This window comes from Lolium perenne, chromosome 3 (genome assembly GCF_019359855.2).
Source record: "Lolium perenne isolate Kyuss_39 chromosome 3, Kyuss_2.0, whole genome shotgun sequence".
Taxonomy (NCBI): Eukaryota; Viridiplantae; Streptophyta; class Magnoliopsida; order Poales; family Poaceae; genus Lolium; species Lolium perenne.
Window position 1 is genome coordinate 321395529 of NC_067246.2, and position 72089 is coordinate 321467617.

The window sequence follows — 72089 nt, forward strand, 5'->3', positions numbered from 1 at the left end:
AAGCCAAAAGCCCCATTTCAAATATTTCAAACTTATTCAAATTTGGTTCAAATTTGAAAGACACACAAGTTATAGCACACATAGTGCATACATTCTCACACATACTGCACTAGATGCTAACCCGGCCTATAGTTTGAGGCCATTGGATGAGGTCGAAAAAATTCTTGGATTAGAAATGGGGTTGTTCGAACCCCGTAGTTGGAGTTTTTGAACCTTGATCTGTAGTACTGGGCAAAACCCTAGTTTAACCTATTTAATTATAGATTCGTAGGTCGATTTTTCTACCTTTTTATTATTACTATGCAACACATGTGTGTTTGCCCGTCGAGTGAAACTCGGAGGAAGAGGGATCACTCGGAAGGAGAGAAGAAGGGAGAGAATTATGGTGTCTCCCCTTTTTCGGGTGATGATGTTGACTTTTGTGCAGGGTTTGTCAGTGAGCAGGAGGTGCGAGCGAGCGAGCGAGCGAGTCGAGCGAGGCCGAGAATGAGAGAGATTTGTTTTTTTTGTGAGAGGGACAACCGAAGGATCCAGAAGGACCCACAGACTTCCAATATCCTGATGCGTCTTCTCTTGACAAAGAAAATGGCTGGGAGTTTGCATACCTATTGCACGTGACTTGTGCTCACTGAAGTGTGGGACCTCACGCATGGGCACCACACGTAAGTGACAGACCTGCTGGTGTAAAAGCTCGGTTGATTATTATAGTGCATTAGAACAAAGTTTCCTATGGATTCAAGTGTAGGAAATCCAAGTTAACTCATTTACATGACATTATTTTTTCCATGAAGCAAAGTTAACGCACCTATCAATTGGTACATTTTGGAGTGACTAAGAAGGATCCAGGCTTACTTATTCGTTTTCACGTGTAAAACTTGTCTAAATCTTGGTCAAACAAAATAGAAAATTCAAAAAAAAAACAGAAAAATGAAAAACCAAAGCACATAGTCTTCTTATGTCATATAGTAAGCATTAAAGTTGATAAACAAGGTCTAGACATATTCACACCATACAAATCATGTATCTACCCGCTAACCCCTAAACTATGTCTTAAGAAGTCAAGCATGAAGAGAAGTGGTTTTGGGTTTCATACATGGAAATTTCAAAAACCTCCCAAAAACTTCATTTTAGAGTGACTAAGAAGGATACATGCTTCCCTTTTCATTTTCATGTTTTAAACTTGTTTAAATCTTGGTCAAACCTAGGATTTGACCAAGATTCAAATGGGCATAAAAATTCAGAAAAAAATCGAAAGAATGAAAAACCAAAGCACATAGCCTTCTTATGTCATATAGTAAGCATTCAAATTGATAAACATGGTCTAGACATATTCAAACCAGAAAAATCATGTATCTACCCCTAACCCTAAACTCTGTCTTATGAAGTCAAGTATGAACAGAAGTACGGTTGTTTTGGGTTTCAAACATGGTAAATTCAAGAACCTCCCAAAAGCTTCATTTTAGAGTTACTAAGAGAAAGATCCAGACTTAATTACCTTATCATGTTCACATGTTAAACTTGTTTAAATCTTGCTCAAACCTAGGATTTTACCAAGATTCTCAAATGGGCATAAAAATCAAAAAATGAAATACCAATGCACATAGTCCTCTTATGTCATATAGTAAGCATTCAAGTTGATAAACAAGGTCTAGACATATTCAAACAAGACAAATCATGTATCTACCCCCTATCGACCCTAAACTTCGTCTTATGAAGTCAAGCATGAAGTGAAGTGGTTTTGTGTTTCAAACATGGAAATTTCAAAAACCTCCCAAAATTCAGCTTCATTTTAGAGCGACTAAGAAGGATCGATGCTTACCTTTTCATTTCCATGTTTTAAACTTATTTAAATCTTTGTCAAACCTAGGATTTGACCAAGATTCAAATGGGCATAAAAATTCAGACAAAAAATCTAAAGAATGAAAAACCAAAGCACATAGCCTTCTTAATTATGACATATAGTAAACACTCAAGTTGATAAACAAGGTCTAGACATATTCAAACCAGAAAAATCATGTGTATATCTACCCCTAACCCTAAACTCTGTCTTATGAAGTCAATCATGAAGAGAATTGGTTTTGGGTTTCAAACATGTAAATTTCAAGTACGTCCCAAAAGCTTCATATATTTTAGAGTGACTAATTAAGAAGGATCTTGGCTTATGTTTTCATTTTCATGCTTGAAACTTGTTTAAATCTTGGTTGAACCTAGGATTTGACCAGAATCAAATGTGCATAAAATTCAAAAAATAGAAAAATGAAAAACAAAAGCACATGGCCGGTCTTCTTATGTCATATAGTAAGCATTCAAGTTGATAAACAAGGTTTAGACATATTCAAACCAGACAAATGATGTATCTACCCCCTAACCCTAAACTCGGTCTTATGAAGTCTAGCATGAAGAGAAGTCGTTTTGGGTTTCAAACGTTTAAGCCAAAAGCCCCATTTCAAATATTTCAAACTTATTCAAATTTGGTTCAAATTTGAAAGACACACAAGTTATAGCACACATAGTGCATACATTCTCACACATACTGCAATAGATGCTAACCCGGCCTATAGTTTGAGGCCATTGGATGAGGTCGAAAAAATTCTTGGATTAGAAATGGGGTTGTTCGAACTCCGTAGTTGGATTTTTTGAACCTTGATCTGTAGTACTGGGCAAAACCCTAGTTTAACCTATTTAATTATAGATTCGTAGGTCGATTTTTCTACCTTTTTATTATTACTATGCAGCACATGTGTGTTTGCCCGTCGAGTGAAACTCGGAGGAAGAGGGATCACTCGGAAGGAGAGAAGAAGGGAGAGAATTATGGTGTCTCCCCTTTTTCGGGTGATGGTGTTGACTTTTGTGCAGGGTTTGTCAGTGAGCAGGAGGTGCGAGCGAGCGAGCGAGGCCGAGAATGAGAGAGATTTGTTTTTTTTGTGAGAGGGACAACCGAAGGATCCAGAAGGACCCACGGACTTCCAATATCCTGATGCGTCTTCTCTTGACAAAGAAAATGGCTGGTAGTTTGCGTACCTATTGCACGTGACTTGTGCTCACTGAAGTGTGGGACCTCACGCATGGGCACCACACGTAAGTGACAGACCTGCTGGTGTAAAAGCTCGGTTGATTATTATAGTGCATTAGAACAAAGTTTCCTATGGATTCAAGGGTAGGAAATCCAAGTTAACATTTACATGACATTATTTTTTCCATGAAGCAAAGTTAACGCACCTATCAATTGGTACATTTTGGAGTGACTAAGAAGGATCCAGGCTTACTTATTCGTTTTCACGTGTAAAACTTGTCTAAATCTTGGTCAAACAAAATTGGCAGAAAATTCAAAAAAAAAACAGAAAAATGAAAAACCAAAGCACATAGTCTTCTTATGTCATATAGTAAGCATTAAAGTTGGTAAACAAGGTCTAGACATATTCACACCATACAAATCATGTATCTACCCGCTAACCCCTAAACTATGTCTTAAGAAGTCAAGCATGAAGAGAAGTGGTTTTGGGTTTCAAACATGGAAATTTCAAAAACCTCCCAAAAACTTCATTTTAGAGTGACTAAGGAGGATACATGCTTCCCTTTTCATTTTCATGTTTTAAACTTGTTTAAATCTTGGTCAAACCTAGGATTTGACCAAGATACAAATGGGCACAAAAAAATAAAAAAAATGAAAAACAAAAGCACATAGTGTTCTTATGTCATATCGTAAGCATTCAAGTTGATAAACAAGGTCTAGATATATCCAAACCAGACAAATCATGTATCTACTCCCTGTCGATCTTATGAAGTCTAGCATGAAGAAAAGTCGTTTTGGGTTTCAAACATGGAAATTTCAAGAACATCCCAAAAGCTTCATTTTAGAGCGACTAAGAAGGATCCAGGCTTACCTTTCCATTTTCATGTTTTAAACTTGTTTAAATCTTGGTCAAATCAAGGATTTGACCAAGATTCAAATGGGCATAAAATAAAAAGACAGAAAAATGAAAAACCAAAGCGCACATAGTCTTCTTATATGTCATATAGTAAGCATTAAAGTTGATAAACAAGGTCTGGACATATTCAAACTAGCTAGACAAATCATGTATCTACCGCCTAACCCCTAAACTCTGTCTTATGACGAAGTCAAGCATGAAGATAACTGGTTTTGGGTTTCAAACATGGAAATTTCAAAAACCTCCCAAAAACTTCATTTTAGGGTGACTAAGAAGGATACAGGCTTCCCTTTTCATTTTCATGTTCTATACTTGTTTAAATCTTGGTCAAACCTAGGATTTGACCAAGATTCAAATGTGCATCAAAATTCCAAAATAAATCAGAAAAATGAAAAACCAAAGCACATAGTTTTCTTATGTCATATAGTAAGCATTAAAGTTGATAAACAAGGGTCTAGACATATTCAAACAAGAAAAATCATGTATCTACCCCCTAACCCTAAACTTTGTCTTATGTAGTCAAGCATGAAGAGAAGTGGTTTTGGGTTTCAAATATGGAAATTTCAAAAACCTATCAAAAGCTTCATTTTAGAGTGACTAAGAAGGATCCATGCCTACCTTTTCATTTTCATATTTTAAACTTGTTTAAATCTTGGTCAAACCTAGGATTTGACCAAGATTTAAATGGGCCTAAAATTAAAAAAAATCGGAAAAATGAAAAACAAAAGCACATAGTCTTCTTATGTCACATACATATATATAGTAAGCATTCAAAAGTTGATAAACAAGGTCTAGCTAGACATATTCAAATAAGACAAATCATGTATCTACCCATCTAAAACCATAAACTCTGTCTTATGAAGTCAAGCATGAAGAGAAGTGGTTTTTGGTTTCAAACATGGAAATTTCAAAAACCTCCCAAAATTAAAGCTTCATTTTAGAGTGACTAGTTAAGAAGGATCCAGGCTTACCTTTTCATTTTCATGTTTTAAACTTGTTTAAATCTTGGTCAAACCTAGGATTTGACCAATATTCAAATGGGCATAAAATAAAAAAATAAATAAAATAAAAAACCAAAGCACATAGTCTTCTTATGTCATATAGTAAGCATTCAAGTTCATAAACAAGGTCTAGACATATTCAAACCAGACAAATCATGTACCCCCTAACCCTAAACTTTGTCTTAATTATATATGAAGTCAAGCATGAAGCAGAGAAGTGTGTGGTTTTGGGTTTCAAACATGGAAATTTCAAAAACGTCCCAAAAAGCTTCATTTTAATTAGACTGACTGGTTAATTAAGAAGGATCCATGATTAATTACCTTTTCATTGTCATGTTTTAAACTTGTTTAAATCTTGGTCGAACCTAGGATTTGACCAAGATTCAAATGGGGATAAAAATTCAGAAAAAATCGAAAGAATGAAAAACCAAAGCACATAGCCTTCTTATGTCATATAGTAAGCATTCAAATTGATAAACATGGTCTGGACATATTCAAACCAGAAAAATCATGTATCTACCCCTAACCCTAAACTCTGTCTTATGAAGTCAAGCATGAACAGAAGTACGGTGGTTTTGGGTTTCAAACATGGTAAATTCAAGAACCTCCCAAAAGCTTCATTTTAGAGTTACTAAGAGAAAGATCCAGACTTAATTACCTTATCATTTTCACATGTTAAACTTGTTTAAATCTTGCTCAACAAACCTAGGATTTTACCAAGATTCTCAAATGGGCATAAAAATCAAAAAATGAAATACCAATGCACATAGTCCTCTTATGTCATATAGTAAGCATTCAAGTTGATAAACAAGGTCTAGACATATTCAAACAAGACAAATCATGTATCTACCCCCTATCGACCCTAAACTTCGTCTGATGAAGTCAAGCATGAAGATAAGTGGTTTTGGGTTTCAAACATGGAAATTTCAAAAACCTCCCAAAATTCAGCTTCATTTTAGAGCGACTAAGAAGGATCGATTCTTACCTTTTCATTTCCATGTTTTAAACTTATTTAAATCTTGGTCAAACCTAGGATTTGACCAAGATTCAAATGGGCATAAAAATTCAGACAAAAAATCTAAAGAATGAAAAACCAAAGCACATAGCCTTCTTAATTATGTCATATAGTAAACACTCAAGTTGATAAACAAGGTCTAGACATATTCAAACCAGAAAAATCATGTGTATATCTACCCCTAACCCTAAACTCTGTCTTATGAAGTCAATCATGAAGAGAATTGGTTTTGGGTTTCAAACATGGAAATTTCAAGTACGTCCCAAAAGCTTCATATATTTTAGCGTGACTAATTAAGAAGGATCTTGGCTTACGTTTTCATTTTCATGCTTGAAACTTGTTTAAATCTTGGTTGAACCTAGGATTTGACCAGAATCAAATGTGCATAAAATTCTTAAAAAAATAGAAAAACAAAAGCACATGGTCTTCTTATGTCATATAGTAAGCATTCAAGTTGATAAACAAGGTTTAGACATATTCAAACCAGACAAATCATGTATCTACCCCCTAACCCTAAACTCGGTCTTATGAAGTCTAGCATGAGGAGAAGTCGTTTTGGGTTTCAAACGTTTAAGCCAAAAGCCCCATTTCAAATATTTCAAACTTATTCAAATTTGGTTCAAATTTGAAAGACACACAAGTTATAGCACACATAGTGCATACATTCTCACACATACTGCACTAGATGCTAACCCGGCCTATAGTTTGAGGCCATTGGATGAGTTCGAAAAAATTCTTGGATTAGAAATGGGGTTGTTCGAACCCCGTAGTTGGATTTTTTGAACCTTGATCTGTAGTACTGGGCAAAACCCTAGTTTAACCTATTTAATTATAGATTCGTAGGTCGATTTTTCTACCTTTTTATTATTACTATGCAACACATGTGTGTTTGCCCGTCGAGTGAAACTCGGAGGAAGAGGGATCACTCGGAAGGAGAGAAGAAGGGAGAGAATTATGGTGTCTCTCCTTTTTCGGGTGATGATGTTGACTTTTGTGCAGGGTTTGTCAGTGAGCAGGAAGTGCGAGCGAGCGAGTCGAGCGAGGCCGAGAATGAGAGAGATTTGTTTTTTTGTGAGAGGGACAACCGAAGGATCCAGAAGGACCCACAGACTTCCAATATCCTGATGCGTCTTCTCTTGACAAAGAAAATGGCTGGGAGTTTGCGTACCTATTGCACGTGACTTGTGCTCACTGAAGTGTGGGACCTCACGCATGGGCACCACACGTAAGTGACAGACCTGCTGGTGTAAAAGCTCGGTTGATTATTATAGTGCATTAGAACAAAGTTTCCTATGGATTCAAGGGTAGGAAATCCAAGTTAACTCATTTACATGACATTATTTTTTCCATGAAGCAAAGTTAACGCACCTATCAATTGGTACATTTTGGAGTGACTAAGAAGGATCCAGGCTTACTTATTCGTTTTCATGTGTAAAACTTGTCTAAATCTTGGTCAAACAAAATTGGCAGAAAATTAAAAAAAAAACAGAAAAATGAAAAACCAAAGCACATAGTGTTCTTATGTCATATAGTAAGCATTAAAGTAGATAAACAAGGTCTAGACATATTCACACCATACAAATCATGTATCTACCCGCTAACCCCTAAACTATGTCTTAAGAAGTCAAGCATGAAGAGAGGTGGTTTTGGGTTTCAAACATGGAAATTTCAAAAACCTCCCAAAAACATCATTTGAGTGACTAAGAAGGATACATGCTTCCCTTTTCATTTTCATGTTTTAAACTTGTTTAAATCTTGGTCAAACCTAGGATTTGACCAAGATACAAATGGGCACAAAAAAATAAAAAAAATGAAAAACAAAAGCACATAGTGTTCTTATGTCATATCGTAAGCATTCAAGTTGATAAACAAGGTCTAGATATATCCAAACCAGACAAATCATGTATCTACTCCCTGTCGATCTTATGAAGTCTAGCATGAAGAAAAGTCGTTTTGGGTTTCAAACATGGAAATTTCAAGAACATCCCAAAAGCTTCATTTTAGAGCGACTAAGAAGGATCCAGGCTTACCTTTCCATTTTCATGTTTTAAACTTGTTTAAATCTTGGTCAAATCTAGGATTTGACCAAGATTCAAATGGGCATAGAATAAAAAAATAAAAAAATGAAAAACCAAAGCGCACATAGTCTTCTTATATGTCATATAGTAAGCATTAAAGTTGATAAACAAGGTCTGGACATATTCAAACTAGCTAGACAAATCATGTATCTACCCCCTAACCCCTAAACTCTGTCTTATGACGAAGTCAAGCATGAAGATAAGTGGTTTTTGGTTTCAAACATGGAAATTTCAAAAACCTCCCAAAAACTTCATTTTAGGGTGACTAAGAAGGATACAGGCTTCCCTTTTCATTTTCATGTTCTATACTTGTTTAAATCTTGGTCAAACCTAGGATTTGACCAAGATTCAAATGTGCATCAAAATTCCAAAATAAATCAGAAAAATGAAAAACCAAAGCACATAGTTTTCTTATGTCATATAGTAAGCATTAAAGTTGATAAACAAGGGTCTAGACATATTCAAACAAGAAAAATCATGTGTCTACCCCCTAACGCTAAACTTTGTCTTATGTAGTCAAGCATGAAGAGAAGTGGTTTTGGGTTTCAAATATGGAAATTTCAAAAACCTATCAAAAGCTTCATTTTAGAGTGACTAAGAAGGATCCATGCTTACCTTTTCATTTTCATATTTTAAACTTGTTTAAATCTTGGTCAAACCTAGGATTTGACCAAGATTTAAATGGGCATAAAATTAAAAAAAATCGGAAAAATGAAAAACAAAAGCACATAGTCTTCTTATGTCACATACATATATATAGTAAGCATTCAAAAGTTGATAAACAAGGTCTAGCTAGACATATTCAAATAAGACAAATCATGTATCTACCCATCTAAAACCATAAACTCTGTCTTATGAAGTCAAGCATGAAGAGAAGTGGTTTTTGGTTTCAAACATGGAAATTTCAAAAACCTCCCAAAATTAAAGCTTCATTTTAGACTGACTAGCTAGTTAAGAAGGATCCAGGCTTACCTTTTCATTTTCATGTTTTAAACTTGTTTAAATCTTGGTCAAACCTAGGATTTAACCAATATTCAAATGGGGCATAAAATAAATAAATAAATAAATAAACCAAAGCACATAGTCTTCTTATGTCATATAGTAAGCATTCAAGTTCATAAACAAGGCCTAGACATATTCAAACCAGACAAATCATGTACCCCCTAACCCTAAACTTTGTCTTAATTATATATGAAGTCAAGCATGAAGCAGAGAAGTGTGGTTTTGGGTTTCAAACATGGAAATTTCAAAAACCTCCCAAAAAGCTTCATTTTAATTAGACTGACTGGTTAATTAAGAAGGATCCATGATTAATTACCTTTTCATTGTCATGTTTTAAACTTGTTTAAATCTTGGTCGAACCTAGGATTTGACCAAGATTCAAATGGGCATAAAAATTCAGAAAAAAATCGAAAGAATGAAAAACCAAAGCACATAGCCTTCTTATGTCATATAGTAAGCATTCAAATTGATAAACATGGTCTAGACATATTCAAACCAGAAAAATCATGTATCTACCCCTAACCCTAAACTCTGTCTTATGAAGTCAAGCATGAACAGAAGTACGGTGGTTTTGGGTTTCAAACATGGTAAATTCAAGAACCTCCCAAAAGCTTCATTTTAGAGTTACTAAGAGAAAGATCCAGACTTAATTACCTTATCATTTTCACATGTTAAACTTGTTTAAATCTTGCTCAAACCTAGGATTTTACCAAGATTCTCAAATGGGCATAAAAATCAAAAAATGAAATACCAATGCACATAGTCCTCTTATGTCATATAGTAAGCATTCAAGTTGATAAACAAGGTCTAGACATATTCAAACAAGACAAATCATGTATCTACCCCCTATCGACCCTAAACTTCGTCTTATGAAGTCAAGCATGAAGAGAAGTGGTTTTGGGTTTCAAACATGGAAATTTCAAAAACCTCCCAAAATTCAGCTTCATTTTAGAGCGACTAAGAAGGATCGATGCTTACCTTTTCATTTTCATGTTTTAAACTTATTTAAATCTTGGTCAAACCTATGATTTGACCAAGATTCAAATGGGCATAAAAATTCAGACAAAAAACCTAAAGAATGAAAAACCAAAGCACATAGCCTTCTTAATTATGTCATATAGTAAACACTCAAGTTGATAAACAAGGTCTAGACATATTCAAACCAGAAAAATCATGTGTATATCTACCCCTAACCCTAAACTCTGTCTTATGAAGTCAATCATGAAGAGAATTGGTTTTGGGTTTCAAACATGGAAATTTCAAGTACGTCCCAAAAGCTTCATATATTTTAGAGTGACTAATTAAGAAGGATCTTGGCTTACGTTTTCATTTTCATGCTTGAAACTTGTTTAAATCTTGGTTGAACCTAGGATTTGACCAGAATCAAATGTGCATAAAATTCTTAAAAAAATAGAAAAATGAAAAAAAAACACATGGCCGGTCTTCTTATGTCATATAGTAAGCATTCAAGTTGATAAACAAGGTTTAGACATATTCAAACCAGACAAATCATGTATCTACCCCCTAACCCTAAACTCGGTCTTATGAAGTCTAGCATGAAGAGAAGTCGTTTTGGGTTTCAAACGTTTAAGCCAAAAGCCCCATTTCAAATATTTCAAACTTATTCAAATTTGGTTCAATATTGAAAGACACACAAGTTATAGCACACATAGTGCATACATTCTCACACATACTGCACTAGATGCTAACCCGGCCTATAGTTTGAGGCCATTGGATGAGGTCGAAAAAATTCTTGGATTAGAAATGGGGTTGTTCGAACCCTGTAGTTGGATTTTTTGAACCTTGATCTGTAGTACTGGGCAAAACCCTAGTTTAACCTATTTAATTATAGATTCGTAGGTCGATTTTTCTACCTTTTTATTATTACTATGCAGCACATGTGTGTTTGCCCGTCGAGTGAAACTCGGAGGAAGAGGGATCACTCGGAAGGAGAGAAGAAGGGAGAGAATTATGGTGTCTCCCCTTTTTCGGGTGATCGATGATGTTGACTTTTGTGCAGGGTTTGTCAGTGAGCAGGAGGTGCGAGCGAGCGAGCGAGTCGAGCGAGGCCGAGAATGAGAGAGATTTGTTTTTTTTGTGAGAGGGACAACCGAAGGATCCAGAAGGACCCACAAACTTCCAATATCCTGATGCGTCTTCTCTTGACAAAGAAAATGGCTGGGACTTTGCGTACCTATTGCACGTGACTTGTGCTCACTGAAGTGTGGGACCTCACGCATGGGCACCACACGTAAGTGACAGACCTACTGGTGTAAAAGCTCGGTTGATTATTATAGTGCATTAGAACAAAGTTTCCTATGGATTCAAGGGTAGAAAATCCAACTTAACTCATTTACATGACATTATTTTTTCCATGAAGCAAAGTTAACGCACCTATCAATTGGTACATTTTGGAGTGACTAAGAAGGATCCAGGCTTACTTATTCGTTTTCACGTGTAAAACTTGTCTAAATCTTGGTCAAACAAAATTGGCAGAAAATTCAAAAAAAAACAGAAAAATGAAAAACCAAAGCACATAGTCTTCTTATGTCATATAGTAAGCATTAAAGTTGATAAACAAGGTCTAGACATATTCAAACCATACAAATCATGTATCTACCCGCTAACCCCTAAACTATGTCTTAAGAAGTCAAGCATGAAGAGAAGTGGTTTTGGGTTTCAAACATGGAAATTTCAAAAACCTCCCAAAAATTTCATTTTAGAGTGACTAAGAAGGATACATGCTTCCCTTTTCATTTTCATGTTTTAAACCTGTTTAAATCTTGGTCAAACCTAGGATTTGACCAAGATACAAATGGGCACAAAAAAATAAAAAAATGAAAAACAAAAGCACATAGTGTTCTTATGTCATATCGTAAGCATTCAAGTTGATAAACAAGGTCTAGATATATCCAAACCAGACAAATCATGTATCTACTCCCTGTCGATCTTATGAAGTCTAGCATGAAGAAAAGTCGTTTTGGGTTTCAAACATGGAAATTTCAAGAACATCCCAAAAGCTTCATTTTAGAGCCACTAAGAAGGATCCAGGCTTACCTTTCCATTTTCATGTTTTAAACTTGTTTAAATCTTGGTCAAATCTAGGATTTGACCAAGATTCAAATGGGCATAAAATAAAAAAACAGAAAAATTAAAAACCAAAGCGCACATAGTCTTCTTATATGTCATATAGTAAGCATTAAAGTTGATAAACAAGGTCTGGACATATTCAAACTAGCTAGACAAATCATGTATCTACCCCCTAACCCCTAAACTCTGTCTTATGACGAAGTCAAGCATGAAGATAAGTGGTTTTAGGTTTCAAACATGGAAATTTCAAAAACCTCCCAAAAACTTCATTTTAGGGTGACTAATTAAGAAGGATACATGCTTCCCTTTTCATTTTCATGTTCTATACTTGTTTAAATCTTGGTCAAACCTAGGATTTGACCAAGATTCAAATGTGCATCAAAATTCCAAAAAATATCAGAAAAATGAAAAACCAAAGCACATAGTTTTCTTATGTCAGATAGTAAGCATTAAAGTTGATAAACAAGGTCTAGACATATTCAAACAAGAAAAATCATGTATCTACCCCCTAACCCTAAACTTTGTCTTATGTAGTCAAGCATGAAGAGAAGTGGTTTTGGGTTTCAAATATGGAAATTTCAAAAACCTACCAAAAGCTTCATTTTAGAGTGACTAAGAAGGATCAATGCTTACCTTTTCATTTTCATATTTTAAACTTGTTTAAATCATTGTCAAACCAGGATTTGACCAATATTTAAAGGGGCATAAAATTAAAAAAATCAGAAAAATGAAAAACAAAAGCACATAGTCTTCTTATGTCACATATATATATAGTAAGCATTCAAAAGTTGATAAACAAGGTCTATACATATTCAAATAAGACAAATCATGTATCTACCCCTAACCCTAAACTCTGTCTTATGAAGTCAAGCATGAAGAGAAGTGGTTTTTGGTTTCAAACATGGAAATTTCAAAAACCTCCCAAAAACTTCATTTTAGAGTGACTAAGAAGGATACATGCTTCCCTTTTCATTTTCATGTTTTAAACCTGTTTAAATCTTGGTCAAACCTAGGATTTGACCAAGATACAAATGGGCACAAAAAAATAAAAAAATGAAAAACAAAAGCACATAGTGTTCTTATGTCATATCGTAAGCATTCAAGCTGATAAACAAGGTCTAGATATATCCAAACCAGACAAATCATGTATCTACTCCCTGTCGATCTTATGAAGTCTAGCATGAAGAAAAGTCGTTTTGGGTTTCAAACATGGAAATTTCAAGAACATCCCAAAAGCTTCATTTTAGAGCGACTAAGAAGGATCCAGGCTTACCTTTCCATTTTCATGTTTTAAACTTGTTTAAATCTTGGTCAAATCTAGGATTTGACCAAGATTCAAATGGGCATAAAATAAAAAAACAGAAAAATGAAAAACCAAAGCGCACATAGTCTTCTTATATGTCATATAGTAAGCATTAAAGTTGATAAACAAGGTCTGGACATATTCAAACTAGCTAGACAAATCATGTATCTACCCCCTAACCCCTAAACTCTGTCTTATGACGAAGTCAAGCATGAAGATAAGTGGTTTTAGGTTTCAAACATGGAAATTTCAAAAACCTCCCAAAAACTTCATTTTAGGGTGACTAATTAAGAAGGATACATGCTTCCCTTTTCATTTTTGTGTTCTATACTTGTTTAAATCTTGGTCAAACCTAGGATTTGACCAAGATTCAAATGTGCATCAAAATTCCAAAAAATATCAGAAAAATGAAAAACCAAAGCACATAGTTTTCTTATGTCAGATAGTAAGCATTAAAGTTGATAAACAAGGTCTAGACATATTCAAACAAGAAAAATCATGTATCTACCCCCTAACCCTAAACTTTGTCTTATGTAGTCAAGCATGAAGAGAAGTGGTTTTGGGTTTCAAATATGCAAATTTCAAAAACCTACCAAAAGCTTCATTTTAGAGTGACTAAGAAGGATCAATGCTTACCTTTTCATTTTCATATTTTAAACTTGTTTAAATCATTGTCAAACCAGGATTTGACCAATATTTAAATGGGCATAAAATTAAAAAAATCAGAAAAATGAAAAACAAAAGCACATAGTCTTCTTATGTCACATATATATAGTAAGCATTCAAAAGTTGATAAACAAGGTCTATACATATTCAAATAAGACAAATCATGTATCTACCCCTAACCCTAAACTCTGTCTTATGAAGTCAAGCATGAAGAGAAGTGGTTTTTGGTTTCAAACATGGAAATTTCAAAAACCTCCCAAAAGCTTCATTTTAGAGTGACTAAGAAGGATCCAGGCTTACCTTTTCATTTTCATGTTTTAAACTTGTTTAAATCTTGGTCAAACCTAGGATTTGACCAATATTAAAATGGGCATAAAATAAAAAAACAAAAAAAAACCAAAGCACATAGTCTTCTTATGTCATATAGTAAGCATTCAAGTTCATAAACAAGGTTTAGACATATTCAAACCAGACAAATCATGTATCTACCCCCTATCGACCCTAAACTTCGTCTTATGAAGTCAAGCATGAAGAGAAGTGGTTTTGGGTTTCAAACATGGAAATTTCAAAAACCTACCAAAAGCTTCATTTTAGAGCGAGTAAGATGGATCGATGCTTATCTTTTCATTTTCATGTTTTAAACTTATTTAAATCTTGGTCAAACCTAGGATTTGAGCAAGATTCAAATGGGCATAAAAATTCAGACAAAAATCTAAAGAATGAAAAACCAAAGCACATAGCCTAGCTTCTTAATTATGTCATATAGTAAACATTCAAGTTGATAAACAAGGTCTAGACATATTCAAACCAGAAAAATCGTGTATCTACCCCTAACCCTAAACTCTGTCTTATGAAGTCAAGCATGAAGAAAAGTGGTTTTGAGTTTCAAGCATGCATGGAAATTTCGAGAACCTCCCAAAAGCTTTATTTTAGAGTGACTACGAAGGATCCATGCTTACACCTTTTCATTTTCATGTTTTAAACTTGTTTTAAACCTGGTCAAACCTGGGATTTGACCAAGATTGAAATGGGCATAAAATTCAAAAAAAATAGATAAATGAAAAACCATAGCACATAGTCTTCTTATGTCATATAGTAAGCATTCAAGTGGATAAACAAGCTCTAGACATACTGAAACCAGACAAATCATGTATCTACCCCTATCCCTAAACTATGTCTTATGAAGTCTAGCATGAAAAGAAGTGGTTTTGGGTTTCAAACATGGAAATTTCAAAAACCTCCCAAAAGCTTCATTTTGGATTGACTAAGGAGGATCCAGGCTTACTTTTTCATTTTCATGTTTTAAACTTGTTTAAATCTAGGTCAAACCTAGGATTTGACCAAGATTCAAATGGACATAAAAAATCAACAGTTTACAACAGCACACAAAATAAACATGAAATTACATCTAAATCCCTAACTTTTACATGGAGGACCCCAGGCTGAAAGCAAGAAATGCGATCGGGTCTTGAATCTTGATGCGTCTTCTCTTGACAAAGAAGATCGCTGGGAGTTTGCGTACGTACAAAGACGTCACTTGTGCTCACCGAAGTGTGGGACATGACGCATGCATGGGCAACACACGTAAGTGACATGGATTCAAGGGTAGGGAAGCCAAGAGAAAAAAACGAGAATTTGGACAAAAATAACCCAATCTTGCTAGTATGTCGAAAGTTTGTTTTTCCCAATCTTTTCGACTATGGGTTATTTCTGTCTATTTTGCGGAAAAAACGAGGACAGAGACTGGAAACGGTGATGCATCTAGCTTCAGAGTACGTCAGATTAAGACTTCCTGAGCAACACTAGTCTGACGTAAGTACAGTGTATACAGACAAGACAGGGACTAGACATTGCTACCCACGTCCCTCTACGCCCCTTCAAAGAAATCATACTCCGTACTAGAATCTCGAAACGTAGGAATTAGTCTGACACGATTTCTGATTGTTTAATTCATAGGATTGCAATTTTCAGAATTCATTGACAATACATTTTTATACAAAAACAAAAAATCCTTCATTGTGTAACCGTATGTTACTACTAGTATTTCTTTTGGTTTTCACACGCAATCAAATGTTATTGGATCCAAATACCGTTGTTTCTCAATCCTATATATTTGGAGATGATCATCACTCTCTAATCATACAATTTTCATATTCCCGCACTTTGAAAATCTTGCGAATAATCAAAGAAGCCAAAATGTATGGTGTGTATTGTATATGTTTATGCCATGCTTAGTTTCATCGAATATTGTTTGGTTGCATCGCGGGGAAACCGCGTGAATTTAGATTAATTGTTGCATGTTTATTTGTGGTGTGACCAACTGCTTTTGCAACGAAACAACCCCCCCCCACCATGTATGCATTGTTTGGGTCGCATGCATGATGTGTACAAAATGTTAAAATAGAAATAATGTAGGAATTGAATATGATTGCATGTTGAATTAATCCTATATGAAAGAAATGACACAAATTTGAATTGCATGTTCTTTGGTTGTAGTGCTACACAAAAAACACGTGAATTAGTATGAATTATCATGTATTTAAGAATCAAAGGAGCCACTGAGATTTGAATCCCACAAAATTTCTATGAATTTTATTCGAACCAAACAAGCCCAACAAGATTCCAAAGGAATATAATACAACGAATCAAACAGCATCCGTTGTTGGAATATTTCCTTAGGACATCAATCCAATAGAAACTATATGATCCAGTTTCAGCGACAATTTGGTCGGTGTAGGATCGAGGAGGCCAATTGTATATATATGTTTGGACCCGGTTGGTTGAGTGATCATGCTCGTGACATCCAGCCTGAAAGGTAAAATTCAGGCAAGGCCAGCGTGACGCCACAATACTTTTGAAATATTCAAAAGCGCGTAATATTTGTGAAATTTTAATAATAGCTACTACTTATGTGAATTTTTTTCGTTCATACGCTTATTGGGGGGTAGGCTAACCCTAATGGCCTCCTCAAGATCCCTACCTCTACCAAGGTTTCCCGAGTTCATCCACCTCGACGGGTTCCTTGCCACTTTCGACCATGTTGTGGGCATCATTTCGGGTTCCCGTACCACGGCCAGTCCTTTTCAGGAGTCCCGAACCCGATGCCATAATATTTGTTTGAAAATAATTCAAGACCGCACAATATTTGTTGAAATAAATGAATAAGCATTTTTAAATAGCTAAATAAAAGAAGTATGAATTTTGAAAAATTTATTTTTTCTAAAACATTAATTGGAGCATTGACATGTTGAACCCACTTGTCGATTTTGCTATCAACATGACTAACTAGCTGATTAGATAACCAAGTGGTGAAATTTGCAACATATTAGACCACCACATGGTGGAAACTGCAAAAAAAATGTCCAAGTGGTGGTTTGTGCAACATATAGAGCAGTACAGTATATGGTAGTACAAGATGAATGTGCACTGTCGTGGGCTCGTGGTAATATATCATGATGATGGCAAAGGATCTTTTCTCTGCTGAAACTATCCAGAGCTGATTTGATGAGACAAAATACAGCTCCACGGCGTGCAAGGACAGTATACAGTACATTAGCTTCTTCTCGGGTCACACGCCTTCACGACAGGTGCAGTAGTGCAGCAGAGACCAGAGAGAGAAGGCACGCCCGTAGTACTCGTATTATTGATTTCAATTCAAATTGTTTTTTTGCCTGCTTCTCCGTCTTCTTCATCTCCATCTTCTCTGGCGCCCCCGCCTACACCAGCAGCCCCTGCACCACCGCCGCCATGCCTTTTTCGGATCATCTCGAGCCACCTGTTTGATGGTACTAGTAGGAGTTGTGGACTTTTATCCATATCGCTCTACCAGCTGCCGCTCGCACTGTCCTCCAATACCTCATACCCAAACGCCAGCGTCCCACTCCCACACCCCCACACCCACTTGACCACATCCTTCCAATGGCGAGATCGATCAATGAGAGTGGCAGTTCTTGGGTGTTTCCTGATGGCCCCCTTGAAGAAATTGCATCCCGATGCGATGTCATCACCGCCGCGAGCCTCGTCGGTTCATGCAAGTTTTATCATGATTCAGCAACACAAAGTGTAGCTCTGCCTGCATCTCAGCCGTTTGGCATGCCCTGTGTTCTTCATACTCACCAAACTGAGGTACCGCCCGCGCACAATCCCTTCTCCCGCGTCCACTAGTTCAAGCAGCAGGGTGCGCAGAAGGACAAGCTGCATGATGCAAAAGATCGCAAGGGTACCTTGTGCCAACTGACGCCGCTGGACAGGATCTCTTCCGATGCCGTGATTCCAGATGGTGGTACGGGCATGTGGGCAGGCGCGAATGGAGATTGGATCGCCCTTCTTGGCTTCCCCTGGAATTGGGAGCTTGTCAATGTGTACACTGGTCGCCGGATTCCTCTACCACCAATAAGTAAGTTTAAATCCACCCCGGATAAACTTGTGTTCGAGTCTAATGATCAACATCTTCAACTGCTGAAGATAGCTATTTGCCGAGTTCCAACAGCTGCTTCAAATTATACTAGTTTCTCTGTTCTTGCCATCTTCAACGCGGCAATTGCAGTCCTTCACTGTGCTTCTAGCAGATGGACAGTTCTTGACAACCAGTTCTTAGCGTACGGCTACTCCGATGCAATCATCCACAAGGGTATTGTATTTGCTGTAACTCAGACAGGCGAAGTTTATGCATGGAATCAACTTTCTTGGGGTAATTTTTCTCATCTCATATGATGTGTTTTCGCTATTACCTGCTAGTTTCAGATTTAGCTTTAGCCTTTTTCTATTTGTTGTGCAATTTCCGTGTCATGCCTGTACCTTTCCCCCTCTATATTCAATCAAAATCAGCAGCGATATGCCTTTGAGTCAAAATAAAGTACTCCCTCCGATCCAAATCAAATTGACTCAGCTTTGTCTAGCCAGTGCATCTAGCTAGACAAACTTGAGTCAATTAATTTGTGCATATCTAGCTAGACACATCCAGTTGAGTCAATTAATTTGGATCGGAGGCAGTATTTTAGCTACATCATTATGCATGTATGTAATGAACTAATCAAGTTTTGCTGAACTGACTTCAAGCTGTGCTTTCCTTTGCAAGGTCCTTTGTTGATCAGCACGGCACCTATTCCGCCAGAACTTGATGAACAAGGTCGGTACAATCTTGGCTCCTGGTGGTTAGCACGATCTCCTGATGGTTCTAGACTTTTTCTGGTCCATACCTGGGGCGTTACTGACGGGCGGGATTATACTGGACTGGTTCGGATTTACCTGCTGCTGCTACCTCTGAGGGTCGTCATGGTCGCACTATTTGCGGGTATGGTAAGGGTTTACTTGGCTGCGAGGTGTACAACATGGACACCAGTCAGTTGATGCCACCGAGGCCATGGAGGAGGATTATTTCCCTTGGATCATATTCTCTCTTCCTTGGAGTGAACTATTCGATTATCATTCCAGTAGAAGACGGGGCAGAACATGACCGTCCAAATATGGCGAGAAGCAACTCTGTTTACACATCGCACCATGCAGTAGGCCTTGCATATCCTCCTTCTCCAGAAATTTGCCGCTTCTGTTTGAATTCTCGAAGATCGCATCGTTGGTTTCCAAACCAACATTAGATGGACATGGCGGCAGGTTCCGTTGTGGCTCATCCCAAGCTTCGCCAACGCCCGGCAATGGAACCTGCCTTCGCGTCACAGGTCCAGAAAGAAGGGCTGATGTACTTTATGTAATACTCGTGTTGTAATGCAAGATTTGTATCTGTTGAACTATTTCATTTGCATGTTTATCTCTACCTAGGCTACTCCCTTTCCGTAGTTGTGTTGTACTATCTGTTGAACTATTTCCTTTGCCTGTTATCTCTACCTAGGCTACTCCTCCGTAGTTGTTAAATTGATGTAATGCTCCTACAATGCAGGCTACACTGGGCGTGTGGCCTGTAATGTTATCAAACACCTTTTGTACTCGTTCTAGTAAGCATTTCACACTATAGCTCACATAATTAAAGTACTCCTACAACGTATTAGTTGAAAGATATCTCTCATAAGTAAGTACCCCTCTTTGAGCTTATGCGAAACATAAATGACTATTTTAGAAATATATACTCTCGACACAAGATTATATTAAAAACAATGGTACATAGTTCTATTAGAAAAAGAAAGTGTGAATAGTAGAATGATGGAGAAGTGGTTTTTGAGGTCTGTGCATAGCTAGTGTTCATGGTGCAAAAGCACTTAGACTAGTCACAATGGGAAGTATCGTAGACTGATACTAGTCTATGATACAACACCTTCAACGCATAGTATCATGAATTAGTATCATGCAATGTTGCGAAAAACCAATTATTCATTTCTTTCCAAATAGACTAGCTTTGCGAGGATGACAAAACATTTCTTTATTGCCCTCTCGTATGAATCACCTCCATACATCACCTCTCATACCGATTGAAAGCCATGCCAAATCGTTGGTTCAAGACCATGAATACCAAGCCAATTTTGTTAGCTAGTTGGACCACCCTCGGATTGAGAACCAACGGTTGAAAGAAAGGTGGGCGCCAACTCATATTTTTTTCTCGAGAGTCCGACACTTGATGTTGATTGCAAAGTTCACAAAGGCCAAAATTTTGACATCCTCTTTGTGCAAGTCTTGCCACCATCCAAACTCGGTTTTGAAGTACCAACCAAGAAAAAAAAGCTTGCACTTTGGAGGACCCCATGGACCATGAAAATTTTGAAAAACTTCCAGTAAATCATGCATATTTCGATTTATATTTTGGTGAAGTTTCATTCGATTTGAATCATAGGTTTGTGAGCAAATATATATTTAGTTTAAACTAGTGCTCGAGTACGTAAGAATCTATTTAATCACAAGCTAGTCATCCGAATGGGATGAAATATTCATAGATTTTAAAACAAGGAATCTACATATTACTGGATTTTTTTTCAAAATTTTCTGAATAGTTTTTCTTTTTTAGGTTTGAAATAAGAGATAGTTTGGAACGTTGGATCTCAAATGGATGGTAGATGGTGGGACACAGTCACAATGTATCTTGGAAGCATCAAGTCACTGAAGCTCTGTCCGGTTTCCAAACCAAGCTAGGAAAGGCATTGAAAATGAAGTTCTGCTCTAAAACATTTCTCATTCCATTTTGGTGCTCGCGCGGTTGCATGCTGCCCACGTGTTAAGGTACGTGTCTCTGGCATGTAGAGAACTACGATTATTGGCGAAAAATATATCGAAATGGAAACTGTAAAAAAAAGCCCTCTCTGGTCAACCTGATGTGACGAGACATCACTGCACCAAACGTCATCGCAAATTTATAGATGGGTGGCGTGCTAGTCTACCAACAGTCAAATCGGCGCCCAGTCGCAGCAGCAGCCTAGAGTACTACCTAGTTTTTGCCCCTTGCATGTCTATCATCTTCTTCTTCACCCCGTTTCAAAAAAAATAAAAAAATCTTCTTCTTCACCCTCCCAGAATCACGCGCACGCGTAGGATCTCGATCCCCACCACGCCGCATCACTAGTACTACTCCGTATACCTTTCTCTCCTTACCCCGGCCGGCCGCGCGCCGCATCGTTCCTTCCATAGCGCTCGCCCTCTCCTCCGAAAACCCCAAGCGCAGTTGCATCCGCCATCCACCTAAATCCATCTTCACGTGATGGATTATTCTAGGCTTTGCCGGGGCGGCGGGGACGGCCACTTGGAGGCTCTTACCGGCGACAACATCGACCTCATCGCTGCGCATCTGGACGTTACCTACACCGTCCGACTTGCCGCATGTTCCAGGGAGCTCTACGACATGATCAGCAAGGATGAAGGTAAGATGCACCATTGGGATGAACCCTGCCTGCTGATGCCTCCGCCTGCTTATTGGTTCGATGAACACTGGGACCTGGCGACAGCATCTCGTCTGCATGATACCGTGTACGACCTGGTGCCCATCGACCATCCTCGCCGTTCTGTCGCCCTGCCGTTCATGCACGATAGAAAATGGCTTGGCGCGAACGGCGACTGGATCGCCGCCGCCGATCATCATGGGTGGTGCCTCATGAACGTCTACACCGAGCGACATATCCCCCTTCCATCCCTACCTGATTCGAAGATTCGTCATAGTATTGTTTCATATCGACCTGCATACTCTTTTAACTGGGGTCCAGCAATTTATTTGTTGAAGATTGTAATCTGCCAAGTGCCCACAAAAGGTGGGAGGTACGCAGATTACAAGCTCATCGCCTTGTTCGACAAAATGATTTTCTACCTTGAAGGGGGTGGCGACTGGAGAATGCTGGAGGCCCTTACACCTGCACCTGATTATCCAAATTACTGTGATCCCATTGAACTCCGTGGCCACGTTTTTGCGGTGGACAAAACTGACGGCTCCACGTACTTCTGGGACACCGCAAATGGTATTTTTTCAGTCCTTATGTTGCATTGCATGATACACTGCATTAACCAATGAAGTTATTCATGAACTACCTTGTTTATATTTTACCTTTCTTATATGACTTAATGATCACACCCCCTTTTGCTGAATATGAATGAACCGTTGCTTGCAATGAATTAGTAGTACTAATTAGTCACCAACAAACATAGTATGCTCAGTATGTGATTGCATTCCTGAATTAGTAACTCTACGCCCTTTGCAGAATATGGGTGTAATTAACCAGTATCTCAAAAGATAACGTGGCACTATGAAGGCACCCTTTTTGATAACCTTTTACACCCATTGTTTCATATATAACTAATTGATTTTGCCTCCAAAAGGAGGACGAGAGACCCCCGCCATCTGCATCAGAGAGATGCATAAGGACTTTCATAAGTATATGACTTAACGATCACATCCTTTATCTGAATATGAATGAACCGTTGCTTGCAATGAATTAGTACTAGTCAGTCATCAGCAAACATAGTATACTACGTATGTGAATGCATTCCTGAATTAGTAACTCTATGCAACTGCAGAATATGGATGTAATTAACAAGTATCTCAAATGTTAACGTAGAAACAGAAAAATAGAAGAAAATCGTTTGTAATTACATGCGTAGCTTATATTTTCTAGAGATCGGGGAAAAAACCTTGATTGGATGTACCTACATGCAGATCAAACAGTTCTTTGTTTATATCGGTGAACAATCTGCAGAATGGTATAATTAATTTTGTTTTTGATACATTTTTTCTCCCATTTTCTTGAATAGATTTCAGTTTCCCACAATTATCTTTCATTAGTGATTGTGACGTACCCTCATTCAAAATAACGCAGGTTATCTTTTTCCTAATTCAATGATATTTAAGTTTGAGTAAGTTTACGATTAATATCTACAACCTCATATATATATAAGATTTAGCACCTGCAGGCCTAACAAAGTTAGCTGCCTCTAGTCCCCTGTATAGTTCTTTCTTTTTGCTTTCTCAGTTTTTCGTAGCCTTGCTACAACCCTGTATGCTCTAATATATAATGATGCACGACTAGGCATGTGTTCGAGAAAAGAAAATCTAAATATCTTTTGTAATATATGAACCTATATTGATGTTTTAGATGTTGGTAGTATAATTTTCGATAAACTTGAACAGACTTAAATCATTTTAACTTAGCACAACCATATAGCGTACCTTTTTTAGAACGCGAAAATGAGGTAAACAAATACCATGTGTACCCTTTACTATCAATAGTAGAGAAGAGATTATGAACCTTCAACTTTAAAATGCAAATTCTTCTACTGAATGGATAGCTGCATCTGATACCTATTTTGCAAATGTTACCAGACTTGGGGTTAGCTACAAAGAGCATTTATTTCTTGTCAAGCTTCATGCACTACCAACACAACCAAAAGTCCGAACTGATCGCAAGGGCGGCAATCCACTTATACAATTCAACACCCCCCCTCACGTGTGATGGGAGACAAGTCAACATGTGGAAAGACTCAGAGGTATAGCTCAAGAGGCATATACGTGGACTCCGAGGGGGCAACAACAATTTTAGGATAAATTGCGAAAGCCAGGACTCGAACTCGAGACCCTGGCTCTGACACCATGTCAAGCTTCATGGACTAGCCAACGCAACCAAAAGTCCGAACTGATGGAAAGGTCTAGGCAATCCACTTATACAGTTAAACATTTCTTACCCTTCGGGTGGTCACAGGGAAGCTCTCTAATAGATCACTTAAGACAAAGGGAATTAACTATAGCACAGAACTTAAACTTAAGATGATATATATTTGTCAAAATTTGAATGTATCTATATGCTTTCACTGTCTAGATACATCTGAATTTGGACAAATCTCAGACACTTTCGGTAGGACAGAGGTAGTATATAACTGTGTATACACTAACTAGTGTCTAGTTTTGGCGAAGTTTAGACTAGTTTCGTGGGATGGATGCAGTATAACTGATATATTGGACACTCGATTTGAACACATGAATGACCAATGTCCTTAGCTTACATAGTCGTATTTATACTGTGAGCATGAACGATGAACAATGCTGCTGTTTGAATATGGTTGCCAGTAACACCCTATTCGTCTCCATTTCTAATATTGCAGAAAACCTGATGCTCCCGTTTGTAATCCCGCCACCGGTGGTGGATGATCAGCAGTACGCGTGGTTCCTCGCTCCATCTGCTGATGGCAAGCGATTGATGATCATCCTTACAGTAAACAAGATTGGGATTGCCAATGCTGAAGTACCTCCTGACATTCCCTATGCTGCTAATGGGCTTCAGCTACGGCAGTATCCTCCTGTTGCCACCTACGTCTTTGAGCTGGATCCCTTATCTACTGCACGTGCAGGGGACTTTCTTTGGAGGCAGGTTAACAGCCTCAGCGACCACTCTCTGTTCCTCGGACTCAATTACCCAATCATTGCCAACCTGAAGAAGCGTGAATCCAAAGCTCCTGATGGCACATTGGTTCCATTCATGAGGAAAAACTGCGTCTACACAGCATACCGGAATATTCGTTATAATCAATACCCTAAAATTTTGCGCTGCAACCTCCAGCCAGATGAAGGTAAGACTGTGGGAGTTATCAGCCTTCCCAAGGATGGTTGGGATAGTGTCCGTGTTGATCGCCAAAACCCACCGGCGGGCAGCGGCCTGTCAACACCGTAGAGCCGGGAGGAGCCTAGAGCTGCGGCTGGCTGAGACCCCTCCGAGCGACGGCCCGCAATGCTCTTCTGGTCACACGCGGCGATGCGAAGTGCAAGGGCGTGCCACCTGACCTATACCTGGTCAGGAAGGTGATGGGGATGCCTCGCTTAGTTCCTGCGTGGCATACACGTAAACATTAAATACGAGCCTCGATCGGCTCTCAGGTTATCCTGTGAATCGGCTCAAAGAGCCGATCCACCCATGATCCGTACGGGGTGCACGAATACTTGGTGATCCTGCTTGATCAAGATAAAGCTAATGAGATCTACGACGATTTAGGGTTTTCACCGCATAATCGGATCATCCTACTCCAGGTTGGGCCTCGCGGCCACGCACGGTGCTCATAAGCCGATCCTAAACAAGGCCAAAGAACCAACAATGATGTTGATCCGCGGAACATCCTGTTTAGGACTTGCGAACGCCACCCTACGTGCCACTGGATCCTCCCCCCCTTTGTAAGGCCTAACTATTGCAGATATTAAACTAATCCTTGCAGAGCAAGGAGCAATCGTAACGGATCAGATCTACTAAACGATGAACAAGCAGGGTGCCGCCCCCACGCCTGAGATAGGCGTGGGGACGGCTAGATATGCAAGGGTTGCACTACGTAAGCATGTTTATATGAAGAACAATGCTAACCCTAACACATCTATGATAACTACGTTGCCCGCCATCAAAGACGCTTCAGTACGGGCAACGCATGAACAACGTGGGGCTTGTGCTGCCTAGATCGCAAGATGCGATCTAGGCAGCATGTCGCTTACCTGATTGAAACCCTCGAGACGAAGGAGTTGGCGATGCGCCGAGATTGGTTTGTTTTTGGGGTGAACGTTGTGTTGTTGTTTATTCCATAAACCCTAGATACATATTTATAGTCCAGCGGACTTTCTAACGTGGGAATATCCCACCGTGCACGATACAAACTCTAACTTTTGATCTAAGATATAATCTACTATAATTAAAGATACACGGGCAATCTAGCCCAAATTCTCCGCGCAAGGCCGTTTCAGAGATCTTCCACGTGTAGTCTTCCAAGCCCATCTCTCTTACGGCCCACCTCTGGATTTGTCTAAAATCTGGTGATAACACATGCCCCCCTGGTTTTGGAAATAATTTTTCCAAAATCATTATGCTTTCCTTCGTCGGGTCATGTCGTGGCAGAGCAGAGCTGTTGCAGTATCCGTTATCATTATGCCCCGTCTTCTCAGCTTCTCTGCAAAATTCGATAGCCCTGGCGTCATCCCCTTGGAAACTGTAATGACAATAGATTTCCACCAGGCTCCTCATTATTTAACTGTGCCGATCGATTAGCTTTCTTCATCCCCTTCCTCTGTTCCAGCCATCGGCACCAAAAAACCCTCTTCTCCCTCAGCCATGTCTTCCTCTTCCTCCTCCTTCTCAAACCTCTTCCCCCCATTCTCACCGAAGAAGAACGAGGACAAGCCTCATTCCGAGGTGAACCCCCTCTCCTCCGATAATGAGAAGAAAGAAGGAGAAGTAGCAAAGGCCAAGACCCTCCCCTCCGCCAAGCTCCCGCCGAAGAAGCGCTCCCGCATGTGGGCGGACAGCGAGGATGAAGATGACGACGAAGAAGAAGAAGAGGAGGAAGAAGATGAATCCTCCTCTTCCGCCGGGTACCCGCCAACCAAGCGCTTCCGCTCCTGGGCGGACAGCGAGGACGATGATGATGACGAGGAGGCAGAGGCTCCGGCCACGGGCTGGGGTAGCAGCGACGAGGAGCTCCCCGGGAGCAGCGCCGACGACATCGACGGCGGTGACGACGAGGACAGCGACGACTAGTAGAATAGGACTAGTAGTAGCAGTGCGCTAGGCACTAGATCCCTCTTTTGAGAGCCATCGGCTCTTTCTTGTAAAGCCGCTCCTCTGAATTAATGAAATTGTTCTTTTGATTCATCCTTCAATTGCCCCAATTTCATTCCTTCCGCCTGTCATATCAAGACCGATAGCAATGTATCGATTTTCTTCTTTTAGACGCCCATGAAGCTGGATTCTCATGTCGATTAGCTCGCAGGCCAAGAACTTCTCAATTTCAGGCTGCGATCTGGTATCTGACCATAATTTTTCGCAATCCCTTAGCCGATGACTATTCATCGGCTATTTTGAGAATCCAATCCCTCTGCAGCGACAGGACAGTCCAAAATCTGTAAAAGCCGACGGCCTCTTTTCCTGATTCCTCTCCATAGCTTCAGCAATCTTCTATCGCGACCAAAATTGCTTCCAGAGAACATCACGATAAAGGATCCGTCGATGTAGCTTCCAATTGGTTCCTTAAGAACCAAACATCCATGTAGTCCGTTGCCCCCCGAGCCCTCATCAAGGCGAGAACAGTAGTGAACAAACCACATGTGCCACCATCGGCCTCCGAATTGTAATGCAGAATTAGTCGATTCTATCAAAATCGGCTTCCCAGAGAATTTTTTAAAGGCGAGCTGCCCCCCGAGCCTTAATTAAGGCAAGAACACCAGCAAGGATGCACAGGTCGCTGACCATCTTTCTTCTACTGAACGTCGACGTTGATGCAAACCTTGAGTACATAGTCAGTAGGTCGTGATCTTGCGTAACTGTACTAAAGTCGATGGCTGCGCATCGGCTTTGCTTCTTGAAATTTTTTTTTTGTTTGGCCGATTTTTCTTAACCGGCCTCCAATGTTTTACTGCACGCATGTCTGCACATGTTTATCTGACTATATGCCCCCCGAGCCAAATCTGCCAAATGACTGCAGATATCGGCTTTCTTGGTAAGTCAGGGCACTGCACTTGCACGTCGGCTTCGCAAAGATTCATGCTGACTTTCATCTGCCGACGTGGCCGCTGCCCAGTAGATCGTTGTTGACCACAAACAGAATATGTGCAGAAGACAATTTTGGCCGATTGTTGGAATCGGCCTCCACATTGCTTGTTCGATGAAGGTTTTGTAATGTCCCTCCATAAATTTTTTGGGGCCGATCACAAGGATCAGCCTCGCACGGTTTGCTCATTGGTTTAATCTTGCTACTCAGTTAGGCTGGATAAAACCAACCCAACCTCTGACTTGATGCGCCTGCTGTCGTCCACCTTGAGTGCATCGTATAATCGTGGAGCACTAAGCTCTGTCGGCAAGACAAGCACCATGTTTGTGCCAGCCGATGTTTCACCATCGGCTTTCTTTTGCTTGGGACGCCACTCCATTCTCCGTGGACGACCCTCTTCATCCAGGGCTCGCTGAACTTTCGCAGCCAGATCAGGCCGTGCCTCCCTTAGCGTATGCAGGTATAACCTTTCGGCTTCCTCCAGGCCGCGCAATCGCTGAACCCTGCGTTTCTGTGAACGGCTGAGTCCGTCAGGGCACCACCTTGGACGGTGGTACCTGTCTTCTTCTTCTTCTAGTCCCTCGTCTTCGGAATCTTCAATATCTGCCCAACGAGGTGACTCAGCACGTTTGCTTGGTGGTGGGAGAGGCCCTAAGCGCTCAAACACAGACACGTTGGCTGCCTCCTTCTTCTTCTTGTTGCATTCTGGGCAATTGCCGATTGTGGGCAATCGGCTCATTCCTGAATCCCAGCAGTGTCTGAAGAAAGGGCAGTCCCAGTGTCTGGCGTTGTCATCTTGCTCCCTTGATTTGTCTGTGGCACGGCGCTCGTGCTCCTCCTCATAGCGATCCTGCCGACGATGTCTTCTGGCTTCTTTAGCCAGACGATCTCCTTCATCATCATAATTGGACCGTCGGCGTTGGTCATACTGACTCACATATTTGTTGAGGAGGTGATCAGAGAGAGGTCGTTGATATCTTATGTTCTTCACTTCTCCCTCTGTGACGTAGCGCTTGCCATCATGATGGAGCCGATCGCGTGGAGCGGCCTCCTCTGTATCCTTGCTATGAGAGCAGCTGCCCTCATCTCCATCTTTGCCAGAGTGGTTCCCAGGTCCTACCATGTTGATGTTGAACGTGGGACCTGGCTGGCAGCCCTCGGGGTAGATGACTTCTACCATGTTAACGGCGGGGAAGGGCTGGGTGTCTACCTTCATGGCATACTGGTTGAAAATTAAGTGCCCCTTCTCTATCGCCGCTTGGATGTGCTGACGCCACACCCTGCAGTCGTTGGTGGCATGGGAAAGCGAGTTGTGGAATTTGCAGTACGGCTTTCCGTTTAGCTCTTGCGCCGTGGGGAACTTGAGACCTTCAGGAATCGTCAACTGTTTCTCCTTGAGCAGGAGGTCGAAGATTTGTTCAGTCTTGGTCACGTCAAAATCAAATCCCCTGGGCGGCCCCGGTGGCTTTACCCATTTGGCAGGACACGGGGTTCCTCCCCGAGTCCACTCAGCCACTGCTACTTCTTGGTCTCCCGCAGCACTTCACCTTCCTCTCGTATCGACCATGACCATCGCACGCTTGAACTTGTCTTGGTACAGTCTGGGTGGCGCTGTTCATATGCCGATAGTTTCGAACCATGTGCGCCGCCGAGGATAATCTGCTTGGGAGGCCATGTCCTTGAGCTGTGTTGCAAGGCCAGCTACTGCCAACTCGATCGTTTCCTTTTCAGTTATACGAACCGAATAACATCGGTTCCTAAGATTCCTGAAGCGCTGGATGTACTCTGTCACCGTTTCTCCGCGCTTCTGCCGTAGTTGTGCTAGATCGGCAATGCTAGACTCGGAAGCTTCTGAATGATATTGCATATGGAACTGTTCTTCCAATTGCTTCCAAGACTGGATGGAGTTTGCTGGCAAAGAGGTATACCATCCAAAAGCCGATCCTGTGAGGGACTGTGAAAAGAGCCTCACACGTAGCTGATCCGACACTGAAGCCGGTCCTAGTTGCGCCAAATATCGGCCGATGTGCTCGATGGAGCTGGAGCCATCTGATCCACTGAATTTGGAGAAGTCAGGGAGCCGATATTTAGGTGGCAGCGGGATCATCTCGTACTCGTCGGGGTACGGCTTGGAATAGCCGATTGCCCTCCTTTTCGGCACAATGCCGAACTGGTCTCTCAGTATGGTACTGATCTGATCCGCCGTGCTGGCTGCAGTAGATGCACTCTGAAGATTCGCCGGGGTGGCGTACTTAGCCAGCCAGGTTTGCTTTTCCAGCTCTGAGCCAACTGCAGGAGCTGGGCTCTGGAGTTTCGTCGGGGTGGCGTACTTAGTTAGCCACGTCTGCTTCTCAAGCTTTGTTGCTGACGTTCCTCCTGTTTGCGCCGGAGTCCCTGACGTTGTGGCCTGGTTTGAGAGTGCCCAGTTGCCACAATCTGGCGCATACGTGCACGCGTATCCTTGAGGGATCTCCTTAGGCGCCTCAGCCAAGAACTGGTGGTCACTAGGGTCACCACCGATCTTGTAGACGACGAATGTCGGTGTAGCCGGCACTTCAGGTGGTGCTGCCAACGCATATGGCAGCGGTGGACGGGACTGGAGTGGCAACTCTCCTTGGTGCGTCCCGAGAGCTGGTCCTGACGGCGAGTACTGGCGGCTCATGATCTCCTGGATCACGCGCAGAGCGAGACGCTCCAACACGTTGACCAAGTTTTCAGAGTGGCGGTGTAGCGAGTGAGCCACCAAGTAGTTGATCTCCTGCCGAAGGGCCCTGGTGCGTTCCTCCGACGGGGCAGAGAGATCTATCCCATCGAGTGCACCTTGTGGTGAGAATCCCTTCCATCTGATGCCATGGGTACGGGTTCTCTGAAAAGAGCCGATGAGGTCGGCTTCGAGGGTGGCCTTGATCTCGTCATGTTTCTTCTTGAGCTCAGCAGGCAACTCCTCGTAGGTGACTGGCGTGCCGTCCGTCGCCATCTCAGATGTAGATGGCGATGTGGTTGATGTAGATGATTGTCCCACCGGGCGTGCCAGAATGTGTTGATCGCCAAAACCCACCGGTGGGCAGCGGCCTGTCAACACCGTAGAGCCGGGAGGAGCCTAGAGCTGCGGCTGGCTGAGACCCCTCCGAGCGACGGCCCGCAATGCTCTTCTGGTCACACGCGGCGATGCGAAGTGCAAGGGCGTGCCACCTGACCTATACCTGGTCAGGAAGGTGATGGGGATGCCTCGCTTAGTTCCTGCGTGGCATACACGTAAACATTAAATACGAGCCTCGATCGGCTCTCAGGTTATCCTGTGAATCGGCTCAAAGAGCCGATCCACCCATGATCCGTACGGGGTGCACGAATACTTGGTGATCCTGCTTGATCAAGATAAAGCTAATGAGATCTACGATGATTTAGGGTTTTCACCGCATAATCGGATCATCCTACTCCAGGTTGGGCCTCGCGGCCACGCACGGTGCTCATAAGCCGATCCTAAACAAGGCCAAAGAACCAACAATGATGTTGATCCGCGGAACATCCTGTTTAGGACTTGCGAACGCCACCCTACGTGCCACTGGATCCTCCCCCCCTTTGTAAGGCCTAACTATTGCAGATATTAAACTAATCCTTGCAGAGCAAGGAGCAATCGTAACGGATCAGATCTACTAAACGATGAACAAGCAGGGTGCCGCCCCCACGCCTGAGATAGGCGTGGGGACGGCTAGATATGCAAGGGTTGCACTACGTAAGCATGTTTATACGAAGAACAATGCTAACCCTAACACATCTATGATAACTACGTTGCCCGCCATCAAAGACGCTTCAGTACGGGCAACGCATGAACAACGTGGGGCTTGTGCTGCCTAGATCGCAAGATGCGATCTAGGCAGCATGTCGCTTACCTGATTGAAACCCTCGAGACGAAGGAGTTGGCGATGCGCCGAGATTGGTTTGTTTTTGGGGTGAACGTTGTGTTGTTGTTTATTCCATAAACCCTAGATACATATTTATAGTCCAGCGGACTTTCTAACGTGGGAATATCCCACCGTGCACGATACAAACTCTAACTTTTGATCTAAGATATAATCTACTATAATTAAAGATACACGGGCAATCTAGCCCAAATTCTCCGCGCAAGGCCGTTTCAGAGATCTTCCACGTGTAGTCTTCCAAGCCCATCTCTCTTACGGCCCACCTCTGGATTTGTCTAAAATCTGGTGATAACAGTCCGACAAGCGGCTATGTGGTTTAAGCCTGCTTTAAACATTGCCCGTTCGGTGTTACCTTTAAAAAAACAGTGACACTTTTTTATTATGCTTGAAGTGTTGAGAAGTAGTACACTGTTTTTAGTATGTACTAGTTTGAATCAGTTTATTTGAACACTGCCCTGCTTTTGTATTTCGTGTTGCCTTCATATTATAACCCATGCATGGCTGTTTTAGGATTGACTTTATTTCAGCACTATAATTACAATGTGTGTACGTCCTTTATAATATAGCCACCTCTTGTTGATCATACTCATGAGAGGACCATTCCTATTTTTTTCGCCGCTAAAGGGTAAAGTACATCCACTGGCACGGGGGTGTGTTCGGTTCCACCCCATCCCCAAACCGAACATGCATCAACTACGAGCAAGGAAGTAGATGTGCGACCTAGGTGACTGTGCGGACCCCACATGTAAACCAAAGAAAAAAACATGTCAATACGGAACTGATGTACATACGACAACTCGTATATGATATGCGTATGTACGATTGAGCATCTGGAGGTGTGCTGCCACCTGCTTCCTCACACGAAGGGTTGGATCTTGTGTTTCGTACACGGATCGGACTGAAATTGTCGTGTGCATAGCAAGGTTCATGTCAATAAGGCTGAGTTTGGCATCTAAGTCTAGGCAACAAATACTTTTGGGTTCCAACGGCCATCTACAAGGTATTTGCTATAGGCCTACTTGCTCCGGTTGTCGATGCCCAATAACTACAAATGGGCCTTTCTGCTCATGCAATGTTGGCCCTTTTCTAAAGAACCACAGATCCTATGATTGGCAAAAAACAAAAACACGGAGATTCTACATAAAAGTTGTTTCTATTTATTTTGAATTATTGGGTTGCAATTTTTGAAACTGCTCATGGCCAATATGAAAATCCTTGATCGCTCCATACCCACATAGATCACGGTATTTTCAAAAATTCATAAAGTGGATTTGAAATTTAAAACATATCCTAATAATTCCATGATTTATTCTATTAACTTGCAAGATCTTAGAGCGAAAGAGCTTGTATTAGTCTGCGAAAATAATACTGATAAACCTGTCGTTAACAAGAAATGAAGGTTTATCGTTCAGAGAGGATGCCATGTGGGACCCATGAGACAGTAGCGTCCTCAACGTTTCAAAGAAAAAGGCAAGTAGCCCGAAAATAGGGGTAAAAAATAAATCCTACAAAGGAAACATTTATAGTTCATAGAGGCTGATATGTGGGACCGATCTGCCAACTGCATCCTCATCATTTCGAAGTCGGCAGGGATCAGAAGAAAAAGGCAAATAGCCAGAAATTAGGGGTCAAAAATAAATCCAAAAAGGAAACTTTTATTCTTCATAGAGGATGACATGTGGGACCGACCTGCCAGCAGCGTCCTCATCGTTTCAAAGGCCGCAAGGATCAAAAGAAAAAAAGGCAAATAGCCAGAAATTAGGGGTAAAAAATAAATCCAACAAAGGAAAGGTTTGTTGTTCATAGAGGCTGACATGTGGGACCCATGAGCCAGCGGCGACCTCAATTTCAAAGGCGGCATATGATCGAAAAGAAAAAGGCAAGTTAGCAAAAATCAGGGGGTAAAAAAATCTAAGAAAAGAAACTTTATTGTACATAGAGGATGACATGCGGGTCCCATGAGCCAGCACCTTACTCAACGTTTCAGAGGCGGCATGAGATCAAAAGAAAAAGGAAACTGACCAAATATCAGGAGCAAAAAATAATCCAAGAAAAGAAACTTTTATTGTACATAGAGGATGACATATGGGTCCCACTTATACAAGCTCTTTCGCTCCAAGATCTTGCAAGTTGATTGTACATAGAGGATGACATGCGGGCCCCTTGTGTCAGCAGCTTAATCAATGTTTCCAAGGCGGCAGGGGATCAAAAGAAAAAGGAAATAGCCAAAAATAAGAGGGTGAAAAGAATCCAAGAAAAGAAACATTTATAGTATAGAGGATGACATGTGGGTCCCATGAGCCAGCAGCTTCCTCAACGTTTCAGAGGCTGCATGAGATCGAAAGAAAAAGGCAAGTGACCAAAAATAAGGGGTTAAAAAATCCAAGAAAAGAGACTTGATTGTACATAGAGGATGACATGCGGGTCCCATCAGTCGGCAGCTTACTCAACGTTTCCAAGGCGGCAGGGGATCAAAAGAAAATGGAAATAGCTAAAGATCAGAGGGTGAAAAAAATCCAAGAAAAGAAACTTTTATAGTACATAGAGGATGACATGCGGGGTCCCATGAGCCAGCAGGTTCCACAACATTTTCAAAGGCGGCATGAGATCGAAAGAAAAAGGCAAGGGACCAAAAATCAGAGGGTGAAAAATAATCGAAGAAAAGAAACTTTTATTGTACATAGTGGATGACATGCTGTCCCATTTTGCAGCAGAGGTCCCAACGTTTCAAATGCGGCTTGAGATCAAAAGAAAAAGAAAGTAGCCAGAAATTAGGGGGTAAAAAAAAACTCGAAGAAAATAAAGTTGATTGTACATAGAGGATGACATGCGGGACCCACGAGTTAGCAGCTTACTCAACGTTTCCAAGGCGGCAGGGGATCAAAAGAAAAAGGAAATAGCCAAAAATCAGAGAGTGAAAAAAAACCCTAGAAAATAAACTTTTGTAGTACATAGAGGATGACATGCGGGTCCCATGAGCCAGTAGGTTCCTCAATGTTTCAAACGTGGCATGGGATCGAAAGAAAAAGGCAAGTGACCAAATATCAGGAGCCAAAAATAATCCAAGAAAAGAAACTTGATTATACATAGAGGATGACATGCGGGTCCCATTTTGCAGCAGCGGTCCCAACGTTTCAAATGCGGCTTGAGATCAAAAGAAAAAGAATGTAGCCAGAAATTAGGGGGTCAAAAAAACTCCAAGAAAGGAAAGCTTTATCGTTCATACAGGCTGACATGTGGGACCTATGAGCCAGCAGCTTACTAAACGTTTCAAAGGCGGCAGGGGATCAAAAGAAAAAGGAAATAGCCAAAAATCAGAGGGTGGAAAAAAATCCAAGAAATCAAACTTTTATTGTACATAGAGGATGACATGCGGGTCCCATGAGCCAACAGATTCCTCAACGTTTCAAACGTGGCATGAGATCGAAAGAAAAAGGCAAGTGACCAAATATCAGGAGCCAAAAATAATCCAAGAAAAGAAACTTTATTGTACATAGAGGATGACATGCGGGTCCCATTTTGCAGCAGCGGTCTCAATGTTTCCAAGGCGGCACGGGACCAAAAGAAAAATGAAGTAGCCAGAAATCAGGGGGTGAAAAAAATCCAAGAAAAGAAAGATTTCAATTGGGCTGCATCTGGACATCTGGGCCTTCGAACTATCCTTCTGGGCCTTTTGATTCGTACAATTTCAGCCCACTCCAGAACATGAAAGTTCGGATTTTTCTCAAAAAAAAAAGGAATGTCCTATGCTTCGCAAAAACAAAAAACAAGGAGATTCAAGATATAAGTTGTAAAAATAAAGATTTAATTTATCCGTTTGCAATAGCTCAGAGCAAAATACACTGTTTATTGTCTGCAAAATAATCAAGATATCACATGTTTCTTGTACGGGGAGGCTGACATCAGGGACCCATGAGCCAGCAGCGTCGTCAACGTTTCAAAGGCAGGGGGTCGAAAATAAAAAAAACCAAAAATCAGTTGGTAAAAAAATCCATGAAAAGAAAACATTTATCGTTCTGAGAGGATGACATGCGGGGCCGATGAGGCAGCAGCATCCTCAACGTTTCCAAGGCGGCAGGGGATCAAATGAAAAAAAAGGAAATAGCCAGAAATTAATTAGGGGTCAAAAATAAATCCACCAAAGGAAACTTTTATTGTTCATAGAGGATAACATGTGGGACCGACCTGCCAACAGCGTCCTCATCGTTTCAAAGGGGGCAGGGGATCAAAATAAAAAAGGCAAATAGCCAGAAATTAGGGGCAAAAAATAACTCCAAGAAAGGAAACTTTTATTGTTCGTAGAGGATGACATGCGGGACCCATGAGCCAACAGCTTACTCAACGTTTCAAAGGCGGCATGAGATCGAAAGAAAAAGGCAAGTGACCAAAATATCAGGAGCCAAAAATAATCCAAGATTTATTGTACATAGAGGATGACATGTGGGTCCCATTTTGCAGCAGCGGTCTCAATGTTTGAAATGCGGCTTGAGATCAAAAGAAAAAGAAAGTAGCTAGTAATTAGGGGGTCAAAAAAAATCCAAGAAAAGAAAGTTGATGGACATAGAGGATGACATGCGGGTCCCTTGAGCCAGCAGCTTACTCGATGTTTCAAAGGGGGCAGGGGATCAAAAGAAAAAGGCAAGCCAAAAATCAGCGGGTGAAAAAAAATCCAACAAAGGAAACTTTTATAGCACATAGAGGATGACATGCGGGTCCCATGAGCCAGTAGGTTCCTCAACGTTTCAAACGTGGCATGAGATCGAAAGAAAAAGGCAAGTGACCAAATATCAGGAGCCAAAAATAATTCAAGGAAACTTGATTGTACATAGAGGATGACATGCGGGTCCCATGTGTAAGCAGCTTACTCAACGTTTCCAAGGCGGCAGGGCATCAAAAGAAAAAGGAAATAGACAAAAATCAGAGAGTGAAAAAAAACCATAGAAAATAAACTTTTATAGCACATAGAGGATGACATGCGGGTCCAATGAGCCAGCAGGTTCCTCAAAGTTTCAAACGTGGCATGAGATCGAAAGAAAAAAACGCAAGTGACCAAATATCAGGAGCCAAAAATAATCTAAGAAAAGAAAGTTTTATAGTACATAGAGGATGACATGCGGGTCCCATTTAGCAGCAGCGGTATCACCGTTTGAGAGGCAGCAGGGGATCGAAAGAAAAAGTCAAGTGACCAAATATGAGGTGCCAAAAATAATCCAAGAAAAGAAAGTTTTATAGTACATAGAGGATGACATGCGGGTCCCATTTAGCAGCAGCGGTATCACCGTTTGACAGGCGGCAGGGGATCGAAAGAAAAAGGCAAGTGACCAAATATGAGGTGCCAAAAATAACTCCAAGAAAAGAAAGTTGATAGCTCATAGAGGATCACATGCGGGTCCCATTTAGCTGCAGCGGTCTCACTGTTTGAGAGGCAGCAGGGGATCGAAAGAAAAAGGCAAGTGACCAAATATCAGGAGCCAAAAATAATTCAAGAAAAGAAAGTTTTATAGTCCATAGAGGATGACATGAGGGTCCCATTTAGCAGCAGCGATATCACCGTTTGAGAGGTGGCAGAGGATCGAAAGAAAAAGGCAAGTGACCAAATATGAGGTGGAAAAAAATCCAAGAAAAGAAAGTTTTATAGTACATAGAGGATGACATGCGGGTCCCATTTAGCAGCAGCGGTATCACCGTTTGAGAGGCGGCAGGGGATCGAAAAAAAAGGCAAGTGACCAAATATGAGGTGCCAAAAAAAACTCCAAGAAAAGAAAGTTGATTGCTCATAGAGGATGACATGCGGGTTGTAAACACCCGGATTTTTAAGTCCAGATGCCCTATTACATCATACATCGCAATCCCAGGAAGATTGTTTTTGCGAGACATAATAGTAAGTAGTTCAGAGTCATCATTTATTACAACACATGAAGTCTTACAACAAGGGATCACATGATCCAATATTACACGAATAGATTGTTCAACATCACAACACAAGTAGCGGAAGCGTAGTAGTAGTGGACTATATATTCCACAGGCAACGCTTGACGATAGAAGACGATCCTAGTTATCGTAGACGTCCTGCTGTCCGTCATCCTGATACTGTTGCTCCTCTTCAAAGTCTGGCATTTGAATAGCCAGGGCAAAGCCATGAGTACTTTTTAAAGTACTCGCAAACTAAAATTGTGGTGGAACATATTAAGTGTAGTAAGGGTGCTAAGCTCTAGGTTTATTTGCATAAAGCCAAGTTTTCATTTGCTAAACATTTAGTAAACACCCATTATTTGCTAGACTAACTCAAGTGGGAACATTAGTGTCATTCCCACAATTCATAAGTCAAATCACCATTCATATCCACCATTTCAAAAATTCTGACAACGGGGATAGTATGGCCTTTCCAATCGTCCATAACCGCGGACACGGCTATTCGAATAGGTTTAACACTCTGCAGAGGTTGTACTCTTGTGCCACAACTTTTGATTACATCCGTCGAGGATAACCCCGAATCATCGTAACTCAGTACGCGGATCATCAACCTTAACCTTTCACTTATGTGTCCTAGTATAGGCACCTCTCCCCATGAGCTTGGCCTCCCGGTGAAAACCAACTGTTAACCCGGGAACTGCACAGGGCTTGGGTCGTACATTCACCTCATATTCACATCATTTCTCACATACGGAGGCAGCCTCGGCGTAACCCCTATGATGTTTGTTTAGAGGGAACCCATACTAAAATACACAAGTTTCTAGTTAAGCCCTACCCATAATCAGGTATTGTGGGGGTACTTGTATAATTGGAAGGGTATCGCATTCAGACCCAATCATCAAATTTTATCAAAAATCACTATCTTCTCTTGTTCACATCCATCACCACTTTACTTTCTTTCAAAGTCATTTCACTTCACCAGGTTCCCATCTAGAGTAGTCAATTTTAATTGATTAGCACTAGCAACTATATGAGGGGTGCTATCTAGCTTTGAGTGGTGCTAATCTATTCCAAGTATTGTTCTACTCTAGACCAAGTGAATCATAATTAAAAAGAATACTTTGAAATAAATAAGCAAAGTAAAATGTAAGTAAAAACATGGGATAGGTAATACATAAAAGTAAAATGTGAAGGTGCCTTTGCTCTTGTAGAGCTAAGCACTTGTTTTTGGCAAGGGTTAGCTTGCCTTGAGCTGAGTAGTGATCAAAGTGCTCTTCTTCTTCCTGGGAGTATGCTTCCTCCTCTTGATACTCCTCGTTACTAGCGTCTATATACGAATACGAGGTATAAATACTAAACCAACTCACATACTAAACTAGAAACACTCAAAGAGTTCACACTCTAGTCCTATTAGCAATCAAACATGGCATGGTGAGTTATTTGATGAATTCTTATTTAGTAGAAAAATAATTTCCTCTCATTATTCCTATTTCTTAAATTTGGATATATAAATCCTTAGAGAAAATCATTTCTTCTCATTACTTTATATTAAGATTTAATCTCTTCATATAATAATCAGGTATGAAATATAGGTTGACCCAAGTCAACATTTCATATCTATTATATGTGAGTATAATTTAATTAAAGTGCTACACTTCACATGTTATAATACCACTATTTTAAATGCATTAAAATCTCTAAGTAATAAATATCAAGGGTTCATTAGCCTAGGTCATTCTCCCTGGTTATATCACTTAGGATCAAGATTTAAATGAGAGAGTAGCTCTCATAGTATTTATTAAATTTGAATTCCAAGTTGAAATGTTCTAGAATTGACTACATAGCTATCTTATTTGATCTTGGCTATGATCATACAAATAACATGTCTATATTATTGCATAATCAATTAGAGGACATCATTTGTGATTTATTAGAATTGGAATTAACTTAAAATCATTTATAGATTATTTTTAATAATTATTTGAAGTTAGAAAAGGCCCTGCCTTGTTATTTTTGTCATTTAAATTCTAATACGAATTTGGATATGAGGCCAGTGCCATTATTTAGATAATTTTATGGGCTTTCTAAAAATATAAAGTTGGTTAAATTTGGTGTAGTAGATTTCGAGATATTCAATTTTGAAGTTAGCATCAGTATTTGAATTTGAATTAATTGGATTAATTCTATTCGAATTTTTGGGCCTGGCGGGAAACGTTACTGGGCCGAAACGGTTCAAACCATCTCTGCGCGGCCCAGCAAGCAACTGGTGCGGGTGGGCTGCGCTGACAAGGTGGGGGCCACCCGTCAGTGCCTCTTAACTCAGCGAAACGGTATGCGAAAGAATGGCCGTTAGATTAGAACAGAGATCTACGGCTGGGGAGCGTCGTCGTCCCCGGCGGGATTCCGACGAGGTCACGGCGGCAGTAGAGGGTCGGGGAGCCTACCAGGGTTCCCGCGGTGTTCTACTGGTGGCGAGGCGACGTTGTCGAGGATGCTGAGGCAGCTGGTAGCAGTGGCGAAGCTCGGGGTGGCGCCAATCGTCGACGGTGATCTGCGTTCCCCGGCGGCTCCGATCTTGAAATTGAGGCGTCTCCGGCAGCAATCGAGCGAACTAAGGTGGTGAGGATGATCAGTGGTGAGAGGGGAGTCGAGTGGTGTGAAGATAGCGTCCAGGGAGGGCCTCTATTTATAGCGTCGAGGGGTGCCGCGGGGTGCTGCAAGGGCGCGTCCATGGCGTGGCGCTTCCGGCGCTCCAAGGGGCAAGGCAAGGACGGCAGCTCGTAGGCGTCGTCCTGGAGATGCTCAACGGCTAGCTAGCGCAGAGAGAGGGCTACGGAATCGTCCAGGTTTTCGTTTCGAGTGTTGCGGTACTTGCGGTACGTCGGCGACGAGGACGACGGTGCCCATGCTTCTGCGCGTGCTTGAGTGTGTCTAGGCGCTAGGGGTGGTGGAGTGGCTACTCGTCGCGGCGGTAGGGATGCAGGAGGAGGACGGCAGCGATCGAGTGCGTGGCGTCCTGGCGCAGCCAGTGCGCGCTCACCGCGTGCATGGGCGCGTGCTGGCATGGTTCTGGACGCGAGCGTTCCTGGCAATGCCGTGCAAGGATGCTCGAGTGAGCGGTACCAGCGGAGTCCTTGTGCTGCAGAGATGCTCAAAGACAAGAAGAATCGACAAGGGAGTGGCCAGGGAGAGAGGTGCACAAAGGTGGCCGGCATGGCCACGGCATGCTTAGTTTTAGGATTTTTCTCTCCCTCCTCTCACTTTAATCGGCCAGGGCAGGTACAGTGATGATGCAGGGGAGCTAGAAGCAGCTAATGATCACCAGATAAAAGTGGTTTAGTGAAGAATCTGTTGGACAAAGGAGTGTAACACATTTCTGAAATACTGCCTGCCAAGTGTTTGTTGAAATGGCCGCAAGAGAAATTTATTTAAATTTCGAAATTCTTTTTGGTACAACTCAATGATATAATTAATGTGAGGTATTGGTGGTGGTGGCACTCAATTTGGATGTGATTTGCAAAATTTCAAATTTGAGGTGATCTTGTTTTTCTTCTCAGATCCCCTTTTGGCAATTTAATTCTGGTCAACCTAGTCAACTCTAGCCATGGTGGTCAACATGAAAAGTACTCACCTTGACATGGTCTTGGATGACATGGCTTTGGTTGACAAAGTTTAGTTTAGGATTTGGGAAATACAGGGGGGTAAAGTGGTGAAGAAAATAATTTTGGTTCAAATGACCATGATCATATGTAAGATGAAATCTTGATTTCCTTTGATTTGATTCTTGATCCAATGATGCAATTGTGTTAGTTTATCATATTGAAGTATTTTAGAAGCAAGGAAACAAGTAATTATGGCCTTGGTGAAGGATTTGCATTTTTACATAAAGAGTATGTGAGTGAAGAATGGGGTTTTCCCATTTTCTTGAATTCTCCTTATTTTAGGGTTTTGTGATCTTGATTAGGGTTCACATAACAATAGATCAACATGCTAACACTTATCATGGCAATTGCACAAAAGAAAAAAATTACTTACATGCATAATTCTATAAGTGGCACTATATGCATAGAAAAGTTTTTGTTTATTGCAAATTTTGAGTAATTGAAACTCTCACTTTTATTTATTCTTGTTGAAAACTTGGGATGTTACAAACCCTTCCCCCTTACAAAAGATCTCGTCCCAAGATCTTAAAGAAAACTAGGTACTAAAGAGATCTGGGTACTCAGTCTTCATAAAGTCTTCTCTCTCCCAAGTGGCTTCTTCTTCGGTGTGGTTACTCCATTGTATCTTCAGAAATTTGATGCTTCGGGTACGGGTGGTTCTGAAAGCTTCTTCCAGGATGCGAATAGGTACTTCGCGGTATGTGAGATCTGAGTGGATATCCACCGCTCGATGGTCGATGTTCTTGAAAACCTCAGTCTTCTCAGGTACCTCTAAGCATTTCCGGAGTAATGAGATGTGAAACACATTGTGCACCGCTGACATTTCTTCCGGTAAGTCCAGCTGATAAGATACTTCTCCTCGGCGACTTAGGACTTTGAAGGGTCCGACATATCTGGGTGCGAGCTTTCCCCTAAGTTGGAATCTCTGCATTCCTTTAAGAGGGGACACTTTGAGATATACGAAATCTCCGATCTCGAAAGTCATCTCTCGGCGTCTCTTGTCGGCATAGCTCTTCTGTCTTGATTGGGCTGTCTTGAGGTACTCGCGGATCTTGTGAACCTTCTCTTCGGCTTCTCGTAGAATATCTGGTCCAAAGACTTGACTCTCTCCTACTTCCGACCAATTTAGAGGGGTACGGCACTTCCTTCCGTACAAAGCTTCAAAGGGGGCCATCTGCAAGCTGGCTTGATAACTGTTGTTGTACGAGAATTCTGCGTACGGCAAGCAGTCTTCCCACTTAGATCCATATTCTAACACACATGCTCTCAGCATATCTTCTAGTATCTGGTTGACTCGTTCAGTCTGTCCGTCTGTCTGCGGGTGATAGGCTGTGCTGAAATTCAGCCGGGTTCCGAGTCCTTCATGTACTTTCTGCCAGAATCTGGAGGTGAATTGGGATCCTCTATCGGATACTATCGACTTCGGGGTTCCGTGTAGGCTAACTATTCTTGAGATGTATAACTCTGCAAGTCTCGGTCCTTGATAGGTGGTCTTGACGGGGATGAAGTGGGCGACTTTGGTCAACCTGTCGACCACTACCCAGATGGAATCATTTCCTTTACTAGATTTAGGCAATCCGGTGATGAAGTCCATTCCTACCGAATCCCACTTCCATTCGGGAATCTGCAGGGGCTGTAGCAGTCCTGCAGGTCGTTGATGCTCGTCCTTGACTCTCTGACAGATGTCACACTTGGCGATGTAACTTCCGATTTCTCGCTTCATTCCATGCCACCAGAACTGTTCCTTCAAGTCCTGGTACATCTTGGTACCTCCGGGGTGAATAGAATACAAGGTGTCATGGGCTTCCTTCAGAATGACTTGCTTCAATTCTGAATCTGACGGCACACAAAGGCGTCCGTTGTACCATAGCACTTCTTCTTCGTCGACAGTGAATCCCGGTGCTTTTCCTGCAGCTATCTGACTTTTAATCCCGTCAATGCTTGCATTGCTCTTCTGGGCTTCCTTGATTTGACTAATCAGGGTAGGTTGGAGTTCAATGCTGGCGAGAAATCCTTCACTTACTAACTCCATTCTAAACTGTTCAAACTCTTGAAACAGGCTAGGTTGTTCTTCGGCGATCATGGAGTTTAACTGGCACGGCAATCTACTCAAAGCATCCGCTACCACATTGGCCTTGCCGGGGTGGTAGTGAATCTCCATATCGTAATCCTTGATTAGCTCTAACCATCTTCGCTGCCTCATGTTTAGCTCCTTCTGAGTGAAGATATACTTCAAGCTCTTGTGATCTGAGTAGACCTCGCATCGATTACCCATGAGGTAATGACGCCATACTTTCAGTGCTAAAACCACGGCTGCTAACTCTAAGTCATGGGTTGGATAATTCTGCTCATGCTGCTTCAGTTGCCTTGACAGGTACGATATTACTTTCCCTTCTTGCATCAACACACATCCAAGACCAATCTTGGAGGCATCACAGTACACATCAAATGGTTTAGTGATGTCCGGCATGATCAATATTGGGGCTGAAGTCAGTCTGCTCTTGAGCTGTTGGAAACTCTCTTCACACTTGTTCGTCCATTCGAACTTCTTATCCTTCTTCAGCAATTGAGTCATCGGTCTGGCTATGCTTGAGAATCCTTCAACGAATCGGCGGTAGTATCCCGCCAATCCGAGAAATGCGCGGACCTCAGTCTGAGTGGTTGGGGCTTTCCATTCTTCAACAGTCTTGATCTTCGAAGGGTCAACGGCAATTCCTCCGGCGGACAATATGTGTCCCAGGAATCCTACTTCCTTCAACCAAAACTCGCATTTGCTGAACTTGGCGTACAGCTGATGCTCCCGAAGGGTATCTAAGACCGCTTCCAGGTGTTGCTCATGCTCTTCTTCAGATCTGGAGTAGATAAGGATGTCGTCGATGAAAACAACGACAAACTTATCCAGGAAGTTCATGAAGACCTTATTCATGAGGTTCATGAAATAGGCGGGAGCGTTAGTCAATCCAAATGACATGACGTTGTACTCATACAATCCATATCTGGTGGTGAAGGCAGTTTTGGGGATGTCCGTTGCACGGATTTTCAGCTGATGGTAACCTGTCCTAAGATCAATCTTAGAGAAGACGGTGGCTCCGGTCAACTGGTCAAACAGGTCTTCGATCTTGGGCAAAGGATACTTGTTCTTGATGGTGACGTCATTGAGTTTGCGGTAATCCGTACATAAACGGATCGCACCATCTTTCTTGTCCACAAACAAAACTGGTGATCTCCAAGGTGATGCACTTGGTCTAATCAAACCTTTGGCTAACATATCATCTAGTTGCTTCTTCAGTTCAACTAATTCTGCTGGGTTCATACTGTACGCTCTCTGGGCTATAGGTCCGGTTCCAGGGATTAACTCAATGATAAACTCGATATCCCGATCTGGGGGCATACCGGGTAGATCATCCGGAAACACATCGGGGTATCGACAAACGACCCTGATCTGATCCAAGGTGGGTTTAGCTAGACTTTGGTTGCAGGTGAATTTTCTGGGCAGTCTTTCAGATATGTGCTCGACTAAAATTCCGGTGCTACTAGTCATGGTGATGGCCTTCTTGGCACAATCAATCAGCCCATGATGTTTCGACATCCAGTCCATACCCAGTACTACTTCCAAACCTTTTGTTCCCAGAACAATCAAATTTGCATAAAAATCTATTTCATGAATTCTGATAGGAACATCTTTGCAAATTTTTCTAGCTTTAGTGGTTGATCCAGGTATTTGAACTATCATGACATGCTTCAAACTGATGGGTTGAATCTTACTAGTGCATGCAAAATCTTCAGTGACAAACGAATGCGATGCTCCAGAATCAAACAGCACTCTTGCAGGTATTGAGTTAACAGAGAACATACCCAGCACTACATCTGGGGCTTCCTGAGCTTCTTCCGCACTCATGTGAAAGAGGCGGCCTCCACGGTTGTTCGGGTTGTTGGGGGTGAACTTCTTGTTGTGGGTGACACGGCGCTGCTGCTGAGCAGGGCCAGAGGTGTTGGCGGCAGTCTTGGCGAGGCGCTTGGGACATTCGTTAGAGTAGTGCCCCACCACTCCGCACTCATAACAAGTGATGGTGGACTTGTCCTTGGTGGCGACCGGAACAGCATTGCTCCCAGTCCTCGGGGCAGTGTTGGTGTTGTTGTTGTTGGCGGGGGCTCTCATCGGAGCGCGGTTGAAGTTGTTGTTGTGGTGGACGTAGTTGTTGCTGTGGTGGGGTCCACCAGTCCTGGGGTTTCCTCCACTCCGGTTCTGATAACCGGGGCGCGACATCTGTGCCGGGGGCCTGTTGTTCCTGGGGGTGAATCCTCCGCTTGAGCTAGGACGGAACTTGGGGGTGTTGCTGGGCCCACTTTGGTGCATCATGCGGCGCTTGCGGTTCTCATTGGCCTGATTCAGCTTGCCCTCCATTTGGATGGCGGAGTCAACAAGGGCTTCGAGGTCAGCAAAAGGAATGTTGACCAACACGGTCTGCATCTCATCATGCAGCCCATTTAGGAATCTCTCCTTCCTCTTCTCGACGGTGTCCGTCTCATCCGGGGCGTACCTTGACAGAGTGAGGAATCTGTCGCGGTATTCTACCACGGTGAGGCGGCCTTGCTTCAGTTCGCGGAACTCATCCCGCATCTTCTTGATCAAACCCGGCGGCACATGATACTTACTAAACTTGAGTTTGAAATCTGCCCAAGTCATCATTTGCCCCGCATTTAATGCGCGAGCACTTGTCCACCAGGCACGTGCAGGTCCTGCCAGATAGTGGGTGGCAAACAGTACTTTGTCACCATCTTCTACTCCGGCAACCTCAAGATTGTTCTCCATAGTTTGGAGCCAATCATCAGCATCGAGGGGTTCCTCGGTCTTGCTAAACACCGGTGGGTTGGTGTTTTGAAAGTTCTTCAACTTGGACCCTGGATGGTCATGGTTTCCGTGACCCTGATTGTTTTGTGCAAGCTGTTGAAGAACAGCTAGGTTGGCTTGCCTTTCAGTTCTATCTACTTCCCTATCAGCCAACATCTGTTGCAGTATCTGCGTCAGTGCATCCGGGTTGGCGTTGCGACCTGGGGGTGCCATCTGAACAGGGGTATGGATAAAGAGATGAGAGGGAAATTTCTATGGCTCATTTTGAAATTCACACAATTTAACTTGATTCATAGAAATAATAATAATATTACACACACGAACATAGTCATGGAGGTAGCAAATATTACAAGCCAATTGTTCAGGAGGGTTTTAAGAACCCTTTCAACAAACTAAGATACATGGGGCGGATACAAAGGACCGATACATATCACGAGACGCAAGTGCTCAGAGGGGGATGGAAGCTATCCATCGATGCGGAGCGGGAAGGTGGTGTCCATCCCGGCAGGCAGAGTCTGGTGGAAGTCAAGGTCTCCCTCATCTTCCTCCTCGTAGTCGTTGTCATTGCTGACATAGGAGTAGCCATCCCCTTGGATGTCTTCCCCTTCACCCTCTCCTTCCAGCAGCTGGAGCTGTTCCGCCTGAGTGGAGATGGTCTCCTTCAGAATGGAGAGCTTGGCCTTCAGGCGGTGGATGGTAGCGTCCCTCTTCACGACCAGCTGGCGGAGAGTCCTCCGCTCCTTTGCGATGACCTTGATGGTCTCCGCATACTGGTTCAGCTGGCCCTGGGTGTGGATGGCGGCGGAGCGGGAGTTGTCCAGCTCAGCACGAGCCTCGAAGAGCATGAAGTCCATGTGATCCACATGGTGCCTGAGCACGGGGTGGAATGGCAGGCTGAGGGGCAGTCCAAGGGAGGAGTGCCTTGCGAAGTGCGCAAAGCGTTCCCCCTCGATGGCCACCGAGTTCTGCCCGCACAGACGAGCGAGAGCCTCCTGGAGGGCGCGAGCGAGTCCATCCACCCAGTTGTTCTCTCGGAGAGAGAACTGGATCTGGCGGAACATCGGCGACTCCGGCTTCCTGGGGAGGTTGGCCATGATGAGCCACTGGAGTGGACCATTGGCTGGCCCAGCGATCTGTCCCCCGTAGAACACGGGAGGAGAGCGCCCGAGGAACTCGGTGAGGGCAAACAGATCCCGTTCAAAGATCAGGTCCCCTCCGTTCGCCAAGTCGTACACCTGGGTCTGAACGAATGGCTCCGTCGGTATGATGGGCTCCATCTGTAGAGGGATGGATAAACAAGTTAGAAAGTGCAAGTGTTCAAAATTTTATGTGACTTATAAGTATGAAACATGAATTGACCATTTAACAAAAAGACTCAAGGATAAGGGTATGATTGTATTTTTCACAACTATTCAATTTAAGTTATTTAAAGCTAAGTTTGTTAACGTCCATTCTAACTAGGGGCTTCTAAGGTCAAACAATGGCTCTGATACCAACTTGTAAACACCCGGATTTTTAAGTCCAGATGCCCTATTACATCATACATCGCAATCCCAGGAAGATTGTTTTTGCGAGACATAATAGTAAGTAGTTCAGAGTCATCATTTATTACAACACATGAAGTCTTACAACAAGGGATCACATGATCCAATATTACACGAATAGATTGTTCAACATCACAACACAAGTAGCGGAAGCGTAGTAGTAGTGGACTATATATTCCACAGGCAACGCTTGACGATAGAAGACGATCCTAGTTATCGTAGACGTCCTGCTGTCCGTCATCCTGATACTGTTGCTCCTCTTCAAAGTCTGGCATTTGAATAGCCAGGGCAAAGCCATGAGTACTTTTTAAAGTACTCGCAAACTAAAATTGTGGTGGAACATATTAAGTGTAGTAAGGGTGCTAAGCTCTAGGTTTATTTGCATAAAGCCAAGTTTTCATTTGCTAAACATTTAGTAAACACCCATTATTTGCTAGACTAACTCAAGTGGGAACATTAGTGTCATTCCCACAATTCATAAGTCAAATCACCATTCATATCCACCATTTCAAAAATTCTGACAACGGGGATAGTATGGCCTTTCCAATCGTCCATAACCGCGGATACGGCTATTCGAATAGGTTTAACACTCTGCAGAGGTTGTACTCTTGTGCCACAACTTTTGATTACATCCGTCGAGGATAACCCCGAATCATCGTAACTCAGTACGCGGATCATCAACCTTAACCTTTCACTTATGTGTCCTAGTATAGGCACCTCTCCCCATGAGCTTGGCCTCCCGGTGAAAACCAACTGTTAACCCGGGAACTGCACAGGGCTTGGGTCGTACATTCACCTCATATTCACATCATTTCTCACATACGGAGGCAGCCTCGGCGTAACCCCTATGATGTTTGTTTAGAGGGAACCCATACTAAAATACACAAGTTTCTAGTTAAGCCCTACCCATAATCAGGTATTGTGGGGGTACTTGTATAATTGGAAGGGTATCGCATTCAGACCCAATCATCAAATTTTATCAAAAATCACTATCTTCTCTTGTTCACATCCATCACCACTTTACTTTCTTTCAAAGTCATTTCACTTCACCAGGTTCCCATCTAGAGTAGTCAATTTTAATTGATTAGCACTAGCAACTATATGAGGGGTGCTATCTAGCTTTGAGTGGTGCTAATCTATTCCAAGTATTGTTCTACTCTAGACCAAGTGAATCATAATTAAAAAGAATACTTTGAAATAAATAAGCAAAGTAAAATGTAAGTAAAAACATGGGATAGGTAATACATAAAAGTAAAATGTGAAGGTGCCTTTGCTCTTGTAGAGCTAAGCACTTGTTTTTGGCAAGGGTTAGCTTGCCTTGAGCTGAGTAGTGATCAAAGTGCTCTTCTTCTTCCTGGGAGTATGCTTCCTCCTCTTGATACTCCTCGTTACTAGCGTCTATATACGAATACGAGGTATAAATACTAAACCAACTCACATACTAAACTAGAAACACTCAAAGAGTTCACACTCTAGTCCTATTAGCAATCAAACATGGCATGGTGAGTTATTTGATGAATTCTTATTTAGTAGAAAAATAATTTCCTCTCATTATTCCTATTTCTTAAATTTGGATATATAAATCCTTAGAGAAAATCATTTCTTCTCATTACTTTATATTAAGATTTAATCTCTTCATATAATAATCAGGTATGAAATATAGGTTGACCCAAGTCAACATTTCATATCTATTATATGTGAGTATAATTTAATTAAAGTGCTACACTTCACATGTTATAATACCACTATTTTAAACGCATTAAAATCTCTAAGTAATAAATATCAGGGGTTCATTAGCCTAGGTCATTCTCCCTGGTTATATCACTTAGGATCAAGATTTAAATGAGAGAGTAGCTCTCATAGTATTTATTAAATTTGAATTCCAAGTTGAAATGTTCTAGAATTGACTACATAGCTATCTTATTTGATCTTGGCTATGATCATACAAATAACATGTCTATATTATTGCATAATCAATTAGAGGACATCATTTGTGATTTATTAGAATTGGAATTAACTTAAAATCATTTATAGATTATTTTTAATAATTATTTGAAGTTAGAAAAGGCCCTGCCTTGTTATTTTTTTCATTTAAATTCTAATACGAATTTGGATATGAGGCCAGTGCCATTATTTAGATAATTTTATGGGCTTTCTAAAAATATAAAGTTGGTTAAATTTGGTGTAGTAGATTTCGAGATATTCAATTTTGAAGTTAGCATCAGTATTTGAATTTGAATTAATTGGATTAATTCTATTCGAATTTTTGGGCCTGGCGGGAAACGTTACTGGGCCGAAACGGTTCAAACCATCTCTGCGCGGCCCAGCAAGCAACTGGTGCGGGTGGGCTGCGCTGACAAGGTGGGGGCCACCCGTCAGTGCCTCTTAACTCAGCGAAACGGTATGCGAAAGAATGGCCGTTAGATTAGAACAGAGATCTACGGCTGGGGAGCGTCGTCGTCCCCGGCGGGATTCCGACGAGGTCACGGCGGCAGTAGAGGGTCGGGGAGCCTACCAGGGTTCCCGCGGTGTTCTACTGGTGGCGAGGCGACGTTGTCGAGGATGCTGAGGCAGCTGGTAGCGATGGGCGAAGCTCGGGGTGGCGCCAATCGTCGACGGTGATCTGCGTTCCCCGGCGGCTCCGATCTTGAAATTGAGGCGTCTCCGGCAGCAATCGAGCGAACTAAGGTGGTGAGGATGATCAGTGGTGAGAGGGGAGTCGAGTGGTGTGAAGATAGCGTCCAGGGAGGGCCTCTATTTATAGCGTCGAGGGGTGCTGCGGGGTGCTGCAAGGGCGCGTCCATGGCGTGGCGCTTCCGGCGCTCCAAGGGGCAAGGCAAGGACGGCAGCTCGTAGGCGTCGTCCTGGAGATGCTCAACGGCTAGCTAGCGCAGAGAGAGGGCTACGGAATCGTCCAGGTTTTCGTTTCGAGTGCTGCGGTACTTGCGGTACGTCGGCGACGAGGACGACGATGCCCATGCTTCTGCGCGTGCTTGAGTGTGTCTAGGCGCTAGGGGTGGTGGAGTGGCTACTCGTCGCGGCGGTAGGGATGCAGGAGGAGGACGGCAGCGATCGAGTGCGTGGCGTCCTGGCGCAGCCAGTGCGCGCTCACCGCGTGCATGGGCGCGTGCTGGCATGGTTCTGGACGCGAGCGTTCCTGGCAATGCCGTGCAAGGATGCTCGAGTGAGCGGTACCAGCGGAGTCCTTGTGCTGCAGAGATGCTCAAAGACAAGAAGAATCGACAAGGGAGTGGCCAGGGAGAGAGGTGCACAAAGGTGGCCGGCATGGCCACGGCATGCTTAGTTTTAGGATTTTTCTCTCCCTCCTCTCACTTTAATCGGCCAGGGCAGGTACAGTGATGATGCAGGGGAGCTAGAAGCAGCTAATGATCGCCAGATAAAAGTGGTTTAGTGAAGAATCTGTTGGACAAAGGAGTGTAACACATTTCTGAAATACTGCCTGCCAAGTGTTTGTTGAAATGGCCGCAAGAGAAATTTATTTAAATTTCGAAATTCTTTTTGGTACAACTCAATGATATAATTAATGTGAGGTATTGGTGGTGGTGGCACTCAATTTGGATGTGATTTGCAAAATTTCAAATTTGAGGTGATCTTGTTTTTCTTCTCAGATCCCCTTTTGGCAATTTAATTCTGGTCAACCTAGTCAACTCTAGCCATGGTGGTCAACATGAAAAGTACTCACCTTGACATGGTCTTGGATGACATGGCTTTGGTTGACAAAGTTTAGTTTAGGATTTGGGAAATACAGGGGGGTAAAGTGGTGAAGAAAATAATTTTGGTTCAAATGACCATGATCATATGTAAGATGAAATCTTGATTTCCTTTGATTTGATTCTTGATCCAATGATGCAATTGTGTTAGTTTATCATATTGAAGTATTTTAGAAGCAAGGAAACAAGTAATTATGGCCTTGGTGAAGGATTTGCATTTTTACATAAAGAGTATGTGAGTGAAGAATGGGTTTTTCCCATTTTCTTGAATTCTCCTTATTTTAGGGTTTTGTGATCTTGATTAGGGTTCACATAACAATAGATCAACATGCTAACACTTATCATGGCAATTGCACAAAAGAAAAAAATTACTTACATGCATAATTCTATAAGTGGCACTATATGCATAGAAAAGTTTTTGTTTATTGCAAATTTTGAGTAATTGAAACTCTCACTTTTATTTATTCTTGTTGAAAACTTGGGATGTTACACGGGTCCCATTTAGCTGCAGCGGTCTCAACGTTTCCAAGGCGGCAAGGGATCAAAACAAAAAGGAAGTAGCCAGAAATCAGGGGGTCAAAAAAATCCAAGAAAAGAAAGAAATTTGGTTCATAGAGGATGACAAGCGGGAGCCATGATCCTGCATCGTAAACGGCTCGATCGGAGAGCGTTGGACGAGATGGCGCGATTGAGAAAAAAAACAATGCTAGAGAGGCTGCCATCTGGGCCCTACATCCCTGGGCGGTGCGGATTTGCGTTGACTCGGCCGGCGAACCCGAGAATTCGCGATGCACCACGTCCCGGGCCACCATACGCGACGTTTTGGCCGCTTTCGTCGAGCTAGGTGGCCTCAAAAACGAGAAAAAAAAATTTTGACATGCACCACGGAGGGACCAAAAATCGTCGGCCATGGTGCACCAGCAACCACGGCACGACTTCAACTTCGTCGGCCATGGCAACTTTTCTTGTAGTGTGCTACATATACTCTTGTTTGATAATGAACACCATTCGTTGTGTAGGGCTACAAGAGCACCTCAATGCCGGAGTTAACAAGCTCCACAACATTCGGCATTCATATTTAAGTAACCTTTAGAGCATAATAGATCTTTGCAATTTAAACCGAGTACTAACATAGCATACACACTATCACCTTTACACTATGAAGGGGGAATAGATCACATTAATACTATCATAGTAATAATTAACTCCTTTACACCGTGAAGGAGGAATAGACTACTTTAATAACATCACAAGAGTAGCACATAGACTAATAGTGATACAAAGCTCATATGAATCTCAATCATGTAAGGCAGCTCATGAGATCATTGTATTGAAGTACATGGGAGAGAGATTAACCACATAGCTACCGGTACAGCCCTTAGCCTCGAGGGAGAACTACTCCCTCCTCATGGGAGACAGCAGCGGTGATGAAGATGGCGGTGATGTCGATGGAGATGCCTTCCGGGGGCACTTCCCCGTCCCGGCGGCATGCCGGAACAGAGACTCCTGTCCCCTAGATCTTGGCTTCGCGATGGCGGCGGCTCTGGAAGGTTTCTCGTACCGTGGCTTTTCCGTATCGAAGATTTAAGTCAGGGACCTTTATATAGGCGAAGAGGCGGAGTCGGAGGGGGTACGGAGCCGCCACACAATAGGGGGGCGCGGGCCCTAGCCTGGCCGCGCCAGCCCCATGTGTGGGCCCCCTGTGGCTCTCCTCTGGTGGCTCTCGGGTGTTCTGGAAGCTTCGTGGAATTCTAAGATGCTGGGCGTTGATTTCGTCCGATTCCGAGAATATTTCCTTACTAGGATTTCTGAAACCAAAAACAGCAGAAAACAGGAACTGGCACCTCGGCATCTTGTCAATAGGTTAGTTCCGGAAAACGCATCAAAACGATATAAAGTGTGAACAAAACATGTAGGTACTGTCATAAAACAAGCATGGAACATAAGAAATTATAGATACGTTTGAGATGTATCAAGCATCCCCAAGCTTAGTTCCTACTCGCCCTCGAGTAGGTAAACGATAACAAGGATAATTTCTTAAGTGACATGCTACCAACATGATCTTGATCAATACTATTGTAAAGCATATAAGATGAATGAAGTAATTCAAATCAATGGTAAAGATAATGACTAAACAACTGAATCATATAGCAAAGACTTTTCATGAATAGTACTTTCAAGACAAGCATCAATAAGTCTTGCATAAGAGTTAACTCATAAAGCAATAAATTCAAAGTAGAAGGCATTGAAGCAACACAAAGGATGATTAAGTTTCAGCAATTGCTTTCAACTTGTAACATGTATATCTCATGGATAATTGTCAACATAAAGCAATATAACAAGTGCAATAGGTAAACATGTAAGAATCAATGCACAGTTGACACAAGTGTTTGCTTCTAAGATAGAAAGAAGTGGGTAAACTGACTCAACATAAAGTAAAAGATAGGCCCTTCGCAGAGGGAAGCAGGGATTAAATCATGTGCTAGAGCTTTTTAAGTTTTGAAATCATATAGAGAGCATAAAAGTAAAGTTTTGAGAGGTGTTTGTTGTTGTCAACGAATGGTAATGGGTATTCTAACTACCTTATCAACCAGACTTTCAAGAGCGGCTCCCATGAAGGACGTTATCTCTACCAGCAAGGTAGATCATCCCTCTTCTCTTTTGTTTACACATGTACTTTAGTTTAGTTTTTATTTTTTTATTTTTTAGATGACACTCCTCCCACCAACCTTTGGTTTCTCAAGCCATGGCTAACCGAATCCTCGGGTGCCTTCCAACATTCACATAACATGGAGGAGTGTCTTATTTGCAAAATTAAGTTGCTTACTGATGAATCAGAGCAAAACATGTGAAGAGAATTATTAATGCAAGTTAATTAATAGGGGCTGGGAACCCCATTGCCAGCTCTTTTTGCAAAATTATTGGATAAGCGGATGAAGCCACTAGTCCATTGGTGAAAGTCTGTCAGAAGTAAATGACAAGGTTGAAAGATAAACACCACATACTTCCTCATGAGCTATAAAACATTGACACAAATAAGAGATAATAGCTTTTGAATTGTTTAAAGGTAGCACATGAAGTATTTACTTGGAATGGCAGAAAATACCACATAGTAGGTAGATATGGTGGACACAAATGGCATAGTTTTGGCTCAAGGATTTGGATGCACGAGAAGAATTCCCTCTCAGTACAAGGCTAGGCTAGCAAGGTTGTTTGAAGCAAACTCAAGTATAAAATGGTGCAGCAAGACTCACATATGAACATATTGTAAGCATTATAAGACTTTACATCGTCTCCTTGTTGTTCAAACACCTTAACCAGAAAATATCTAGACTCTAGAGACCAATCATGCAAACCAAATTTTAACAAGCTCTATGTAGTTCTTCATTAATGGGTACAAAGTACATGATGCAAGAGCTTAAACATGATCTATATGAGCACAACAATTGCCAAGTATCAAATTATTCAAGACATTATACCAATTACCACATGAAGCATTTTCTGTTTCCAACCAAATAGCAATCAACGAAGTGGTTTTCAACTCCGCCATGAACATTAAAAGTAAAGCGAGGAACACTAGTGTTCATATGAAAAAGCGGAGCGTGTCTCTCTCCCACACAAGCATGAATTTATTCAGAGAATGAAAATAACAAAACGAAAATAAAAACAAACAGACGCTCCAAGTAAAGAACATATGATGTGACCGAATAAAAATATAGTTGCAAGAGAAGAAACCTGATAAATTGTTGATGAAGAAGGGGATGCCTTGGGCATCCCCAAGCTTAGATGCTTGGGTCTTCTTGAAATATGCAGGGATGAACCACGGGGGCATCCCCAAGCTTAGACTTTTCACTCTTCTTGATCATAGTATATCATCCTCCTCTCTTGACCCTTGAAAACTTCCTCCACACCAAACTCGAAACAAACTCATTAGAGGGTTATTGCATAATCAAAATTTCACATGTTCAGAGGTGACACAATCATTCTTAACACTTCTGGACATTACCCAAAACTACTGGAAGTTAATGGAACAAAGAAATCCATCCAACACAGCAAAAGAGGCAATGCGAAATAAAAGGCAGAATCTGTCAAAACAGAACAGTCCGTAAAGACGAATTTTTTAGAGGCACTGGACTTGCTCAGATGAAAATTCTCAAATTGAATGAAAGTTGCGTACATATCTGAGGATCACGCACGTAAATTGGCAGATTTTTCTGAGTTACCTACAGAGAACCCTGCCCAAATTCGTGACAGACAGAAATCTGTTTCTGCGCAATAATCCAAATCTAGTATGAACCTTGCTATCAAAGACTTTACTTGGCACAACAATGCAATAAAATAAAGATAAGGAGAGGTTGCTACAGTAGTAACAACTTCCAAGACTCAAATATAAAACAAAAGTACTGTAGTAAAATAAACACATGGGTTATCTCCCAAGAAGTGCTTTCTTTATAGCCATTAAGATGGGCTCAGCAGTTTTAATGATGCACTCCCAAGAAATAAGAGTTGAAGTAAAAGAGAGCATCAAGAAGCAAATTCAAAACACATTTAAGTCTAACCCACTTTCTATGCATAGGAATCTTGTAGATAAACAAATTCATGAAGCATAATGCAACAAGCATAGAAAGATAAAGCCAGTGTAACTTCAAAAATTTCAGCATATAGAGAGGTGTTTTAGTAACATGAAAACTTCTACAACCATATTTTCCTCTCTCATAATAACTTTCAGTAGCAACATGAACAAATTCAACAATATAACTATCACATGAAACATTCTTATCATGAGCTATATGCATAGAATTATTACTCTCCACATAAGCATAATCGATTTTATTAGTTGTAGTGGGAGCAAATTCAACAAAGTAGCTATCATTATTATTCTCATCAAGTGTAGGAGGCATAGTATAATCATAATAAAATTTACTCTCCATAGTAGGCGGCACCAAAAGACTACTATCATTATAATCATCATATATGGGAGGCATATCATAATCAACATAAACTTTCTCCTCAATACCCGGAGGGCTAAAGAGATCATTTTCATCAAAACCGACCTCCCCAAGCTTAGAATTTTCTATATCATTAGCAACAATGGTGTTCAAAGCGTTCATACTAATATCATTGCTACTAGCATGCAAATAAGATTCCATAGGTTTTTTAATTTTCGCATTAAACCATTCATGTCTTGACTCAGGAAATAGTTTAAAAAGCTCACAGATGTTTTCCATTATGCCTTACTAGTGTTTAACAAGAAACAAAAACATGCAATTGCAGGATCTAAAGGAAATAGCTTCGAGCACACACACAACGGCAACAGAAAAGTACTTAGTTACCTGGGACCGGAGTATGAGTGCCTTTTACCTTTCCTCCCCGGCAACGGCGCCAGAAAAGTGCTTGATGTCTACGGGTGCTTCTATTCTTGTAGACAGTGTTGGGCGTCCAAGAGCAGAGGTTTGTAGAACAGCAGCAAGTTTCCCTTAAGTGGGTCACCCAAGGTTTATCGAACTCAGGGAGGAAGAGGTCAAATATATCCCTCTCAAGCAACCCTGCAATCACGATACAAGAAGTCTCTTGTGTCCCCAACACACCTAATACACTTGTCAGATGTATAGGTGCACTAGTTCGGCGAAGAGATAGTGAAATACAAGTGGTATGAATGAATATGAGCAGTAGTAACGGCGCCAGAAAAGTGCTTGCTGGCATGCAGTTGATGGTAGTAATATTGCAGGAAGTAAAGATGCAGTAAAACAGTAAACAAGCGATGATTGCAGTATTTGGAAACAAGGCCTAGGGATCATACTTTCACTAGTGAACACTCTCAACATTGATCACATAAATAAATAAGTTCTCTTCCTTTGTGCTACATATACTCTTGTTTGATAATGAACACCATTCGTTGTGTAGGGCTACAAGAGCACCTCAATGCCGGAGTTAACAAGCTCCACAACATTCGGCATTCATATTTAAGTAACCTTTAGAGCATAATAGATCTTTGCAATTTAAACCGAGTACTAACATAGCATACACACTGTCACCTTTACACTATGTAGGGGAATAGATCACATCAATACTATCATAGTAATAATTAACTCCATAACCTACAAGAGATTATGGTCATAACCTACGCCAAGTACTACACGATGCACACACTGCACCATTACATCGTGAAGGAGGAATAGACTACTTTAATAACATCACAAGAGTAGCACATAGACTAATAGTGATACAAAGCTCATATGAATCTCAATCATGTAAGGCAGCTCATGAGATCATTGTATTGAAGTACATGGGAGAGAGATTAACCACATAGCTACCGGTACAGCCCTTAGCCTCGAGGGAGAACTACTCCCTCCTCATGGGAGACAGCAGCGGTGATGAAGATGGTGGTGATGTCGATGGAGATGCCTTCCGGGGGCACTTCCCCGTCCCGACGGCGTGCCGGAATAGAGACTCCTGTCCCCCAGATCTTGGCTTCGCGATGGCGGCGGCTCTGGAAGGTTTCTCGTACCGTGGCTTTTCCGTATCGAAGATTTAGGTCAGGGACCTTTATATAAGCGAAGAGGCGGAGTCAGAGGGGGTACGGAGCCGCCACACAATAGGGGGGCGCGGGCCCTAGCCTGGCCGCGCCAGCCCCATGTGTGGGCCCCCTGTGGCTCTCCTCTGGTGGCTCTTAGGTGTTCTGGAAGCTTCGTGGAATTCTAAGATGCTGGGCGTTGATTTCGTCCGATTCCGAGAATATTTCCTTACTAGGATTTCTGAAACCAAAAATAGCAGAAAATAGGAACTGGCACCTCGGCATCTTGTCAATAGGTTAGTTCCGGAAAACGCATCAAAACGATATAAAGTGTGAACAAAACATGTAGGTATTGTCATAAAACAAGCATGGAACATAAGAAATTATAGATACGTTTGAGACGTATCAGCCGCCGAGCGCGACGAGGAGGGGTTGGAGCTGGGTTAGCCGCAACAGCATCCGGCTCCTCCGGCACCTGATGTGGCATGGCCGCTACTGGATCCGTGAAAAAGGTCAAAAAAATTCAACCTTTTGCACGGATCTAGCCGAGGCGGTGCTGGAGGTGGAACGCAGCGGCGAATGCGAAGGGGAGTGGAGGGAAGTGGAGCGCAGAGCCGAATCGTGGGGAGAAGGCGGCGGCAGCGGGGAGAGGACTGGGTCAGTGGGGAGAGGATGGGGCCGACGGCGAGATGAGATGGGGTTGGAGGCGAGTCGGGGTCAGGGACGAGGTAGGAACTAGGAAGCGATCAGGGTGGGGACCCTCTATACTGCGGCTTCTCAATCAGCAGTGCACCTCTATACTGGTCGTGAGCCAGGCACTCCAACTCGAGCGGTATAGATCGACATGCATTGGAGGGTCCATATTCATCGTCGGGTACCATAAAAGAGCTCTGTGTTCCGATCTGTTTCTTCGGCATCAAGATATGTGGGTGAAAAGAAAAGAGCAATCCTAGCAGACACCGCAAACCGTAAACACTAAATATCTGATGGAGGGCACCCTAAACGCGTTGAGAATATGCTGTTATGCGGTTCACGTTTGGCGCGTCTAGGTTGCGCGCCGTTTTTTCAGCCTGCAAAACAAAACCGCAACGGCATAGGGGCGCTTGTTGGGCTGGCGGTCAGCATGGTTGCGATCCATGGTTTTGGGGCGGGTGGGTGGCGGCTGGATGCCAAAGTAGCGGAGGTCAGTGGCAGATGCGGGGTGTTGGAGAGAAACTAGTGTTTAGGGGGTTCCGACCGGAGTCCAAACCCATTTATACCGCTGATAATGGGTCGGATAGGCCTGTAAAGTTGGGCCTTCTGGACCCTTCGGGCCCACTAGCTCGGAACGGCCCAGGTCCAGCCTAGGAGCGAAGAGCGCCTCCACACCATCCTTGAGCAGAGGCGACCCAGTGGCGGTGGCGGCCACAGGCATCTCTGGACCGGCAGGTGCTTCGCCGGCGGGAGGAATCCGCACCTGCACCGAACCCACAAGGAACCGGGGCGAGGAGGAAGGCCGAGAAGAGCTTCCTGCTGTAACATCCCAGAAATTTAAAACAAAATAAACAAATTCCCTAGTTCCAAATTTTGGAACCAACAAAAACTTTTATTAAATTAAGATTGATACATAATAATCTTGCATAATTCTTGTGCTATTGCCATGATTGCTTGCTATGAGTATTTGAAATAATCTTAAACCCTAAAGACTCACCCCTCTTCTCATCATTCTAGTGAAAATAAAATAAAAGGAAATTAAATAAGGAAAAGGCATATGTGCCTATGGCTACCATTATCAACATTTACCCTAGACCTTTCCACTTTTCTTAAAGGATTGGAAAAGCTTTATAAACCTTATATAGTACTTCTTAAATCATTTCTAGGTTGAAACCAAAAAGAATAAAAAGAAAACTAAAAATGCCATAGAGGCATATGAGAGTAAAATAGTAAATATGAGAATTTAAGAAAACTAACCCTAGGACTTGTGTGAATGGTTGGATCACCTCCATATATCATTTCAACATTCAACAAAACCAATTGGGTCAAACCAAGTCAAATAAAATATAAAATACCACATATGCATAAAAGCATATGTGACACATAGGCTTTTCACCAAACATTGACCTAGGTCTCTAAACCTTGACTAAATGATGGGAAACCCTCTCTAAACCTAACATAACACTAAATGGACCCTAACCCATGTCCAAGTGAAGCAAGATAAACCCTTTACAAGTTTATTAAAATTTAACACCTCATCCCTTATGTATTAAGGCCAAATTTGCAAATCTTTGAGCAAGACCAAATGAATTGGGTTCAATGCTCTTAAAATGTTTCTAAACTCATAAGAACCACCTTAGAGTCAACCAAAGTCAAATCAAATAAAGAGAAATCAAATAGGGAGAAAATTCCCAAATTTCACTCACATACACATTATGCCAAATTGCAAAACTTCAACCAAGGCCACCATTGCTTGATCTCTTGCTTGTAGAATGTTCATATATGATAAATAAACACATTTGCATCAAAGAAACCAAAATTAAATCAAAGAAAATCTCAAACTCAACATACATGTGATAATGGTCATGTTGCCCCTTTATAAAATGTTCCCCACTTTACCCCTCTGTATTTCTCAACTCTCAAACTAAACTTGGTCAACTATGACCATGTCATCCAAGACCATGTCAAGGTCAACAACTTTCATGTTGACCATCTCTGCTAATGTTGACTAGGTTGACCAGAAAGACAGGGACAAGTGGAGACTTTAAATCTATGTGAAGATGACCCCATTTTGGAATTCTTGTAAACCTTCACCAAAATGAGCACCACCACCACCATTCCATCACTCTAATTATATAAAAGAGATGCACCAAAAGGAATTTCAAAATTTGAATAAATTTCTCTTGCGGCCATTTTAACAAACACTTGGCAGGCATAGTTTCTAAATTGAGTTACAACCTATTGTCCACTGGTTTCTTCACTAAACCACTTTAACCTTGTGATCATTAGCTATCTCTAGGACCCCTGCATCGAGTTGAGTACTTGCAAGGGTTTGGAAAAGTGGAAAAATAAGAAAAACAAACCATGTCGTGGCCATGCCGGCCACCATGGCACTCGAGCAACCTAAGCCTCTACTCTCCCCTACACCTTGTCATTGAGCATCTCTGGTACACCAGGACACTGCCTGTGCACGGCCAAGCCTCCCCCTTGCACGCCAGTGGCCAGGCAAGTCGTGCCCAGACGCGCCCGAAGCATGCCAGGCACGCGGTGAGCGTGCACCAGCACCATCCTGGACGCGCCAGAACGCGTGCGTGTCTGGTCGCCATCGTCCTCCCCTCGCTTTGCCCTCGTACACGCGCGCCCTACACCGCACCCGAACCCTGCTAGACAACCACATAGACTCGCGGGAACCCTCTAGCCATCGCAATGATCCGAGCTCTACCGCGCCGGTACTGCCAGCACTCGAACGACGCCAGTACCCCTTCGTCCTCCCCTGGCCGCGCCATCAAGCTCAGTAGCTTCACCTAGCCGTCGCCTACACGGAGCGCATCCTAGCTTGCCCCTTCGCGCCTCAGAAACGTCGAGTCCATGGTCGACCTCGCCAGCACCCACGGCTCCTTCTCGAATCTATAAAAGGAGAGCTCCTCCTCCTCAATTCGACGCACCACTCGACTTCCCTCCTCACTCTCACCCTCCTCAGCCCCTAGCTCCTCGACATTGCCCAGTCACACCGCTCAATTTCACCCTCACTGCCCGTGCTCCTCGCCGCAGAAGCTCGCCGGAGCTAGAAGCCACCCCAGGAGCTGCGGTTTGTTCGAGGAGCTCCGCCATCATCTGCAACGTCGTCCTGCATCAACGCCGTTGATCGCCGGAGCCCCTGGTCGCCGTCGACCCCCTAGCCTCGCCGCGCCAGTAAGTTCCTCTCGCCGGAGAAGACGACGCGCCTCGCTCGTCCGATCTGCTTTTGATCTACGGTCCACATCAGCCCATACCGACTCGGGTTTTGATAGACGCTGACGGGTGGCCCCTCACATGTCAGCTGGCCCGCGGCTGCGAAACGCTGCTGGGCTGGGTTTTCTCTTTCAAACCAAATCGGCCCATTTAGTTTCCCGCCTAAGCCCACACAGCTTAATTCAAATTAAAACGTTTCAGCAATTATTCAATTCTGGCCTGTGTTATAAATTTAATAGTTTGAAATCTACTACACCAAATTTAACCAATTTTATATATTTGGAAAGCTCATGAAATTATCTAAACAATGCCACTGGCCTCATGTCCAATTTCGAAATAAAATTTAAATGATAAAAATAACAAGACAGGGACTTTTCTGACTTCAAATAAATATTAGAAATTATCTAGAAATGATTTTAAGTTAATTCCAACTCTAATAAATCACATTTGACATAATCTAATTGTTTATGTAAAATTATAGCATAGTTGTTTTGCATGATCATGGACTAGAGTTAAATAATGGCTATGGAACTATTTCTAGACTAGTTAATACATACACATAGAATTATTTAAATAGTATGAGGGCTCCTCTCTCATTTAAATTGTGATCTTAAGTAATTCAAATAGAGGTACTGACCTTGATCAAATAAGTCTCATGCTTGGTTAATTAGAGAGGTTAATCATTTAGACAATAGTTTAACTTATATAAGGTATAGCCTCTCACATAAACCTTTAGTCCAAATAGTTCAATAAGAATTAATAACACATAATTAATGACCCATAGGTTTATAGTTGAAAATACTTAATCCTTCTCATAAGTAGTACTTAAATTTTTCAAACTTATTTATTAAATCATATAATAGACTTTGGTCTCATTTAAATCTTACCTCAACCAAATTAATATAAAGTAGATCCCATGGTCAATTAAAATTCACTTTTAATTAATTAATAATATTAAAACATTACAAGGTGTTATTAAAATAGTATGAGGTGCTCACCTCATCTTAAATCATCTTTCTCAAATATATGAATTAATGAGTGGACCCTTAATTGGCTAGGCTCATACTTGCTCCCTTATAAATCTTAAATCTAATTTAAATTAATTAAATCACATGAGATGATGAATCTCATTTAACTCACTTTCTCAAAATACTAAGTGTGAAGTGTTGACCTTGGTCAACAAAGGATCATCCCTGGTTATTTAAGAATATTAATTCAACTCAATACTAGTCCTTTAAATTAGTTACAAATATGTGTTAAATCATATGAGAGATACCCCTCTCATTTAAATCTTGTCCTCAAGTAATTTAATATGAGGTAGTGATCATGGTCTATGTAACCTCATATTGAATTATTGGGTGGCATTAAATCACTACCAGGTTATTATTAAATTGCATGAGGTATGGAACCTCATTTAAATCATTTTCTCAAATGACAAGTATGAAGAGGTTGACTTTAGTCAACCTAGGTCATATATTATTCATAAGAGAAATTAAATCTTAAGAAGATTCAATGAGAGGAAATTATTTTCCTATTATTAAATAAGGAAACCCTAGCATAATCTTGTAATAAATATTAAGTAGTGATGCTAGATCATTGTGTGAGCCACTAAGGCTAATTAAGAGTACTTAAGTATTGTTTGGTGATTGTATCCTCGTATTCGTGCATAGACGCTAGTACCGGAGACTATCAAGAGGAGGAGGTATTCTACCAAGAGGAAGAAGAAGAACATTTTGATCACCTCACCAATCAAGGCAAGACAATACTCTTGCAAGCTATTACCAATGCAAGCTAATATTCTTGCAAGATACCATAAGGCAAAGCTCTACAAGAGCAAGGCCTCATCCCCCTTTAATTTATGCTTAATGATCCTATCCCAAGTTTTTACTTTACAAGTTTTTGACTTTGGTTTATCAAGGCTTACTTTTGATTCATGATTCACTTGGTTTAGATATAGAGTAGAACAAGAGCATCAAAGTTAGCCTAGAGCAAGACAAGCTGGTTAGCACCCCTCATGAATAGTTGCTAGTGCTAAACAAATAAAATTGACTACTCTAGATGGGAACATGTGACTTTGAAATGAAGTTGAAACCTTGGAAGAATGGTTCATTCAATTGAACGACTTTGAAGGTGAATATGACCAAGAGAAGATGGTGATTTTTGATATAAAACTGATGGTTGGGTTCGGATGCGATACCATTCCAATTTTGAAAGTACCCCCACAATACCCAATATGGGTAAGGGCTTAACTAGAAATTTATGTGCTTTAGTATGGGTTCCCTCTGAACAAGCGTCATCGGGGTTATGCCGAGGGCTGCCTCTACAAAAGAGATGATGTGATATGTTGTGAATGAGGTGAATGTCCGGCCCAAGCCCTGTGCAGTTCCCAGGCTGATGGTGTGTCTTCACTGGGAGGCCAAGCTCATGGGGAGAGGTGCCTATACTAGAGTATGTAAGTGAAAGGTTATGGTTGGTAGTCCGCATACGGAGTATGATAAATCAGGGCCAGTTAACCCAGACGGATTATTGCAAATGTTGTGGCACAAGTGTACGACCTCTGCAGAGTGTAGAACTATTCGAATAGCCGTGTCCACGGTTACGGACGATTGGAAAGGCCATACTGTTCCGTCATCAGACCATTTTCAAAAATGTGACATGTGACTTATGACTTGATTTTGAAAGGTGAATGGTGACTCTGATTTGAATCACAACAGAGTTGTGGGAATGACACTAATGTTCCCACTTGAGTTCGTCTAGTGATTCAAGCATCTTTACTAAATGTTTATGAAATAAACTTGGCTTTATGCAAATAAACCTAGAGCTTAGTATCCTCTTACTATAATTGATGGTGCTTACACTAGTATCAGTTTGCGAGTACTTTAAAAGTACTCATGGCTTTGTCCCTGGCTATTCAAATGGCCAGACTATGAAGGTGAACAGCAGTACGAGGAAGATGGACAGCAGGACGTCCACGACAACTAGGACCGCTCCTGACGTCAAGCGTTGGCCTGTGGATTAGATAGCCACTACTACTTCGCTTCCGCTATTTGTGATGTTCGTTGATCAATAGATCAACTACTATTGTAATTTTGGGATCATGTGATCTACCCTTGTAAGACGATTATGTGTTGTAATAAATGATGACTCTATGATATTCAACTATTATGTCTCGCAACAACAATATTCCTGGGATTGCGATGTATGGCATAATAGGCATCTGGACTTAAAAATCCGGGTGTTGACAAGTTGGTATCAGAGCCATTGTTTGACCTTAGGAGACCCTAGTTAGAATGGACGTTCGGAAAATTTCAGTTTCTAAAAGCAAATGAAGTGAGTATTTGTGAAAAACTTATTCATTTTCTTCTCTACCAGATCTTCTTAAAAATGATAAGCCATACACCTCCTTATAAATCCATTAAAATTTTGCCACACCTGTTCACATCTCTAACTTACTCCTCCATTTCACTTTCAGATGGAGTACTATGACCAGACGGAGACCTACGAGCTGGGAAACGGAGGAAGTCTGGTGTTCGAACGCGACTTGTACCTAGTGTCCGAGAAGCTTGAACGCCCATCTCCCCAGTTCCAAGGAGTCCGGATCCACAACACCCCCACTGGGGAACAGCAGTGGATGATTACCGCGGACTTGAAGGGAAGCCCGGAGCCTCCCATCTCAGAGAGGATCCTTTTCTCCTTCAAGGCATACAGCTGGGAAGATGGTCTTGCTCACGCCCTTCAGGAGGGACTTGCCCGGGTGTGCGGACAAAACATCGCCGCACTCCAGGGAAGCCACTTCGCCCACCTCGCGAGGCACGACACTATGGGGGAGCCCATGGCACTCTCTTCGCACCCGGTGCTCAAGATTCATGTGGAGCATTTGGACTTTATGCTTCATGAGACCCGGAAGGACCTGGAGCTGACACGTGTCCATGCCCACCGTGCTCAGATGGCTTTGGCTCATCATGCCGACGCCATCAAGCTACTCGCCAAGGACCGCCGGTCACTCCGCCTACAGCGCGCCAAGAATGTCGCTACTATCACCCGTCTTCGCGAGAAGATTCGCACCTTGGAGGTAACTGTCCGGACCCAGCAGGACCAGATCCAGGAGATGGAGGAGGATGGAGAAGACATCCAGGGAGGCGATGACTTCCTGAGTGATGACAACGACTTTGAGGAGGATGAGTTCACCGATGAGGAAGACTACGAGTTTCTGGAGTCCGAGGAGGATGGGATCATTCCCATCGATGTGGATGAAGACCAGGAGGAGTAGTTGCACTAGCCTCACTTACGTAGGTGTGAGTTGTATCCCGCACCATGTATCGTAGTTTGAGGAAGAAGGGTTCTTAAAACCCTTAGTACTTTAAACCTGTAATGTGTGATGTTTGTTGTGAATAAATAAAGTGTGTGCTATGTTCATCACAAAAATATTTCGAGTTTTAAGTTTAAATCTAATTCAAACTAAGCCATAGAAAATTCCCTCTTACCTCATGATATATCTACATAATCAGATGGCCCCACCAACCCGCAACGCCAACCAGGATGCCATGATGCAACTGCTGCAGACAATGATGGCAGACCGGGAAGCCGAAAGAGCTGAACGCCAAGCAAACCTTGCCGCACTGCAACAGATAGCTCAGAACAATCAAGGCCATGGAAACCACGATCACCCTGGGTCAAAGCTGAAGAACTTTCAGAACACCAACCCTCCGATGTTCAACAAGACCGAAGAGCCCCTCGATGCTGATGACTGGCTCCAGACCATAGAGAACAACCTTGAAGTTGCGGGAGTTGAAGCCGCAGAAAAAGTACTGTTCGCCACCCACTACCTATCAGGACCTGCCAGAGCCTGGTGGACAAGTGCCCGTGCAATGAATGCGGGACAGATGATGACATGGAAAGACTTCAAGCTGAAGTTCAGCAAGTACCATGTGCCCCAAGGATTAATCAAGAAAATGAGAGACGAGTTCCGTGAACTCAAGCAAGGAAGAATGTCCGTGGTGGAATACCGCGACAGGTTTCTCACTCTGTCAAGGTACGCCCCGGATGAGACCGACACAAATGAGAAAAGAAAGGAAAGATTTCTGAACGGACTGCACGACGAGATGCAAACGGTGCTAGTGAATATTCCTTTCGCTGACCTCGAGGCCCTTGTGGACTCAGCAATACAGATGGAAGGAAAGCTGCATCAGGCCAATGAGAACCGCAAGCGCAGAATGATGAACCAGAATGGACCCCACCATACCCAGAAGCACCGCAATAACACCTCTGGGGGATTCACCCCCAGAAACAATAGGCCACCTGCTCAGACTTATCGCCCCAACTACAGCAACAACCACGGAGGACCCCCGAAGCCTGGAGGCAACAACAATAGCAACCGCAATCCCAACAGCCACAACAACAATGGGAACAGCACCAACACCAACACTGGCCCGAGGACTGGAAGCAATGCCATCCCCGTCACCCCGAAGGACAAGTCCACTATAAACTGCTATGAATGTGGAGTTGTGGGCCACTATTCCAAAGAATGCCCCAAGAAGCTTGCCAAGATCGCCGCCAACAGTGCTGCACCTGCCCAGCAATAGCGCCGCTTCGCAGGTAGAAGGAACCAGAACAACAACAACGGCCGTTTCTACCACATGAATGCCACTGAAGCTCAGGAAGCACCCCAGACCATGCCAAGTATGTCTTCCTGTTAATCAAAATGCTCAATCTCTCTTAGGAACCTAACTTTTCTTAAAATCTCGGGACGAGATTTGTTTAAGGGGGAAGGGTTTGTAACATCCCAGAAATTTAAAACAAAATAAACAAATTCCCTAGTTCCAAATTTTGGAACCAACAAAAACTTTTATTAAATTAAGATTGATACATAATAATCTTGCATAATTCTTGTGCTATTGCCATGATTGCTTGCTATGAGTATTTGAAATAATCTTAAACCCTAAAGACTCACCCCTCTTCTCATCATTCTAGTGAAAATAAAATAAAAGGAAATTAAATAAGGAAAAGGCATATGTGCCTATGGCTACCATTATCAACATTTACCCTAGACCTTTCCACTTTACTTAAAGGATTGGAAAAGCTTTATAAACCTTATATAGTACTTCTTAAATCATTTCTAGGTTGAAACCAAAAAGAATAAAAAGAAAACTAAAAATGCCATAGAGGCATATGAGAGTAAAATAGTAAATATGAGAATTTAAGAAAACTAACCCTAGGACTTGTGTGAATGGTTGGATCACCTCCATATATCATTTCAACATTCAACAAAACCAATTGGGTCAAACCAAGTCAAATTAAATATAAAATACCACATATGCATAAAAGCATATGTGACACATAGGCTTTTCACCAAACATTGACCTAGGTCTCTAAACCTTGACTAAATGATGGGAAACCCTCTCTAAACCTAACATAACACTAAATGGACCCTAACCCATGTCCAAGTGAAGCAAGATAAACCCTTTACAAGTTTATTAAAATTTAACACCTCATCCCTTATGTATTAAGGCCAAATTTGCAAATCTTTGAGCAAGATCAAATGAATTGGGTTCAATGCTCTTAAAATGTTTCTACACTCATAAGAACCACCTTAGAGTCAACCAAAGTCAAATCAAATAAAGAGAAATCAAATAGGGAGAAAATTCCCAAATTTCACTCACATACACATTATGCCAAATTGCAAAACTTCAACCAAGGCCACCATTGCTTGATCTCTTGCTTGTAGAATGTTCATATATGATAAATAAACACATTTGCATCAAAGAAACCAAAATTAAATCAAAGAAAATCTCAAACTCAACATACATGTGATAATGGTCATGTTGCCCCTTTATAAAATGTTCCCCACTTTACCCCTCTGTATTTCTCAACTCTCAAACTAAACTTGGTCAACTATGACCATGTCATCCAAGACCATGTCAAGGTCAACAACTTTCATGTTGACCATCTCTGCTAATGTTGACTAGGTTGACCAGAAAGACAGGGACAAGTGGAGACTTTAAATCTATGTGAAGATGACCCCATTTTGGAATTCTTGTAAACCTTCACCAAAATGAGCACCACCACCACCATTCCATCACTCTAATTATATAAAAGAGATGCACCAAAAGGAATTTCAAAATTTGAATAAATTTCTCTTGCGGCCATTTTAACAAACACTTGGCAGGCATAGTTTCTAAATTGAGTTACAACCTATTGTCCACTGGTTTCTTCACTAAACCACTTTAACCTTGTGATCATTAGCTATCTCTAGGACCCCTGCATCGAGTTGAGTACTTGCAAGGGTTTGGAAAAGTGGAAAAATAAGAAAAACAAACCATGTCGTGGCCATGCCGGCCACCATGGCACTCGAGCAACCTAAGCCTCTACTCTCCCCTACACCTTGTCATTGAGCATCTCTGGTACACCAGGACACTGCCTGTGCACGGCCAAGCCTCCCCCTTGCACGCCAGTGGCCAGGCAAGTCGTGCCCAGACGCGCCCGAAGCATGCCAGGCACGCGGTGAGCGTGCACCAGCACCATCCTGGACGCGCCAGAACGCGTGCGTGTCTGGTCGCCATCGTCCTCCCCTCGCTTTGCCCTCGTACACGCGCGCCCTACACCGCACCCGAACCCTGCTAGACAACCACATAGACTCGCGGGAACCCTCTAGCCATCGCAATGATCCGAGCTCTGCCGCGCCGGTACTGCCAGCACTCGAACGACGCCAGTACCCCTTCGTCCTCCCCTGGCCGCGCCATCAAGCTCAGTAGCTTCACCTAGCCGTCACCTACACGGCGCGCATCCTAGCTTGCCCCTTCGCGCCTCAGAAACGTCGAGTCCATGGTCGACCTCGCCAGCACCCACGGCCCCTTCTCGAATCTATAAAAGGAGAGCTCCTCCTCCTCAATTCGACGCACCACTCGACTTCCCTCCTCAGTCTGACCCTCCTCGGCCCCTAGCTCCTCGACATTGCCCAGTCACACCGCTCAATTTCACCCTCACTGCCCGTGCTCCTCGCCGCAGAAGCTCGTCGGAGCTAGAAGCCACCCCAGGAGCTGCGGTTTGTTCGAGGAGCTCCGCCATCATCTGCAACGTCGTCCTGCATCAACGCCGTTGATCGCCGGAGCCCCTGGTCGCCGTCGACCCCCTAGCCTCGCCGCGCCAGTAAGTTCCTCTCGCCGGAGAAGACGACGCGCCTCGCTCGTCCGATCTGCTTTTGATCTACGGTCCACATCAGCCCATACCGACTCGGGTTTTGATAGACGCTGACGGGTGGCCCCTCACATGTCAGCTGGCCCGCGGCTGCGAAACGCTGCTGGGCTGGGTTTTCTCTTTCAAACCAAATCGGCCCATTTAGTTTCCCGCCTAAGCCCACACAGCTTAATTCAAATTAAAACGTTTCAGCAATTATTCAATTCTGGCCTGTGTTATAAATTTAATAGTTTGAAATCTACTACACCAAATTTAACCAATTTTATATATTTGGAAAGCTCATGAAATTATCTAAACAATGCCACTGGCCTCATGTCCAATTTCGAAATAAAATTTAAATGATAAAAATAACAAGACAGGGACTTTTCTGACTTCAAATAAATATTAGAAATTATCTAGAAATGATTTTAAGTTAATTCCAACTCTAATAAATCACATTTGACATAATCTAATTGTTTATGTAAAATTATAGCATAGTTGTTTTGCATGATCATGGACTAGAGTTAAATAATGGCTATGGAACTATTTCTAGACTAGTTAATACATACACATAGAATTATTTAAATAGTATGAGGGCTCCTCTCTCATTTAAATTGTGATCTTAAGTAATTCAAATAGAGGTACTGACCTTGATCAAATAAGTCTCATGCTTGGTTAATTAGAGAGGTTAATCATTTAGACAATAGTTTAACTTATATAAGGTATAGCCTCTCACATAAACCTTTAGTCCAAATAGTTCAATAAGAATTAATAACACATAATTAATGACCCATAGGTTTATAGTTGAAAATACTTAATCCTTCTCATAAGTAGTACTTAAATTTTTCAAACTTATTTATTAAATCATATAATAGACTTTGGTCTCATTTAAATCTTACCTCAACCAAATTAATATAAAGTAGATCCCATGGTCAATTAAAATTCACTTTTAATTAATTAATAATATTAAAACATTACAAGGTGTTATTAAAATAGTATGAGGTGCTCACCTCATCTTAAATCATCTTTCTCAAATATATGAATTAATGAGTGGACCCTTAATTGGCTAGGCTCATACTTGCTCCCTTATAAATCTTAAATCTAATTTAAATTAATTAAATCACATGAGATGATGAATCTCATTTAACTCACTTTCTCAAAATACTAAGTGTGAAGTGTTGACCTTGGTCAACAAAGGATCATCCCTGGTTATTTAAGAATATTAATTCAACTCAATACTAGTCCTTTAAATTAGTTACAAATATGTGTTAAATCATATGAGAGATACCCCTCTCATTTAAATCTTGTCCTCAAGTAATTTAATATGAGGTAGTGATCATGGTCTATGTAACCTCATATTGAATTATTGGGTGGCATTAAATCACTACCAGGTTATTATTAAATTGCATGAGGTATGGAACCTCATTTAAATCATTTTCTCAAATGACAAGTATGAAGAGGTTGACTTTAGTCAACCTAGGTCATATATTATTCATAAGAGAAATTAAATCTTAAGAAGATTCAATGAGAGGAAATTATTTTCCTATTATTAAATAAGGAAACCCTAGCATAATCTTGTAATAAATATTAAGTAGTGATGCTAGATCATTGTGTGAGCCACTAAGGCTAATTAAGAGTACTTAAGTATTGTTTGGTGATTGTATCCTCGTATTCGTGCATAGACGCTAGTACCGGAGACTATCAAGAGGAGGAGGTATTCTACCAAGAGGAAGAAGAAGAACATTTTGATCACCTCACCAATCAAGGCAAGACAATACTCTTGCAAGCTATTACCAATGCAAGCTAATATTCTTGCAAGATACCATAAGGCAAAGCTCTAC